Below are 52,893 nucleotides of genomic sequence, written 5' to 3'. Positions count from 1 at the left end.
GTCTCCGAGCCTTTCTAGCAGTCGATACCGTCGGCAAAGTGCGTTGTAATTTTGGTGTCTTGTCACGGGCAAAAATTCAGCACAGACTGTGCTGTATTTTGAACAGACTTACGCGATCAAATTCTGAAGACAAAGCAGCACCCCCATAAGCTGTTCTCATCATCTCCAACGTTTCGGAACCAGATTTTCTCAGTTTCACGCGGAATTTGATCGTTGCTCGAGATTACTGAATTTTCGATCGTGACAAGACACAAAAATTACAACACACTTTATTGACGGTATTCACTGCTAAAAAGGTAACTTGGTGGCAACGAGAAAGGGTCAAATTGTGTACCTGACATTCCGCATCAAAGGCCCCGTTCAATGGATCCACTCTCCGACAATTCTGATTGGCACCAAAAATAGTCTTATTACTTTTGGAACAGACCATGTATACCTATTGTATGAATTTTTGCATTGTATTTTTTCGGCTGTTATATCTTTAATTGAAAACTTTTGTTTTAGCAAATCTTTGGACTTTTTTTAGCAATTTTTTTATTGTTAACATTAAACATTCGTTCAACCATATAGTATTATTCTATTAAAGTTGATTGAGAGAAACCAATCGTAATAACTGTTTAAATGTTTCGTCCATTGGAACACATTTTATACATTCTATATGCGTTATTTGCAATTAGCAAATTAATTCATTTACATAAACTAACAATTATTTATAATTTTAGTCTTTTGTATAAAAATGAGTTATAGTAAGTAGCAAGGCTATAGAATTTGATCTCTAATTAGTAAATCGATTGACACTAACTATGGTGATGCAATAAAACGAATTCAACCACTCTAATTAGGTCGAACTACTCTTATCCTCGGTGACACGTTGATAGCAAATATACAGCAATTTCCTGTCCTATCTCTTTAGAGTAATCGTCGGTTCAATCTCTTTCGCATTTGTAATGGATCATGATGTTTACAGGAATTTCTTTCCTCACGCGATTTCACGTGCGCGCGCCTTTTCCATTAAAAAACCGCAACGATCTTCGTTCGACTTGCTGATTTACATATTTCCGATACATAGTTCATTACACCGAGACCAGTTAGGTTTTGCATAGAAGAAAGAAACTTAACATTCAGAAAGAAAGAAAGACCTTCCTTAAAATAAAACGAAGAAATAAACTCAATACTTACCAATATTCCGTTTTACTACGTAAATAGTCACCGTCAGGCCACGATAGGTAACAAGCAACTCTTGTTCCATCGGAATATCTGCAATTGATTATCCGTCAATTTCTCAAAGGATATTGAAGCAAATGTGGACCAGCGGTAATATTAACAGAAGACTAAGTTTCTAAATGTATTTATTGATCATATGCATTGATAATACATATGTATACTTTTCTATTCTTGAATATTAATCATTAAAAATTGAAAGTTTTATTCTTTGTAAAGTCCTTTGTAGGAATATAGGAAAAAAGTCTCTTATAGGATCAAACCCGAGAAGAAATACGTTTAGAGAGATGGTTATAAAAAGGAAAACAATGTGAGGGTGGAAGTTATTTCTGGAACATTGACTCTCTCTCTTTCTCTCTCTCTCTCTCTCTCTCTCTCTCTTTCTACGCGATAGAAAGCAGAGTAAAGATATATTTGTAAATATAAATTTTACTTTTTTTTAAATAAAAACTTAATAGAAAAATTTTAATAATCATAAAGATGTTAGATTTATTCATATTATTAATTAATTTCGAAACGCGATTTCAGAACATTGCTTCTGGCTTTAAGTTACGTGCAATTATATTGCATGAGTAACGATATTTAACACAGATTGCAGTTCAATAAATGCATAATTTATTTTTTATTACAAGGTTATTTTTAACTCGTTAAAATTTATGGAAAATTTATTATATAGAAAAGAGATACAGAGAGATAGCTTTGGAAACGTACGAACAGCTTTTATAAGTAGATGGTCAGCTTTAAAGGATAGAATCGGCTTTAGGAACCAGTAAAGCAAATACATAATATGCTTAGAATGAGAATTTCCGAAAGTAGAATGAGAAAATTTCGGTTAGGCATTTTTTGTTAAATGTTACAAATTGAGAGATAGAAACAAAAATGAATTAAAATTATTTTATTACAAATTTTCTTGGATTCTTTAAAATAATACGCTGCTAGAAGAATTTGCAATATATATTGCAAATATATAAAAAATCATAAATAAAGAAAAAAATGTGAGAATTTATAGGCGAGAAAAAAAATTCAGCTCACTGGCTCAGAAAGATAAGAAACTTAAAGCTTTGCCCGGGCTACGAGCGGATTATTGACCAAATATGTAATCTGCAAATTTTACAGTGTTTACTGTTAAGATAAAATATATCAATTTTTTTTAAATATTAAATTTATTATCATTATTAAAACAATTCTATATTCAAATTTTAGTCTCGTACACTTGGTTTCATTATTCCAATTTAGATATTGTCTGATTTAGCAATTTACATTATTTCCTTAAGCGAGAGTATAGCTTCGTTTATTATTTTTTAAATATCAGTGTTTATATCGATGATTTATCTGAAAAATGTGATAACGAAATGTATGAATATAGGTATCGGAACGCACAGTGCACAAAATTACGTGAAATAACCTGTGAAGATAAAACCGTGCAAAACTACAAGCGCTTTATAGCTTGATGCGCATGACATTATATGCGGGTGTACAAGTCGCACAAGCTATGAAACTAAGTCACTGTAATTGAGTCGTTACCTGATAAAAGGATTAGCCAAATCATGTTTTGGCTATAACGCGTTTAACAAAAGCGATAATTTCTGTCATATAGAATAAAGAATAGTTTAAGTACTCTTTTAAAATTTTCTTTACCTACTTCTAACGACAAAAGTATAATGTTGTACACATAATTGTGTATAACGTTACAGTCATACACGTATAATTAATTTGCAGGTTAAAATTATGAATTCTCTTTGAGTTCTTCTCTCACAAAGTTAAGGTATGGAAAAGTTAAATTTCATGGGAATGAACCAAGTAGTATTTGATGTTGACATACAATATACATATATGAAATAAAGTACCAGTAACATAATAATAATTTTATGGTTATTAAATACATACATGTATACTGTCTTTTTTTCTTTCTTATATGGATATAATATTAAGAAAATGTATTAAGAAAATGGTTTTTTTTTATAAGAAAATTTATTGGTATCCAGTAACATTAAAAATTATATGAAAAAATACACAAAATATTACTTTTAACGTTTTTATAGAAACGTTCTATATATTTTTTAAATTACTCTGCATAAGTCCTATACATCTATGTAAACGTGACTAGCATTTTATATTTGCAACGTGATACATTTACTATCACGAAGCCTGCCTAAAACATAGCATTTCTCATTTGCAACGTGATACATTCACGAAACCTGCCTGAAACATAACATTCCACATTTGCAATGTGAAACACATTTACTATCACGAAATGCTTTCAAAGAACACATTTACGTTCTATGGTTTGCTACATTATGAGAAATTATAAAAAAGTAACATATAAAATATACTAGTGCTGCCCAAAATTTGTAATTCTGGGTTTTGGCTTGATGTGTATCGGCGATAAGGAAGGCATTAAGCCGTAAATGTTGACACACTTCAAATCAATACCTAAGATTATAAATCTTGAACAGCAGTGGAATATAAATTATAAGAAATAACGTGAGATACACAACATGAACGTATGGGCGCCGTTATTGGCATATACATTAATTATCATTGCTATGTGAAATTTATTATAGCTTCTGTTATATTTTTATTCCTGTTATATTATTCTTTCTCAATCATGAATATAAATTTATATAAATTTATGTTATTTTAAGATAAGAAATTAAAGTTAGATTGTACATATATATTACGAAATTGATACATACAAAAATTTGCTTAACGATTTTAATTATTATATTTACCTGCGCAATGATGTTGTGGAATATAAGAGGCACGGGGTTGCTAGTGCGGATGAAATGCCCCAGATTAAAATTAAAGTAATCACTGTCCTCTTGCGAGACATATGATGTTTAAGAGGATACATAATGGCCATGTACCTGCAACAAACGGCATAACGATGCTGTTTAATATTCCCCGTCAGATTCAAATAAATTACTGAGATTTATGACGTTTTTTAATCTTGTGTTATCGTCATCTGTTTTGATAAGAATTTTTACAAGTTTTGTCGCATAATAACTTTGGATATTACCACTTATTATCATTGTCCACCATTACAAAAGAAGATTTTAGAAAAGTATTTGTTGTAAAACTTTAGCGATTACAGCGAAAGAAATTTTGAACACAGACAATATTCTTATTTATTTATTTTACTATTTGTACTCTTTTATATTTTAATGTTTTTCTCGTGATTATTCTTTTTCAATGATGTATGATTATTCCTAAAATTATAAATTCTTTATCGCTAATTTCTCTATACATATATATATTTCAGTTCACATTATTTATTATGCATACAATTTATGTGAAGGAATGTATGCTTTAGATAATAGCTGTTTCGCATGTAAGGTAGAAATTCAAAATGTAATGGTATGATGCGAAGCAATTTTACAATAGAAAATGTAGTTGCGTGTAATAAAAGTGTAAATTGCTCTGTTGCGAATTGTACCGATATTTTAGATCGAGGATATTTTTCATATATGCTACACGTAATTTTGTACCTCGTAAAACGTAACTACTTGAGACTGTTGAAGTATATTATCGTATATGCGATGTGATGTAATGCTAATACAATGCAACTTTCATAATCAATATATGAATCTATATTTCTTATTACAAGTACAGCAGACAAAATACGTTATCAATAATCTTTAATAAACATTGGATATATAATTCATATCATTGACATTACATTGACGTATTGAATATATAAAATACAATTTTATTTATACTCTGAGAAATTTTGCATCTAAGAGATGAAATTGACACTTAAATGTGATTACATTAGTAACGTGATATTAATTCTAATTAGAGTTATCACGCAAACAGAATGATGCAATGACATATAATCCATGTATATATTATCGTATGTTTCTCGCAAACATTTACTAAATTACAAACAGGTCCCTAGCTTCGACATTAGCATTATTGCTCTTATAACTCTCGCTATGCATGCTATAATAACAGTTTACCATTGCACGTTTACTAATCAAACAGGACGTAATAATTGAATAACCTTTATCGGTGAACCGGATTAGACGGTATTAGACGGTTATTTTATGATTAAATTTTAATTACTTAAATTCAAATATACATAGAAAATTTAAAAATTAAGTTTGCGAAAAAGGAATTGTTTCTTTTCATTTCTATCCAAGTAAATAAATAAATTAAATTAACAAAAAAAAATCAAAAAATTTGGTCTATTCAATTTTTTCATTAAAATTTTATACTGTTCGAAAATTATTTTAATGGTGTTACTCCATGGATGCGGATTTATTTAGGTGTAACATGCTTCACTAATTAATCGAATACGAGAATACGAGAAGCGAACAAAAAAGTTACATACGAGATAACGTCTGTAAAGTTGTTTGTGACAGAAGTTCATAAATTTAATTTACGTATTTCATAGCAGTCATCGTCGATTTTAGTAACGCAATAAATAACCTACGTTGAAATAGGATCCCGTTTGCCATGCAATAAACTGTTCAGCGAGTTTCCACGAGAAAGCTAAACTTGACAATTACTTCCACGCTTTATGTTCTTCTGAGCTCGGGAAAAGCTAGAAATGTACAAATCTACAATAGAATTTCTCGCGTTAAGTTCTTGTGCCGACGTAGTATGTAGTCAAAGAAACGAGATCATCCCTATTCTTTTTGGTTAAGATTACGAAGATGTTGCAAATTGGCTCTTAATTTCTAATAAGAAATGCCATCGAATATTTGAGAGTAGTATAATCGAATAGCTTCCCTCTTGTGCTTATTAATCAATGTATACACTTGTATCGAATAATCAAAATTTTGTGTCCTATGCCAACGTAGCAGTGGCGGATCCAGAGAGTTGTTCTGGGAGGGGGGGGGGGATGACAAAATTAAATATTAAGTAAATATTTAGTTATTATTGTTGTTATTATTATTTTTAATATTTTTTATTATTTAAAAAAAATTGAGCGAACATTACTTAGTCTCGTATAATTTCTGATAATTTGTTTTCTCAATTTATTTTAAACCGACTTTTTCCAATATCCGAAATTTGTTTGGAGAGCTCTGGAAGGGAGGCGATCGCCCTCTCCGCCTCCCCCCCCCCCTTCTAGGTATCCGTCACTGCGATGTAGTGTATAATCAAAAAACCGAGATCATCTCTATTTATCTTGATTAAGTTTACGAAGATGTTACAAATTGGCTCTTAATTTCTAATATAAAGAAATACTACTGAATATTTCAGAGCAAGATAATTTGTCGTGTGTACATGTCGAATAATTCGCCTCTTGTGCCTATTAATTAATATACACGTGTGCTAATAATCACAACTTTGTGTCCTGTGCCAACGTAATGAATAATCAAAGCAACGAAATTATCTCTATTTATCTTGATTAATTACGAAAACGTTGTAAATTAGCTCTTGATTTTTATTAATCAATTTGCACGTGTGCTAATAATCCAAACTTTGAAACCTTAATACTTTGCTACCATTTCGAGAAATTTCTCCGTTTAATGTCGTCATTAGAGAAACGACGAAAATTCCCATAAAGAAATAATTCAATCAAACGATGAAATTTCTCACGTCGTATTTATCACTAATACGTATACAGGTATCACTAATACGTATTATCACTAATACTTGACTGATAATACCGACGATAATACTAATCAGCATTTCAAAATCAGCTTAATAAATATACAATTAAAAACAAATTTATTTTCTTAATTTATAAATAATATTTAATATTTAATGGAAAATTAGCGCTGTTATCAAAATATTTAGTAATCAAATCAAAGCAAGGTGCAACAACTGTCAATCAATAATTAAATTTTAGCCAAAAATTCATCCCGAAAACCCATTTCTATTGTGATTTTTATGCTTTTTTGACCACGCAGAAATACAGATAAATGCAACCACCATGTATTGTATGCTGGAACAACAAATGACACAGAAAAATGGTTGCATTGTTTTCTACGTGAGATTTTGCATAGGCAGGTACTATCGCGTGGGGTATTTCAGTAAAGTCGCCGAAACCGTAACGACATTTCGTGTCACGAGAATCCGTAGTATTCTGCACGTGCTGTGAAGAATTACAACCTGAAACCAGGTTGCAAATAGCTGTACCGGTAAGCTGTCTCTGAAAACATATTAAGTCATTTATATCGTGGTAGGTTGAAATGCTAATACGCGAGCACGTGTAGACGCAAAATTTGCATATAAATCTTTACATCAAAGATAACTCAATATTTTCACTTGCTACTCTTTTTAGTATTATTTTATACAAGTAAATTTAACTGCTAAAATCAACTTCAAGTTATAAATTTAATAAATTTTGTTTGTACATTTATCGAGCAACTTAGGTATACGTTCATTTTATATACATATGTTTTCAACTTCAACGAAAACGTTTTAACGAAATGATTCACGAAAAGGTATCTATCATTTTTATCTTGAATCGTAATTGAGTTAGTACATTGCATTACGAAGAGAAACGTCTTTGTCACAAGAGACACTCTTGAAGTATCGAGCAAAGAAAAAACCAAATAGTATTAACTAAAGAGTGAAATCTAAGGGTGTTTCTTCAAAGTAGCAATAAAGAATCGATAATGCACTTTTCACGTACACATTGCCATTTTATTATTTTGCAATAATTAAAATTCAATGCTTTCCACATTAGAAATTATCTCTTATTGAATTGTTTACGGGTCAACTAAGTGTATCGGGCCACACACGTGTGATGCATTAGCATGGCACAAAGAGATAAAAGCTGCAAAGTAGTGTCTAATGAATGTTTAATGGATAACAAATCTAATTTCCGCTACATCGACAGTCTAACCCTTGCATGAACAACCCGCGGTACGTGAGAAGCATAGCTACCCAAAACTGTTCGAACTTCGATTTCTCTTCCATCGATCAGTACGTGAAAAGCATTGCAATAAGAAAATGTGCCGGAACTTGTTTAATGTTCGAAGATGTTTGAGATAATCTGTTTTCATTCAGCTATATCTCGGTCATTGTAAGCTTAACATTTCCCAAGCTCTCGTCTTTCCTCTTCGTCGTTCTCTAAATAATCTTCAATACGCATTGCGGATACTGAATTGGTATACTATATATATATTGGTTAAAATCGATTGCGTTCTCACCTATAAGAGTGACTGATTTTCTGCTGGTAAAATAATATAACATAAAAAGTAGCAAAACGCAAAATATTGCAATGCAAAATCGATAACTGATTATTTTCAAAACCGAGAATTGGATATTTTATAGCTCTATCGGCAAAATCATTGGAAAAATTGAATTATTGGCTGTTGGCGTTGATTGATCGTTAAATCACTTTTATGTTTAATGAGCTGTTATTAATTGATGGATCGCCAATTCGGATCGAAAATTCGTTAACGAAAATTTGTGGAATACTGTTAAACTTGACTATTATAGTTATGACTTCGATATTACAACCTTTTACGTCATCTCGACGTAACATATAATCTACGATGTATGCACTAGATTTATAATTCAATATTGATTAAACATTCGCGTTTTAATTTCACTGATGAAATCATAACGAAAGATTACCAAACGAATCTAAACTGTATTTTAATTCAGTAATCAGTATAAAGTTCATTTTATGTGCAAACAATTTTAAATTTCTAATAAACTCAACTAAATTAATTAGTTTTTATGCAAGAAGAGAACTGATAATTCAAACCATTATTCTATTTCTCTTAATTACTTTATAGAGTCTGAGAATAATATTTTTTACGTTATGTTAAGCATAAAAAATTGAATAAATTGGAAGCTAAAAAAAGAACTACAGTTTCTTATAAACATATTTAAGTCAACCCAATTACAGTACATTTTCTCCGGTTTCCATTTATTTGACAATTTGAGTGATTGTTAATTACTATAATCTCTCTGATAACAGCCACTTCAAAAGCCAGTCCTGATCCTCCTACATCAATTAGCGTTCATTATATTCACCCCCTTACCCATTTCTATTCCTAAAGTTCTATATAACTTCGGCCTCCAATTTCCAGCGCGCAGTTAATTTACCGTAAAATAATTTAAGTATGGAACTTTAAAATCCTTTTTTTGTCGTTACGTCTTGCCACAAGTCAACAACAACGCTGAAAAAATATACACGTATACAATTATTCCGTTAAACCCGGTTAACACTTCAAAAATTTAATAACTTTATTTGATGATAACTGATGATCGTTCTTACATTTTATATATTTACAATAAGATCTCTGTATGTTAAAGAATAAATTGAATAAATTAATTGTAACTTTTTAAAATATATGTTATAATTATATAAAATTAAAAACATATGTATAATAATTTAAAACCATTGAATATATTTAAAATTTTATTAATAAATCTTTGTAAATTTAGAACATTAATAGCACAGTTGTGTGATGCGCTAATTATTGAATTCAGAGAATATATGCTGACAAATTCCCGTACACGTGTTCCAAGAAGTTGCTCGTTATATCGAGTAAATCAAATGTGATATTCAACTCTTGTTACAATTTGACTTTCTTCTTAATGACCATTAATCTTGATGGCCAAAATTTATAGATGAGATATATAGTAAAAAAAACTTTAACTTTGGTACGGCCATTAAAATTAAGAATTTAAAACTTTTTGAGAAGTTTAAAAAACTTTACATTATTTAAAAAGTTTTACTTTAGGCCTATAGCATAGGATTTTTAAGGAATTTATTATATAATTTTCTGGTAAGTTATTTTTTGGTAGAAGAGCAAGATAGTTTGGTGAAATTTTTGCATTTTATGGCATTTTTAATTTGAAGTTTCTATTTTTAAACTATGTTTAACCTATACTGCATAAATTTAAATGACTATTTTTGTGTCATAAAAAGATAGTTGCGCATAAAAGTTTTTTTCGTGCTTAATTTAATGAAATAAAGTTGAACTAATTTGTAAAATATCAACGTTTACATAATTATGAGAAAATAATCACTTGTTTACAATCAATATATATTCTAAATTATTTCTTATTAAATTTTTAAATACGAAAACAAATCAAATTTGCAGTAAATAAATTATTGTCCTAATATAAAGCAAATTAAAGCAAGATTAATATGAAAATAATGGGGATAACCTTTTTCTTTTATGAATGTGAAAGAGACCGATTTGGATAACAATCTGTGGCCTTCGGGTTAACTGCGTTGATAGCCGAGAAAATAGTGGAATGACCGAAGAGCATGAATTTGTACCTTATCTATTCTGTATTCCCGATTTCGAGGGTCATATCAATAATTTCATACGGAAAGAAAAGAGTAAATCTGCTTTATATGTTAAATATTTCGTACTTGGTTTAGTTTTTGCACTATTACATAAACTATTATAGTAATATATTGGTATAATAATAACGCAGAGAGAGAAAGAATGTAGAAATTTTTCGTTTTCCTTGAAATTTTCTATTTTTAATTTACAGAAATCTCTCTTGTTTGCTCTTTTATGAAAAAAATTTTTTAATTAAATTCAATAATTTTGGTAATTTATTTATTCTTGATACAAAATATTTTAATAATTAAAATATTAAACTGAAAATACTATTCAACAAATATTTTCTTTACATTGTTGTTTCTTTAAATTGTAATATTTATTAATTGCTGTATTATATTATGTATGTCTTATATTACTACGAAAAAAGACCAATATTAAAAAACAGATAATGTAATTTATATTGTATGTAAAGAGCATTCTTTGTTTTATATTTTATGTATTAAATTAGTGCAGCATCTGTTTAATAGCTTTTATTTGGAATCTTTTCCATGTTTTTACTTGAATCGATACTGGTAGTGTACAGGTGTAACATTTTTATTAATGAGACCGGTGCGGTGCTGTTAATTCATTTGATTGCACCGAAGGTAAGCTCTATTTATTGCACACTGTAGACATTGATTAATAATGCTGAGTACTGTTCTATATTGTTGCGTGTTAGTATCGTATATCTACATGTGTAACTTGACTTTACATACCCTAACGTGTACAATTCCCAAATGTGTTGTTTTCTTTATGCAAATTATCATACAGACATATCAAGTTGCTGTTTGCATAAAGTTGTACATAACCAGAAATTGCAAAGTACATGTAATGCATATTTTCTGAGCACATTAATGTTACGCATTTCAATTCAATTTAAAAAATATTACGAATGAATAACTATGTGCTTATATACTTTATATGAAAATCATTTTAAAGTATACATAAAATCTTTTAATTCGGTATAATTTTTTAGTTTAGATAGTTCTTTCCATTTTTTTGGTCCGAAATTAACATTTTAATTTAATCATTAATGAATTGTTTAATGAATAACATTCATGAAAAGCAAAGTGCGTGTCAATATTATTATAAATTAACAGTTATCCGTATAAGATATCTTGAAAGCAAATCGATAAATTGGTTTTAGCAACCTTGAAACTTTAGGGGATTAATCATTACGCGTGCGCAAACAAGCTTTCCAGAGTCTTTAGAATTTAATACTTTGATATCCAAGGATAATATTATAAAAAATACAGGAGAGACGCGTCTTGTGGAACTATTTGGAATGGATTCCGATCGAAATTGCTGTAGATATCTATTGTGTTTTTTATGAGAAACGAAATAATTCCGATCGGAATTCATTCCGAACAGTTCCATAATGCTTAGTATAAGAAGCATAATAGATATGATGAAAAATGTCAATAAAATTCAAAATTACGTATATGAAAGAAGATATTAACTACATATACTATTATATATTCTTAAAGAAAAATGTAAAATAAAAAAAATATTGTAAAATATAACAATAAGATATGATTTAAATATCGAATAGGTGGAGTACGTAAGCAAACACGTGAAAGAATATTCTTACATGAGTGAGTGAGTGAGAGAAAGAGAGAGAAAGAGAGAGAGAGATGTCATTGAATTTCTCACGTTCGTTATATAACATACTTGTGTACTTATATGATTTAAAAAAAAATTACATTTAACAAAAACTTAATAGCCGTAGGTGTGTATAAGATATTACGTGTAAGATATTTTTTATTTTGTGCTATACTTTTATGACGGTAATATTTATGTCGTGAATAAAATATTGTAAGGCGGTTATAAAAATTTTAAGAAGACATTTTTATTACATAGGTTTTATTTAATGTTGTATAAAATAGAATCAACTCCCCCATATGCGTATATTGAAGGTGTATAAAGGAAATCAAACGTTTTAGACTCTATTGAAAAAGGGAAGAATGGAGGAACGAAATAATAGAAGTAAAACGGTATATAAGATAAAAAACAATACGAGAAAAAGAAAAGGAATGGTCGATCTATTGGAATGTATTATAGTACATTTATACACTTTACTCTCCTGCTGAATAAATGTGTGAAATGGTACGATCCAGTACGTTCGACTATCTCTACCAGAGATTGCACTCGGTATCGATTGCATACAAATGATACCAAAGTCAAATGGCCACGTTCTGCTAGCATTTCCTTCGCGGCTTACGTGCAGCGATTTCGACGCGATGGCAGCTTTTTCCTCCGCGTGTGTCACCATTAAAAAGGATCTATGGAACCAAGTGTTCGTGTGTCTCCATTTTCTAGACGTATCTCAGGATTAGTCGCGTAAACCCGCGCATGTCGACGCGGGGAACGATTGTTTTATCCCATATAAAATAAATTGAAGAGGACGAAAACTAAACCGCAAATCTGTTGTGAAGAAATATAAATTATACCTTTGAAAAGAATGGGAAAGTAACTTAACATATAGATGGATATACAGATTAAATATACAGATACACGTTCATTATATATTGAACCTGTTGATTGTGTGCATAAATTGGAATCAATCATAAATGTCTATAAAGTGTAATCAATCAATCATCTGTATGACGTGTAACTCTTACTTTTTATAATTTATTGTTATTATTTTTATATATGGTTACATAATTTATCTTTCTGATAACCAACAAAGAATATTTTCTCCAACCAAGTAAAGAAACAATATCAAACAAAATTTCAAATTAAGCAAATCATCTATCTTTAAAAATTTAAGAAGTGCAACGAATAATTTTTCTCTGTATATTTAAAAATTTTTTGTAATAAATTATACAATAGTTTCAGATAACTGATATGAGAAATAACATTGTGTGAGAAAATATATGTATAAAAAGACAGAGACAGAGCCAGAGAGAGAGAGAGAGAGAGAGAGAGAGATATGTGTAAAGAAATTTCAAATAAAATTTCTAATGAAAACTTACCTGTCAAATGAAATTACGACGAGAGTAAAAACGCTGGAAGCGACAGTCACGTGTGCTACGAAGTTGTTGATGGTGCAATACACCATTCCGAAGGGCCAATTAGAGTTAAGGAGGAAGATAAAGTTGAAGGCGCAGTTGAGCAATGACATCATAAGATCCGCAACGGAAAGATTTACCAAGAAGTAATTAGTTACGGTACGCATTCGCCGATGAGCTGAAACAAGCGAAAAAGAGGGAAAGCCTATAAAAATCATGTTAATGTTTTTATGATACTCCTGTTAATGCACATGTTTTAATGCCCGTTTCTAAACTATTTTTTTCTATTTTCGACTTACAAATTGCAAACTTTCCGCAGAGGTATTACTGTGACTTTTACTGTTACTTGAGTAGCTGCGACTGGCAGTAAATTTTTCCGCGCACGTTTCCAGCTTGCCTCCGTCGATATTAAAATTCTAAACATCTATCGTTGTAAGAAATTTGTTCACGTAGGTATCTTTAAAAATGAAACATCTGTACCCGTTACTCCTTTCTTTCCGTCTTTCTGCTATTTATTTTGCAAACGTTGTCATGAAGAAAGAATGAAAAGCATTTAAATTAACACATTGAATGCGGAAAACCAAAGCTTACTTTTATTACCGAGATGATATTTATATATTGAACATAATTATACTTCTTTGTTCTGAGCAATTATGTTCCTCTCATTTGGTATAATCCTATTCTTGACTAATTTTTCATGGAAGATTCTTGAAAGTTATTCTGTTTTAAATACATTTTAATTTTAACTATATTAAAATACAATCTTTTAATTACATTTTGCATTTTACTTTGCTGATGTTAATAGTACTTTTTTTAAATTAAACTTTATTGCATGAAATATTATATTATCATAATATTTATATAAAATCTAGATTTTTATGATTTTATATGTAACGACGTATTGCATATGAAATAAGAAATACTTTTAACGCAACAATATTTCTCCTCTTTTCACTTAGAATCTAAATAATACATTGTGTTTTAGCGAAAATTGTTATTACGCTTATCCATTAACGATATTTTGCAGTGCATAATATTGATAATATTGATATAGGCAGGCATATATATTAAATATTCATTAAGAGTACTGAATTTCTTATTAAGAAAAAAAATAACGCAAAATTTTTCGCATTATTTGTTTTTTATGGTAATTCAATATCTTTTACGAAGGATATTAATGGGCTCGAAACTTTATCAAATAGTATGTTGCGAGTTTAAGAAGTTAAGAAAACTGGTGTCGTAAAAAGACTAAAACTGTAATATGTTTTAGTAACGTACATAGCGACTAAGATTTAGATGTGAAATTTGAAGTCAGAAATTAGAAATTAATTTGATATCTTTCAAAAATATATATTCTTTAACATTCAGATAAGAAAATTGAAATGTATTAACGTACCATGTTTTTTAAATTGCTTTAAAAAAGATTAATTAATAAAATTTGTATATGAAACATGTAAAAACTTTTCTCTTTTCGCGTGTAGACTTTATATTTACGCACACAAGTATATAAAAACAAAATATTCTCTCTCTGCAAATTTAATAAATATTTCTAATTTGTATTTAAAATTATTTTTCTTTGTATAAATATTTTGTTATTTGCAAGTTTACAGTTCTAGTGTTTACGAAAGTTGAAAGGGATTCATTACACTACCTCGATAAATGAATTAATTTGTGCTATTGATATATTGTCGAAAAGAAATCTTCACAGTACCTACATATCAAGTTAGATTTGTAAAATACAGTTTATCTTTGTCAAACGTGAACTTGATTTACGATGTCTGTTGCTGCTCTGCAATTCAGATAACAGTCCGTGAGCACAATTCGACTGATAAGCTTTTTCTACGTATGTATGATGTTAACTTTCATATCATTTATCATTTGAGTAATTTTTCATCATGCAAATTACCTTCTGTTACAATGTGATAAAAATTATTTGTCTATTATTTAATTATTACATTAATTGACCAAATACAATTTTCTTTATTTAATTTGAGAATTCAAATAATATCACAAAGGAAGGATCTTGTTATATAACATTAATTTAATTTAACTTATATACGTTTTTCTTTGATAAAAGAGTAAATAATATTCTTGTATAAGTTCGATGATACTTGAGAACGCATCATCGCATATAACGAGTGCGTTATTATATCTGCTTCTAATTGAAATAAATTAATTTCATTTCTAAAAACGTTTAAAATCGATATTTGATAGCTGTTATCGTATTTATGATATAATTCCACTAGTAGTACGCTGTATATTTTTTGTATAGAAAATTTAGAACTTGATATTTATTAAAAAATCAAACATTTTATTCTTTAACTAAGTATATAATAGATTAAAAAAATAATCAAAATGATCTAAAATTAGAATTTTGAAAACTAATTCTAAATGATGAATCGTTTAAAAATAGATTCGATGTTATATAGATATAAAATGTATCACCAAATGTATCGATTATCTTTTATATTTTGTAGTGAGATTTTCACAAATAACGGTATAACTGTTTTTGAAGTTTAATTTAAATTTCGTCAACTGTTGACAGTAGTCTGCATCAATGGTATAATTGTAAAACAAAAAATATTTTATTTTATAATTTACAACAAATACAATTTATTTTTTAAACAAACACATATTCAACTCTATATGTGGCCATACAAAAAACATTAACTAAAGAGCACATTTTCTTACTTGTTAGTTTACGTACTGTAAGATTTCCAAGTCATTAAATTTTGCGAAAGCCATAATTGAGTTTATGATACACATCTTTCATAAACATAAATTATACTACTGATTTTACAACGTGATATATTTTAAGTGCAACCGCAAAAAATAGAAGGGAAACATAAGACTAATGCGTAATACATTTTCATATGTACATAAGTATAATTATATTGCGATCGATGTGAAAATCGTACATGTCGTAAAGGCAAATCATACACAAATTATACAAAGTAGAAAATTCTTTTTTATATAAATAGTTATTTTTAATTATAAAATTAATCTTCAATAATTCCAAATTTACAATTTTCAAAATAAGTTAGTTACAAGAATATGGAAGTAGAGATGGTTTTTTTTCAATTCAATTCTGGCAGTAAAAGTATATTATATTTGAAATTTATGTATACCAAATCACCAGAGAATTATTTTAATTGGAATTGTAGAACAATCAGATTGCGCGTAATCTTTCAAAATACTTATCGTGTAACATATTTTCTGAGACGCGCGATACTCATTTGTGGCGATGGTGGTACGAAAGTTCCGCGTCGGCTTTCTGTGCTAAAGACCCAGGTCCAAACTTTGACTATATAAGTATGAACTGATAGTAATTAACTTCATACGTGTCGCCATTAATCGATTTGGAAGCGATCGTCAATTCTCGGAAGGCAAAAGCAAATCACCAAGAGTAACTCTGCCCAGGAAAGTCTCTTCTAATAAGCCGTTCGAATTAAAATTATTTTAAATTAAAATATCAAGTATCAATCTAAATAATTTATTGATTAAATTTAACCACTTTAATTCAAACGATTAATTATTTAGATTGATACTTGATATTTTAACTTCTTCGTACGCCACACACACTTGTCAGCGTGTAGGCGATCTCTTTTGCATACATCCGCAGATATATGTTAGAGATATATTATTCTGAGTGGATTTGGACCTAGGTTTTTGGCACAGAAAGCCGACGCTCAGCTCTCGCGCCACGATCGCCGCAAAAAAAATATTGCGCGTCTCAGAAAATATATTAAGATATACGATATGCTCCATTTTGAGAAATGATCATCAATATTAAAATTAAGGTGTAATAATATGTCATAAACGTGACTTCTTAAGAGAATATACATAATATATGTATATTATTCTTCAGTTGTCGTATTTAAATATCAAAAGCCACGATGTAAATATAACTGAACTTGGAATAGAAAAATTTCGAGATAATAATTGGAAATAATTATTATTAATTTCTATAATAATATATGATGTATATGTGTGTATATACGCACACGCACGTACACACAACATATAAAAACATATACCGATATGTAATACATATACATAGAGAAATATTGGAAATTCAAATTGTTGACATTCAGAGTTTCCGCTTCTGAAATTCTTCGCGAAGTTGATCTTTTATAAAGCTCGATACGAAGTTATTATTTGGAATCAACAGCTTAAATTAAAAAAAACAAGATATTTTTGCTTTCTTAAAAGTTGTTAATTTATACATAAAACTTTGTTGACTCTAAAATCACTTGAAATATATACGTACAACAAAATAATATATAATTATTTAAAAGAATATAATGCTTAAGAAAATTTATAAATTAAAATTATTACAATAAATAAATAAAGTAAAATATTCTCTCGGGAAAAGGTTAAAATTTTTGATATTCTTTTCAGAACTGAAATTCCTCTTTTAGTATATTTTTTATCTATACGAGAAAAATGCAAAGAAACATGAAATTTTTTTTCCGTTAAATATTTCCTTTTAATTTTATTTATGCATTAGATATTCTAATGCATAAATTAATAATATTATTAACTCAAAGAAAAGAAAAGTATATAAATATTAAATATAAAAACTTTTTTTAAAGAGAAGTTACAGAAATAAAATATTTAATTTTTTTAATGTCTTGCAACTATATAAAAAAATTAATAAAATATTAACAATAAAGATTTTATTGGTATATATTATATACTCGAATTGTGTACCGTGCTAAATGTGTATTATGACAATTTAAAATACTGCATTTATAAAAAATTTTCATTACGGATGAAGTATTTAAAAAAGCTTTAATTACATCCTATCAATTTACTAAAAATTAAATAAGATCTCACGAAAAATCTTTACAAGAGGTAGCATATAATAACTTCGATATACAGACTTCTCGATTTACGCTATTAGCAAACAATGAAAATCGACCGCTTATAAACGTAAGCGGATTGGAAGACTATCCATGCAGAAACTTCAATGCAGTGGAAATTTAGGCTATGACGATTTATGGATTAACGATAATTGCACTAAAAGTTTGAAATTCGTCAAATAACATCAGATTTCTAGAAATTAATAAAATTTATCTTTTATCCTTTTTATTATTGTTAAACTTATTGTTCAAATTCTTTTTAAATTGTTGAATTATTATATTCTACCCTAAAGTTGCCTCATAATATTTTCGCAATATTTTCAATTTTAATTTAATAACTTAATGCGATTTCTTAAAAGATTTATATTAATTTAAAATACATGTACATGGGTATTAATAATAGTATTAATAATAAGAAATAAAGTAAATTACTATTTACGCTACGAATATTTGTACAACATTAAAAATAGTCTTAATAAAATATAATTTAATTTTATTACATTTTAATTTAAATATTGAAGATGGCAGTGATTTCTATATGTGTCTATACTACAAATCGCTCGGTTTATGGAAAATGTTGGGATATGAAGGCAAATACAATTTAATATAAAGACAGGGTGAAAGGAGAAAAACAACGGTAAAAAAGTAGCAGCTGTAGTCAAACTGCCTTGCCTCGAAATTCCTAGTATCGAAAGGAAAAATAAGAAAGTTGAAATTGCTAATTACAAAAAGTGGATTACTAGCTGAAGTAAAACAAAACCACAACGTACATCATGTAAATTAAATCATACCTAATAGAACTTGTTAAATACCTTTTTGAAACAATGATTGTTTTTTCCAATCTCTAATTTTGCTTAATTATTAATTTTACTAGGCAATATAAAAAATAATGTTGCAAGTAAATTTTAAGAACGCACTTTTATAAAATGTTACAACATTTTTATATTATATTTCACAATATTGTTTATACGTTTATAAACGTCAATACATATTTTTATTGCGTGTACGTGTAACAAGAAGAAAAGAATATTTTTTAAAAATGTTTCTTATTTTCTCGTGAAAAAAACGTAAAATTGAACGGAGAGAACGTGGATCATGTGTAGTTTATGGATATGCTTTAAAATGTTTTATGTATCAAAAATATCATAATATTCACAACACAATGCTTGTATAATACGTCAACCACATGTTGCAATTTCATATTGAAAAATACTGGATCAGCTACCTTTTATCAGTTGAGTGCTTCCTTCCATTTTTCTTTACCGCTAGAAAGTTTATATAATATTTATTATTTCGCGCCCGTTTTGAAAGTATAACAACCGCTGAATGCTGAAGTTTAAAGTACTGCGGTAATTTACTTTTTTTGAAATGCTCAGAATAGTTAAACGATCGTAAGTAGCATAATTAAGCGTCTTCTCCGTCTAAAACCATAAGTACATACAGAAACGTTAATTAAGTTCTTCTGCACAACTCACGTACTCCGGTAGTATAATATTAAGTATTACAATATATGACATTGTAGTCATAGAGGTATTTAATCGAAGTGATAATTATTACAACAAAAGCTCTTACATTTCGAAAATGTTCGTTTTGATGTATAATACATCAAACAAAATATGTATATTCGATATATTCGGTTTGTAATTAATTCTCATAATGCAGTAGCAGAGCAATTGTCGTCATTCTGTTGCCCTGTGACATTGGCTATTTCAAAATACTAACGAATATATTATTTGCTCGTTTCAATAAAATTATTACATTATTACAAATGCATTTTTAATAAATGGGCTTGGTGATTTACTTAATTTTTTGTATCATCCTCATTATCATAACAATGGTTTAGCTGTGTCCACCCAGGCGGCAAACTGCAAGCTATACGTTTATGCTAATTCCCACTGTCCAGCGCAGACGCGCTCTCATGTCATTCACCAAGCATATCTCTCCAAGATAGGAATCTTGTGTAATCAGCTCATTAACCTTTCTCTTTGAGAACGCATGCGATTAAACAAATGTGACTACGATTCGACGCAGTGAACATCGTGTACATATCCATATGGCTAAAATATTACTATATGTTAGCATCATGGAGAAGTTCTTCATTTTAACGCAATTTTTTAATGTTGATGTTGACCCATATTGGCCATACGCAAATATTTCAAATTTTACTCTCAGCCTTTCAAGTAATGATAATATTTACCTTTATGTCTGAGTAAAAATAATATTCAATCTTCTTTTAGCATATATTTTTTGCATGAATTTATGAGAAATTATGTTATAATAAATAGCAGTTAATTATTTATATGTTTTAAATGAAATTAACTTCTCCTAACAGCTGTCTTTTGCAAACGTATTAATTTATTTGTTAATTAACGGAACAATTTGTACTAGAATGTACGATACATTTTGAAATAATATCAAGATAATTGTATTAACAGTTGTTTCATAGTTAGTAGCATCAAATTTCCGTAGGTATATGTCATGCGTTTTCGAAGCTTTCTATTATACATTCACGTAAGTGCATGAAATGTTGCTTTAGAGAGATTAAGCTTCACTTGTACTGAATACCGCTAGAAGATCCGCCAAAATTTCAAGCACGCACGTTTCTCGTACGCAAAATAACATATAAACATTATTCCACAAAATGTGTTTTCTTTCTGAATTATTTCAGAATATTGTCAAAATTAGCTCTTTTAGATATGACGTATATTTCGATAAAGTAATTCGATTAGTAATATAATTTCAACTATGCTCTTGACAAGAATGATAATTGTATCAGTAGCATTAAATTATTTTAATGCCTAAATTATTTTAAATCTTTAAACATCACAATATTAGTATGTATAAATGTACAGAATTATCAATATATTATTATTATGCGTAACTAAAAATAATATTGATATGGCGACAGTGAGTAAATAATTTTTGCTTTAAATAAATTATAAATGCAATACTTATCATACTAAATGTATTTATATATGAACGTTATTAATATTATTAAAATTTATATAATATTTTAGCGATTATCAGTTTTATTGACATTTTTTGAAGCGCATTCGTTACTATTACTATGAAACTTACTTCTTATTTTACTCATTTTAATTATTAAATTTTTTCTTAGTTTTGACATATGTCAAATAATTTATTATTTTAACTTCTAATAGTTGAAGATTTCTTCATATTTTTAAGATAAAAAAAACAAGTCACAGTTAAATCACAGAAGTCAAGGCAATGTTGGTAAAGCCGGTCACAATTTTCAATTTCCATAAACGTGAGAGCTAATGGATAATTAAATCTTAATTGACGTAGTACATGTATTTCAAAGCTTAACGTTGCAACTATCATGAGTAATATAGTTTCTATTTGCAATCGTCAAATTTACTTACTGATCGAATAAGCTTCATTTAATATTGTATTATTCGTGGGCAGATCAATACAAAATTATACTTGGCACTCTATATAAATATCAATAAAATATCAATAATTATACACTTTTTGAAATTATATATTAATTGTTTTTGACATGAGTTGTTTATACAGATGAGATTAAATAAAAGAATAAATTTTGTCCGCAATACAAGTGGAATAATCTGCTCTTTATCAAGATACAGCTTGATGTGCAAGAGAATTGCGTTCTATCCATTCCTTTCGAGAGCTCTTCTGTTTCAACGATCGTTCTACTTGTAGCAAATTGAGCGCGAAGTCGAGTTTGAGGTAACCCGATAGCGGGTGTAAATTTACGAACGCAAGAGCTTACGAAAATGACATTTGTAAAATAAAATATTAATTGCTTCAGATATTCTCGTAAGCACAAATAATCGTATTTCAATTCTATATTGGTCTACTCAGCGCTACGTTGAAATTGCAGCTTATGCTGAAATTGAAGATAAATTACATTAGTTTTAAAAGAAAATAAAAATTAATTAAATATCGTAATCTGAACAAAAATAAAATTGTTCGAATAATGCAGTTTAATTATATCACTATTTTGAACTGTAATATTTTGAGCTTTTATTCCTACATAGAATACTTCACTATAAGTGCATTAAGCGAATGCAATTGTGTGTAATTGTATTAATAGATATGACGTTATAACGCATACCGTGCGTACTGCTAAATTAATTCACATTTAACACACATACATTTGGTAATTAGAAATGCCCTTTTCATGGGGAAAACTAGGTATAAATTCATATTTAGTGCTCATACATATTTTTTGGATTTGTGCTGTAAAGAAAAAAATGATTTTAATATGTATATATAATGTATAGTATTTACAATCTGTTCTTACGAAATGTTTAACTTGTGTATAAAAATATGTATGAAAGATATAAATTTTCCCGCAAATTCGTTAAACTATAAACAAAAGGTATTCGTATTTTTTGGTGAAATTTATTAAAGATTACGTTATATTTTTCACGACGACAAAAGTTTATCGTATTTTTCATATTTTTTTTTATTATTGTAACGTATTATTTTTGCTTTTATCGTCATTACGCTTTCGTTTATGCAAATTTTTGTAATGTTTGGATGAATTATTTGTTTTAGTATTTGTCGATGCAGAGGATTTTTAATTTTCGCAGATTTATACTTACCTGCATCGAACTAAATAAAATTGTATATCAAGCCGCGCCTCGTAACATCCGTGCATCAAACTAAATAAAATTGTATAGCCGCGACGAAGTAACATTCGTGTTCGTCGAGTACTTTTTTCGTGAAACTTTGATGTGTCACTTAAAGGATAAAGTTTCATTAACTCGATGTCTCCGTAGTCGCTTTCCACAACACAGGATTAAATCAGAAAGCACAGCTTTCTGGTTTCTACTATTAAATTAGGACTTAAAAAAGTTATTCTTACTTATATGGAATGTTATAGAAAAATATGTTACATTTAGATTACTTAGGAATTGTTTAGAAAAATGACTTTAGATTAAATATTAATTTTTAATTTATGTGTAAATATGAAAACAGTAAAATTACATATTTTATAAAATTTGTGGCGTTTGAACGCATAATACAGTTTGGATAAATATATAAGCATACACACGAACTTTCAAAAATACGCATTAATTTACAATAATAATTTATGGAAGTAAATAGCATAAATAAAATTTACAAACAATAATAAGACACATATTTTGACTAATTTTATGCCTTCTAAATGAATTCGTAATTGTATCTTTTGATAACACAAAATGTTCCAAAATAATATCGAACAGTGCTAATTTTTGTCGACAAAATAGAATTTTCGTGCTGCTCTTTCTCTCGATTATAATTATCTCGGTAATACAATGTACACCTTAATATAGCATATGTTTGAAATTAATATAACGCTACGTCAGAGAGAAAACATATTCTCTACTTAAAATTCGTATCACTCGAGGGAGATCAAAACGTGTGCATGTGAAAGAATTATCAGTATATATATATATATATGGAATATTATCTCCGAAAACACCAGATATGACGAATATATCCGGTTTTATACATGTTCCCCGTGTCTTCGATGAGGGTCTGCATCTATAAATTACAAGAGTTTCGTTGCAAGAACCAATAGCGAAATGAATTTCAATCCAATCTCCCTGGGGTACTTTAAAAATTTCTGACGTCTAGCTGAGAATATATATACATATATGAGAGATTCACGCGTACAGGAATGCATATTTCAGGTATTGCTTGCAGGTATAATCGATCTGTAAACAAAACTCTGAGCGAATGCATCAGAAACAAAGAAGCAACGTATATTGTAATAATTTGCAAGACATGATTTGTGTGTTAGTAGCATTGAATACCTACCTTCCTTTTAATAGAGACAAATTACGCGCGTCACGCAGAGCTTTATAAATGGTTTTATAATTTTTTAATTAGATTTTAACTGAAATCCGATTAAAGAGATCTGACAAGGAGAACATTTTTTGCTAATAAAATAACTGAAATATTTAATAAGAAATACTAAAATATTTAATAAGAATTAAATATAATAGAGAAAATTATACAAAAAAGTAAAATAATACATTAACAAATTAAAAATTTTTTTTAACAATTTTGCCCGACAAATTTTATTTATATATTAAACGTTTCTTTTAAAAAATTTTGTTTAAACAAGCAAATCGCAGCGCAGCATCATATGTTACATCGTATGCTAGTAACATGCATGCATAATGCAGTGGCTTTACAATACATGTCATATATTTAGGAAAAGGCAAAAGTTCAGCGATTCTGTTAGCGGCAGAAAGCCGTTTGTGAACGTACAGGGAGGATCGTCGCAAATGTAATTTTCAAGCTCCTCCTTCCTCGCGATAACCTTCTTCAGATATATTCTCAGCTATTACTTATCGTGACGAAGCGCGGCTTCGCCATTACAAACCCTTCCTTGCCAATGCGGACAAGCTGTGGGATCAGTTTGTCCGAGAAATACGGTGGCTCGTTATAAAGCTAGATTTCTGCGAGATTTTATGTTCGTGCCATCCTGGTCAAGGCTCTTAATCTGCCGTGCCACTAAAGTTTTCCCACCTCTCAGATCAATAGAAACTTCCTCGACTATACTCGCAGACAATGCTTGTACAGCGAAAGTTTCATCACGAATTCCCGTCGGGATGTCGAGAAGCATCGAAAATGATGCGTAAAACATCGCAGTTTCTTTGACTGATAAATTTCCGCTCGTAAATATACTTTTTCTTTCTTCCGCGTCGAGGACAAATTACTTTAGTACGTGCGTAAAAAGAGGATGAAATGACGTCGGTATAATCGGCTTGATGTAGCAATATATTTAACTCAAAGCGATTAATTGTATTACTTTTTATTAATAATCCGTGACTTACAAAGCAGATAACATCTTTGCAACAAAGTTATCGAAAGCAACTGGCAATTAGAAAACTGTGGAACATAAAACTTTCGTATAATATTACCGTCACAATATACGAAAGTTTCAAATTTTCCACAATTTGATCGCAGACTCCTATATTCTAATCTGTTATCTGATTCGGAGTTAAGTGACACTTATGGATAATAAAGGAAAATTTTATCGGATGTTGGAACGATATTGTGGGACAATATGCATATTTTTGCACAGATAAACATTTCTTTAACCCTCCGTGAACCAGGTAGAAAAAATCAACATGGCGAACTATGTGGGGTATCTCATACCATGTTGTATTTTACTTTAAGTATATTAATTTAGTACGACTGGCAACGTCTCCAGCTACACGAAACAACAACTTGTGCGCACTATTTTTCAAAAAGTTATAAAAGTTTAAATTTTTCTGGGATATGTCACACCTGGTTCACCGAGGGTTAACAATATTTTTTATAATAATATTATGATATATTGATATTATAAAATTATAAAGTTATATTAATATTTCTTTCGCGTAATCCTTTTTTTTATTTTTGCTATATATTTTTGTTTTGTTTTAATCATTATTTAATGATATAATTACATATAAGATAACTAATTTAAATATTTAAACAAAGAAAGAAGCGATACCATTGTAAAATATTGCATCCAATAAGCTTCTTGAACTTTGAAATGTTTGCGTGTAATTATCAACCTTTTCGACGCCATCTGCTTTCAAATACCCTTAGAAACGGTTATATCCAATTGTTATACGTACATGCGTGTAAGATTACACATACAAGATATACGTATATAAGCGAGAAAATAAAACAAATTCTTTTACCATTATACGGCGAGAAAAGTCATTTTCGTGGACATGACGGCTAATCAACATCGATCAACTTCATAATTTTATTAAGGGTATACTTGGTTGGTTGGTAAACTTTTGGAGGAAAGTTTAAGAAATAAGTTTCTTAGTTATTGAAAAAGTAATGGAAAAATGTTATATTACATTAGTCAAGTTTATGAAACCTCTGATACATGATTCTTAGAGTACCGCAATATACGTACCTTAGGATAAATGATGTACAATACATTTTCTGAAGACCGAAAATAGATATGGGTGCTAATAAAATTTATGAACTCTAATAGAATTATTTCTCCTAATGGACAATTATATCTTTTAATTTAACTTTAAATGCAAATTTATATAAGAGCACAATTAAAGAAATCTTGTTCATATTATTATATGTCGCTACATATGCAAAAATTATATATACAGATTTGAGAAAACTCATTTGCTGCATTCTTAAATTTTTTTTCAATTATATTTATGAAGAAACATGCATAGAAAGGATGACACACACTACCACCATTCCTATGACTAAATATAACCAACATAACTACTATAGTTATTCAAAAATTGATTATCAATTATCGAAATCTACGAATTATTTTTGCATTTTAATGTTTCAAATTATCAAGTATGGTAAAATACAAAATACTATTAAATAATTTTATTTGCAGTAAAATTACGTTTTTTCACAGAGTTTGCATATCTGTAGGTGCAACTCTACATAAACATGTAGTTTTAAACTGATTATATTAGCATTTTGCTTCACAGCATTTTCACTTTTATACAGGTCTCTGTATCTGATGGTCCTTCTTATTGAGGTAGCCTGAGCAAACCTCAAATTTCTATTTATTTATATATTTATGTAATATAATTATTTAAAAAATATATAATACTTACATTGAAAATATGTGTGATAATAATGTTTGTATTTTTCTACAATCTTTTTGTATTTATTTTCGGCGTTTTAGCCAGATTATTAAAAAATATTGTATAATATAGAACGAGTTATAAAATGGTATTCCAGTAATGAAAAATGGGACGCGACAAATAATGTGTATCCAATATGTATTCTGTATAACGGAAGCATCGCAAAATAGTATGGATTATACTTTTTAGATATTTATTACTTATTTTTATCAATTTTATTATAACGTTGTTATTTACGTATTTATTTCAAGAAAAATAAACTTGTTTTTAATAAACACATTATAAACTGCATGCTAGATGCACTGTGTTCAAACAGAAAAATTTTATATTATAATGAATTCTTCTGATTCTTCATGTACAATATATTTATATAATGGTAACGATGTATACATTTTATTCAAGATTTTATAATACTGTCGTTATTGCGAGTTATAATTCCATTGTGATATAAAATGTTGCACGTACCACATAAACGCGTATAGTTACCTCCGCGAATTCGCGACGATTTCTAAAGGTTGCGGAAACGAAACAAGCAAAAATAAAATAAAATAAAACTGCAACCAGTACCGGTATAATGGTTTGGTTTATTCAAGTACTAGATGGGTAGATATATGAAAATGGTAAATGCTGATAAGCACCTATAATAATACAATACCAGTTTGAGAGAAGGAAAGAGAGAGAAATTTAATTGTGTGGAGGTTGCAAACTGTTTCAATAAGGAACGTGCTACAAAATTTAATATATGTACATTTCCATATTCCTTAAAATAGTAATTGTGTGATTTATATTATACAGGAAATAATAACGTCGAAAATTTATCAACGACTTTTTAATAAAACACGAGATTATTTATACAATGTATTGTATATAATCTTATTTTCATTATCTTCAAAATTTTAGAAACTTTGTAAACTGATTATCGTTTTAAAATATGATGAAAACATATTAGATACATAAACTTTCGATTTCCAAATAACATGTAAATAAAATGAATTGTGTATGTGAGTATTTATACGTATATATGATATATGTGTAAAAACATTAACGTACAATGATTTTTTAATAAAATCTCGCAGCTTTAAATCTTATTAGATAATGGATGTAGAATTAAAATATTAACGTTTTATTTACTTTTAATAATTTTATTTTACCATAAAAATTAATATTGATTTGATATAAATACATAGCTAAAAATAAAACGTAAAAGATACGTAGGCGCTAAAAGAGAGAACAAAAGTTTACAAAGCTGAAACTGTCATTGTTATAATTAATCTGTAAAGGAGATTTATATTAGAGCGATTTATATTTTTGTAAAATTTTTTAATATTCCATATTTTTGAGCGCATGTGAATTTTTATATAGGTGAAATTAATGAATATGCAAAATTTAATCAGATAGCAGATTGACATGTTTAGTATACGTATTTTGTTTGTATATTTGTACCCATTTACATGTGTAATCATTTGCTACGTAAAGTTGCTCTCTGTGCAAAAATACATACCATAAATCCGATACACGTGGCTTGTATAAGAAATTGTCATATGTCTTTATTGATTTACTATGATGAAAACGAATTGTGTTTGTCTCTGATTAAGGATGCTTGTCACGTAGATATGGATCAAAGCTGTCACATATATAGTATATACGTATAGCAAGAGACAATAGTTTAGATTACTTTAAAAAAAAAGGATGAGATAATGAATATCGACGAGATATTGCTTATCATATTTACAACAAATGCAATCTTTTTGAATTTAAATTTATCCTTTTGATTTATTATTAAATTGTTGATTGCAAGGAAAAAATATTTTGTGAAATATCGATCTTTTATGAAACAGCAATTTACAATACATCTTTATCTATCAATTATTGAAAGTGATAGTTACTATTTGTAAACTTCTATTACCTAGAAATTAATTAATCAATTTACCAGTTGTTGTTAACAGATATGTGCTGTTAAATTTACAGCTATTTTGTTGAACGTGAAAATTAATAATTGATAATTCAACGCTCTCATAGAACATGCTGTATATTATAATACTGTAGCTTAACACGCGTTGGATTCATCGCGCACTCTTCGATTACATTTCTGTTCAAGCAGTCGTATAAAGATGGTTATAGCTTACATAAAACATATAACTTATAAACATAGAACTTATATAACCGTAAAATTGTCTCTCTGAGAGACGTAGACAATGTGACGTGTTTTATCGTATACGCGAAGATTTACCTCGCTTCATGTTCCATGTTTTTATCGAGTGTCTATGCCACAAGAACAGTTTTCAATACAGAATGCATGAGAAATCAAATATCGTTCGAGTTAAACGACTAAACATTTTACGAGATTTTGTGTAATGGTCATAATACATTACGAGAGTGAAAAATATTAATATTAAATTAGAAAGTGATTTTATACAAGCGATTATTTCGAACAAATACAAGTATATATCCGATTTTGAATAATAAAGAGTAATCGTGTACAATATTTTCTTTTATTTATACTTTTCTTTTTTCTGAGAGATTATAAAGAATAAATATATTCTCTCTATTTATAACATATTATATAATGTAGAATATAAACCAGTCTTTCAAAAGATATCAATTTAATTATTATTTTGACTAATTTCTAAGTAGCGCGTACTATTTTCATTAAAAATTGTCATTATTATAGAAAGATGTATAAAATATTTATGTGTTGATTATTATAAAAAATATCTGTATTTATTATACAATGTTAATTATAAAATATAAATTTAATAATAATTGTAACACAGAAATAACAAAGTAATGCCAACGAGAATCGACACGGATGTTGATGTGTATATTTTTTATTGTTACAATATCGAGCCACATACAAACTATGCGCCGCACTTTTTGTCGGTCTTAAAACACAATTCCTTACATGAAGCTGGAATCCACTGTAACGAATAAAATTGACGAGCAATTTAACATTTTTTATGCTAACAAGCATCTAAAAGAATTCCCCATCTGTCAAAACGTGTAAAGAATTTATTGCGAAAAATATTACCTCTGCCAGGATTTGAACGTCAATCTTCCCACGTGCCAATAATAATAATTATAAATTTTTTCCCGTGTATATTTCATGTTTGTGATATTCACGGAGAATTTCTCCGTGAATATTAATAATTGGAGAAATTATCTTTTTCTAATGTGCCGTTAATGTGATAGCTTTTGAAATACTTTGAGAGACTATCCGTGTTAAACAGAAATGTACATTTAATTTTAACTTCTCAATGGATTTGAAAGAAAATTTTAAAGAACGAATGAAGCAATATGCTTCCAAATTTGCATATATATAATTTGTATTATAAAAGAAATATCATTTTTTAAACTTATACATCTATACTACGTTTCTTTTATAATGCTACTTTGCTACAGACCACTTTGCTACAATTAATTGAAGCGTTTAATAATTAGTGGAGATTGAATTTAATTTCAACCTTGCACCTTCAGTGCAAAAACAGCAATTTTATTGATTATATTATAATAATTTACCACGTTACACATGAGTATTAATGCACTCAACAATCAAATTTTTCTATTATATTTAAGGAACGATCTTTTTATTTATATTTACAATAATATGCTTATATTTAACAATGTAATTTAGTTATTTTAGTATATGTAAGAACGGAATGAATCGGTAAATCGTACACTGTAATATCTTTATTTGAATGTCAATGCAGCAAAATGAAGTGTAAAGTTCTGAATACATCGCAATGTACACACGAACGTAGTACCCTCAATGGTTTGAGTTTTATTCTTACTAACATCTAACATTTATAAATAAAAGGGAAACTTATCATTATAAAGCATGAGTGTAAAGTTGTTAATTATGGAAATTTACTTTTTTAATTGAATGTATGAATATTTAAATTAAAATTTTTTGCCTAATTAACAATTTATAATAACATACTTAATTATCGTACAAAAGTTTTAATTTAATGCTAATTTTATCGTCATGTATGCATTGCAGTTATGTATCCATTGTTTTAATTTACACACTCTCTGCAACTAATTCATAACAAAAATTGAATTTGTTGATGCAATGGAAAAACGATATACCCGTATGACTGTTATTCGTAATGGAAAAATGTCCTCAAAAAGAGTTTCATTTTGAAATAATCTGTATTCATAGGAAAGCATACTAACGAAGCGGAAACTTTTCCGTCATGCTATATCACACGTTTATACAATCTGTCTTCTTACCAAGTACGATCCACATAACGATAATATTGCCACCAGTTGCGACCAGCACGATCACCGCGTATATCGAAGACCAGAAGAGCTTCTGCCACCATGGCAAATCGAACGGCCGTTCCTGATTGCCGAGAATACAGTCGCGGAGCGCCTGCTGAATAATATCACGTCTGGTTGACTTGTTTAACGTCTCCTCGATAAAATAACGGATCTCGCTAAAATTTAGCTTCAGTAGCATTGTAACATTGAGATCCAGAACCGATGCGGTGCAATTGTACAAATGCTCCAGGTTTGGGCTATTCATATTTGTAAAGGTTTGTCTTTAGCGATCGTACGGACACTCCCGGGGCTTTGTGTTCAATCGTTATCTCTCCGTTCGTTTCCTCCAAACAGCACGTTAAATCGATTTTATGAGCTGTTACCAATTTCCTCCGACGTGACGCACAATGAACTGGCGAGTAACTATCATTATGGCTTAACTTGATTGCTCGTTATTGGAAAAATGTGCACGTAATTGATACGAATTTGTGGTGCTTGATTGGAAGTCTCATACAGTTCGTTGTTTAATCAGTGCAATCGACATTAATAACTTTCAAATACTAACTTGATTACATTTTACTCCTTTATTTGCGGCGCACTTTTTTATATCCCAAATACTTCTGTTAAAACTTATTGTCCGTCGATCTAATAAGATTGCCTTTAAAGCTGGAATAAACGCAAAATGGTTGTATCTCCAGATCACTTTGTCAGGGGATTCTCAGATATCTTATTCAGTAAGCGCTTGGAAATCTACGTTACATTAATTAGATCTATAGAGATCTGCTTTATCTTTACGTAGATTTTGCAAATTAGTTGAACCTTCTTGGAATTATTTTAAATCTTTAACGCTTTCTTTATTTTAATTCTTCCCCCACTTTACCGCATTAATTGTATAACATTTTAAAATAATAATTTTTATGTATTATCAATACTTATCGTTGTGTTTTTAGACGAATAATATTACTTAAACTTTTAAACACTTTCTATAAAACGCGCGTTCAACAACTGCGAATGACAGCCTTTCTGCAAGATTTCTTTCCATCCATTACTAAAATGCGCTTCGCATTTATCATACACTTCAGAGGCACAATATCATTCGTAATCAGTATATTTTTCCCTTTCTTTTTAATCAGTTAATAGAAAGCGCAAAGCTTTGAATTTACGATCGTTTTATGAAAGTCATTGTCACTGACAGTAACAAACGACAGAGTTTATCACGTTGCGTCCGGGAACTTGACAGTGCGTATCCGCATATTCGACGAATCTTGATTGTCTCTTGTCGATCGGTACCTGTCATTTATTTGCGCGCGGCTTGATCGATTCGTCAATTGTCGACATTATTGTCGCAAAATTATCGAAGACGATTTGTGCGCGCGCGTATCCACGTAAAGGACGTTTATATTTACGAGTGATCGTTCGTCAATCCATCCCGTTCGTCAGGTGGATCAAGCCGGTGTACCGCATCGAAGAACCCCGACGGTGATACTGAAGGCTCAAAAGCGCGTTCATTCAGCGGTGCGTGCGCACCATGAGCATTCTCGCACCCCTTTCCTTCGTCGCCCACCACGCCGAGACTTTCCACTTGGGCACAAGTGTCAGCTGATGGGAAAATACGCGAGTGTCTGCGCCGATTCCAGCCGGATATCAGTACGTTCGTCGATTTATGATAGCTATTTTTCAGGATAAAAGCTTGAGAGACTTGCGTCACGTTCGGTGGGACACTTCTCAGATTCAACAGATGTTTTATATTACGTGCAGGAATGCATCCGGAGATCTGGCACTTTCTGAGATAACGTAGACTCTGATCCCCCAGCATGTTGTATCTACAATATGCTACGGTGCCACGTACGTTTCACAACGTTTTTAGATTTTCAGATTTTATACGATTTTATAAGAAGACATATTTTAAGTTTTATATTTTAGAAAAGTACTAGCTCAGTTTTAGCGGAATAAAAATCGTTCTGAAAAGCTTTTATTTTTACAAAGACTTATTACATAATATACATATTTTGCAAAACTATTTATATGCCAAATTAGTTTATTGATTTAAATTATTGTTTAATTTATATTAATTTTAATTTAATTACTTATACTGTGTATTAATTTCATGTTATTGTATTTATTCATGTTATGTTACTTACGAGCTCTATTGTAATGCTATCTTTTAACAAGCAAAAGTTGAATTAATTATTGATAAATCTAAACTTATAGAATCTTGAACGCTAATAAAGATAATATTACATGTAATATTTATACATTCTTAGCACGAAAATTCGCTTCAGCAAATATGCATCGACAAATATTGTAATTTAAGAAGTGATTTGTAGAAAATATGCGAACATTTCCCTTGCCAGCAGGTCTTCTCATCGGAACCAAATATAAATAGGGGTAGTGAGAAATAAATTTTCCATTCTGGTAGAAATTTACAAAACACCATTTAATTAATGCCGGGTAGGAATGTCTTATGCTCGAAAAGCATAATTAAAAGCAGTGATTATTTACGCTATAAATTACGCTCTTTGTAGGAAATTCATCTTTTATTATTTTTTTGCAATTAATGACCTACCTAATAAAATTTCAGTAAGTATTTTCATAGAACTATACTATAATTTTGACAAAATTTTCTCCGTCGTACTTGTTTGATATTCAGATCAGACTTCACGCCTTTGTCATGGAAAAATGTCATTTTCCTTTCGTGCGAATGAGAATGATAATAATCATAGCCCCACATTTCTTCGAAAGCGTTGTGAGTTATAGACGTATTTCCATTCTTGTTATAGCATAAAGAAGCCTGACTCGTCAATATACCCGAAAGACGGAGTTTATCATATAAACTCTGCAATCATCTCCTGTAGTGTAACTTTATCATATCTTTAGCATAACGTTTTCGTAAAGTAAAAGAAAATATATATATACCGCGTGAGAAAATCTCGCAAGTAAATATGACGCAACGTATTATTGAGTATACCGTTATTATAATAAATACCTTTCACAATACTGATAAATGTCGGAATTACTTAACAACTAACTTAATCTTTTTTTAATAATTTTAAATTTATTATATAAAGGTAACATTACGCTAAACATCACAATTTAATTTAATTATATTTTTTAAATACTGCTGTACTTTATTTTGTAATTTCTTTTATGACAAAGTAAAGCCTCTTATAATATGATGAGAAATAAGTTTACTTGCTGGTAGAAATTGTTGGTAGAAATGGAAAACTTTTTTTAAACATAACGTAAATCACGTAAACATCAAAAGTAGTATTGAGCTTTAAATCCAGCTTGCTACGCCTGTATAAAGCTAAAAGTTTGCAGCTTTATAGATGGACGAAGAAAAAAAATATCTTTCTTCTCGGTTAACTGTATTCGTATCTGGGCCTTCCAACTTAAGTGAAAGTGGAAAAGTATGCTCCTCACGTACGGTTGACTTCACATTGAGATACCTCATCATACGAAATACAAAGATCTTAGAAAAACTTTTTATATGTATATCTCGGAAAAGCACAGACTCCAATAGCATAAGAGAGACACCGACTACTACTTATTCAAATTTGCAAAAAAAAAGCTCTGAATTGCTCTGAATATTTAACGAATAGAGAGATGCGATTTACCAATCTTATCAATTGATATTCCAGGAAGCTAAAATGAATTTAATCATCTGCCGCAGATTGAAAAGGATAATGTCGAGAGGAATCGGACCGGAACGTTAAAATTATGCAATAAAATTTTAATCGCCTTTCAAAAACATTTTATTACAAGAAATTTATTAAGCGTGATTAATAATTCATTTAACTCTCTAAAATCATTCTAATTGTATACAATTATCGATCTAAATGTATACACCAATTAATTTCTTTTAACACTGTAAGTAAATTTTTACTTACACATAGAACATTGAATAAAAACAAAATAATATTTGTCTAAATATATTTATATAACATCTGTATATTTTTTGTATATATACTTTGCATTATGAGTTTGCAGACATATGTTGTGTGTTATTGTGTTGTGCAAACACAAGGCAATATGTGAAAGAAACAGGTTTTTTTTATGAAATGTGTAACGTATACAAGGCGATATAGCCTCTTAGAAAGCTCGTTAGTAAAAGTTAGTAAGCTTATAAAGCATGGCTTAAATCTTATTGGAAGGGAAAACGAATACAAAAGACGGAAACATAATTTAGTGAAACTGAAATATGTGAATAATTTGTTTAATAGAATTAATTTTAATTTTGTATGTATCTACATCTATAATCTGTTCAACAAGCTTCTATTAAATAATGTTATTTTAAATATAAGAAAGATAATCTTTTCTACTTGCACCAATTACCGTTTAAATATTATTAAATATTTTTAATTATAACTGTATATGTATAAAAAGAATATGAAAATATTTTTACGTTTCTAGTAACTTATAGTAATTGAATTATAATTAAATATGTTTAACTTATTTTTACTTTAAAATGTAATTTTTTGTTACTATTATGCATAGAATCCAGATAAAGTAATATTTTTAGATCATATGGTAGTCCAGCAAATCCCATTTGTAATTTATGTACGAAGAATTCGATCAAAATTTTTCTCACAAAATTATCTTTGAAATTTCTACAAAAGGGAAGATTATTCTGCCTGATGCAATCAATATTATTATGGCTATTATATTTTTCACAATATTTTTATGTTACAAAAGCGACAGAATTTATTTACGCTATTTGTTAATTACACTGTACTGATGTTTTTTAAATATCTTGCTCGTGTATTCATGTTTACATTTTGTACCAATTTCAATCAGCCAGCTGATTGAAATTTACATGTTTATCTTTTTCGGCAAGCGTCAAATATACAGACTCAAATAGAAACTTGAAGGGTGTCTGATACATGGCATACAGGGGAGTTTCATAGAAGTTAGACCGTGCACACCCACACGTATCATCATATGTACATATAACAGATTATTATTCGAAAGAAGACCCTCCGAGACTAGGCAGATGTTTGTTGTGGAAGGGATAGGTTGCGACAAAATATTGGCGTTTCTCACTCGAGGCTGAGTATATAACTCCCGAAATATTTCGCACGGATTTGTTTGGTATGCAAGTAAGGGCTGCGAACAACAGAAAAGATTTATTATTCATATTAATAGAAGATAAAGTAATTGAATACTTTTGGAATAAACAGGAAGTGCTGAGTATCCGAAGACAGTATTATGTCATTTTTATAGAAAATATATACAAACTTGTTTGAAATATTCAATCCGTTGCTCTGAAGAAAATGGAATAGAAACAAATATGTACAAATTCCGAATGATTGATATGGGATATGATTTAAAATGAAAATAACTTTTTTGTCAACGTAAATAGAATAGCTTTTGGATAAAAAATATCCTGGTACATAGTTAGTTTTCTACACAAAAATAATTTGAAAATTACTTAAATAAATTATACATTTTTACATCTGTAATCACTATTTGCAGCAGATTTTAATTTTGAAATTTGTTTTTAAGCAATGGATAAAAAGCAATTTTTTTAAAGACATTATGGTTTCAGTCAAGCGAAATTATCTACGTGTTCTCAAGGTGTACTCAAGCGAAGTTAAAACAAGAGTTCAAGCTTAGATTAAACGCAAGTGTAATCCAAGATTACCCTTGGTAAGCAAGCTTAAACTTTACTACATAATATGCTTGGAAATATGCGAAGAATTGAAATTACATTTTTATAAATTGAAGGTGACAGTGACATCGATAAATTCTTTATCTGGTTTATTATTTTTTATTATAAAATAATAAAACAGACTATAATATAATTTATGGTATTCTATATTATATAAGTATATATATGTATATTCTAAATAGTATATAATATTATGTATATATTATATTAAAAATGAAGAACTAACAGAAAATTTAAATTTATTTGAAACGCTTTAAATACACTTTAATTAAATAATTTTTTTAAGCTGATTTATTTTTACCTTATTTTATTTGGAGTAAAAAATCTATTTGCAATAGATTTTAAATTATTAATAATAACGTAACAGTTTTCACTTGATTGGCTGGTGCACCAAAATACTAGCACCTGTACAGCAAATTTGTGGTAACTTTACATGAGATTTTACCTAAATTCAACCTTTCCGTCGTATCCTGTTTTCCCCGTCTTGTGGTTTCTATTCACTTCACTACACGTAGCACGACCTACGTATAATTAAACTAGCATTTAATTAAATTATTGCCATTGATTCGAGTCACGAACCTTCACATACAAATGTCATAATTTGTTATAGAAGCTATAACATAATTTATCAAAGTGATATAAAGTGTTCTCTATTTAAAGATATTTACCACAAAATGCAATTAATAATATATACCGTTTTATTTATTTTAAAATAAAATCCTCCAAAGAATGCACACAATTGATATGCTAACCGTTTTATTAAAATTAACATAATACTCATAAATACAATCTAATATCTATTATGTGTTAAAGTATTGTATAAGTTTATATAACACATATTTTTTATTATTAAAAATTAAAATTTTCAATGCCATAACGTCGCACTTGATATTATTTATAATTAACATAGTAATGATAATTACTATACTTTACAAATATGCTTTACAAATTCTTTTTTAGATTGTACAACGTAATGATTTAGAAAGGACATAATGACAAAATAAATTGAATAATCATTAATATTTGATTAATTAAATATAAAATTAATATTTAATTAATTAAATATTAATAAATATGGATTATATACAAAGATAAAATAAAGTTTAATAAAGCTTGGTTACGAAATCATCTGAGTTTGATTAGTATTTAATAATAGCAACATGTACTGATCAATAAACACTGATCAGTAACGTGATAGTGTAAAAAGATCTATAAAGACTTGATATTCTTTGTTAAAACTTCCAATATAAATTTCTCTGATAAGCGTATTTTATCACCGTTATCGACTGAACTAAATCGTTGAAAATATGTGAAAATTATACTTTTAAATCTACGTAATAATTATAATAATTATAATCTGTACATTAATTACATTGTATAAAATTCCAATAGTATATAAAATTACTGAATCTTTTTAAATGTTTAAATTATTAGTATCTTTTTGCTACCTGCATTATTGACTAAACGGGTTATCATCCGTTGAGAAAGTCTTGTTCCGTGACTATACTAGTGTATTTTACAATTATTGCAATCAATAAATTTTGTTCAAATAAGATCAAGTAAGAATAGAAACTCTCACGTATATCTTTACAAATTTATTTCACAAAAAAATATAGGGTATAGAAATATAAAAAATAAATTTAGACATTTATTGTTTATCGATTTGGCAATTTTATCTGAATTCACTTGCTTGTTAACTGTACCGACAATCGAAACTTGATATTACTTATTTCAGAGAATACTACGCAAATTCCAATTGTCAGCAGAAATAGGATACCACGTAGTGGTATCGGATGATCAGTCAATAACAGATTACATCCCAGCTTCTAGATAGATGTCTATATATGCTATTGGTATTCTATGTCTACACACACATTTTTATTATTAGTTACAAAACAAATTCTTGTGTATATATATATATATATATTACTTTTTTCAACCTATTTATTTTTATTGAAATTTTCAAATGGATTACGTGGGTACAGATTGATACAGCTTCGATTAGATGTCACCACCTTTACTATTCTCGTTTGTATTTAAAATCTTGGAGCCTTATCACGCAAAAATAAATAATTATTATATTTTCAGTACTTCAAACTTTTATCTTCTAAGATTAAGATTGTAAATAAAATTCAGATATCTCAAAATTGTTATTTTGCACATAGCATCATGCGTGATAATGTTTTAAGCGCTTAGTAAATTAATTTTGAAAGAAAGAATTAATCAAACTTTATGTTTATATTATTATATCTTTTTATATATTTTGAGTTTTATTATATTGCTTTATGAAACGTTAATTTGAAAAAATTTCATACTTACCTTATCTATATATAATTTATATCAACGGAAATACTATTGAGAGGAAAAATGCTATAATAATTTTTCTATATATCACGTTGCATTGTCTCACTTTATTATATTCATTTTTACTTACAGGTTCAGCAATTAAGTATCATTTATACTTCAGGACGCGCATTATTATATATATATGGTGCACCTTCGTGTATGGCTTGCATACAGAGATGCAATATAAATAAAAATCGATTGCTACTTGATAACATCTATGTCACAATTTCATTCGAACCTTAGTTTATTCACATATACATTAATTTGAATTGCCAATTTGCAGTAGACATTTGACGTTATGCATGGCGAATATACTTCTAAATATCGATCCCACAATCAGAGCATGCTGCATTATTCTAAAAGTAGATTATAAGTATTATAACGCATTATAATTATTACATAACATACATTATATTATTTATAAATTATATATGTGTAAGAAATAAGACGAACGACGGGAGGTAATGAAATAATCGAGAAAAAAAAATATAAAGGAGAATAAAAAATAATCATTTACATGGATTTTTAAAATCAAGATTATCGGACAAATAGGTTATATTGTCTATGATTATTTAATAACAATTGCATTTTTAATTTGATCTCACGCGATTTCTTTTTAGAAAATATTTAAAATAATATTATGTAATTATTAAATTAATCTTTTGTCTGTCATGCTCGTTATACAGTAGCGCAAATAGGATATTAGAATACAAATACGCTGAATATTTAATCCTTCTTTAATTGTATTATCTCTTCGTTAATATTTACGTGTGCGCGTATATCCATATAATTTTAATTTTAACATAAATTATTTTCGCGAAACGTGCACGGAATTTGTGGCACATTTTAATGTAATCTATACAAATAAAATAGCAGTAAATCATACGACAGAACTTATTCCCACCATGTGAATTGTTTACAGACGAAGAATTCTCTATTTAAATTTTCCACAATATATAGGATTAAATTGAAATTGATCGAGCATAAAATGCACATTAATCATACATTTTCCGACCCGTCGCGCACAATTTTGATGATTGTCCGTTTCACGGACCTACAACGAATAATCTATAATAAAAGCATGACCGTCGGGCGGGGAAATATAATGCGCAAACACATACTTTCTCCACCATCTAGACAATACTCTTTATATACGGTATCTCCACGCGGCTATTTTTATTACCTGCGCTTCTTTTAATCATGCTATTGCCTACGGCTAATTATATTTATTCGCTAGATATTGCACCGTCTACCGGTCTTTCTCCCCTTTTTAGCACTAAGCAGCCTTTACTCTGCCTACCCATCGTCACGCTACGTATATGTATGCATATTTGTATACACGCTACATGGCGCCTGCTTAATAAGTTAGTTGTTTTTTTTTCTCTCTTTCTTCTACAAAGTCTCTGTACAATAAGCGCACCGCTACTTGTGCCCGGATACTTATCATTATATCTTTAAATATAGCCTACGTATCATACAGAGAGAAGTTTACTACGTTTAGAGCTGCGACGTATCGTTTCCTTCTCGATCAGTTAAGCTGATCTTTGGACTTAAGTCTCATTAAGCGGAGTATCGTTTTTACAATGATCGCTTATATGTCGTAGCGTCGATCGTATCGAAGAATCCGGCGTTCACAGAAGTGTTTTGATGCAAGTTGATTTTCCTTTTTGTTGACGAAGCGCACAGTAAATCGTTTACGCTAAGCCCTATTACTAATCATAATCGACGCCGACGTGTTACATTCTAGATAGCCAAGACACAGAAGCGGAACGTGTTTTCTTCTTTAATTTTCGTTATTGATTATTATCGCAATGATCTTTCCTCACATTCTTTTTCACGAGATTATTAGCGCGTATTATTCTACCCTTGCGTGTGCTATAACGACATACGCATGAAGAAACGAGCGTACCCCGAAATTCTTTAAGGCTGAGAAAGCATAATGCAAACGTATCACTACCCAGCAAACGAAAATTAATTCAAATGAATTAAAAATTGCAATTCATTTTAACTTATCCGAGTTGGCGCTTTTAGAGTCCGCTTTTAGAAAAGATGCATTCATGTCCCTATTATATTATTTTTGGATTCGAATAAATTGAAATACGAAGTGAGTTATTCATCATATTGAATTCGGATGTATTCATGTTTGTATTATATTATTTTTGGATTCAAATAAATTGAAATACGAAAGGAGCTGTTTACCATGTTGAATTCTGATGTATTAATATTCGTATTATATTATTTATGGATTCAAATGGATTCGAAAAATCAGAAGCGCCAATTCGGAAATATCGAAATGAATTCATTTCTATCCATTTCAATTCATTTTCGTTTGCTGGGTAATTTATTTAAGCGTAACTTACTGATATAAATTAATCGTAAATGGTGAATTTACGAATAAATAATTTATATATAATTCGGGAGCAGAATCTCAAATCGGATTAAAACGCCCTATTAGTGCTCCCGGAACATTTCCGGGATTAGGTCCGTCATTTTGATGTTAAAATGACCTTTATTTGATGTTAAAACGTTTATTAACTGATTTAGATAATTATATTTAGCGTAATGAAGAAACGGGATAACTCTCACTATTGGCAGTGAATTTCGGAAGATATCCAAAGTGCCAAAATGTCCCCGTGGCTATTTCACAATGCCACATACCGTTCATGTGAATATAAAACTCTTATTTATTTCCCGGGACACTCTGTACTTTTCTGTGGAAGAACATGACGCGTTTCTAGCGATAAAATGTTGCAGCAGAATCAGATGAAATTTACGAGCGAAGCGAATCGTATATCAAATTAATACAAAGGTAGAGAATTATACTATAAAGTCTATAATACAATAACAAATTTGCTATTTCCATTTAATCGGCAAACTAAAAAACGATTTATTTTGTTGGACGTTTTTTTCTAATCCTACGGTGTAAAGCTACGTTACGAGACGTAAAAATAAGAGTGTAACAGGTAGAAAAAAAACATGCGTCTTACGAGGGTCGAACTGTGATATGAGTTTATTTAATTAAGCACCTTTTCTGTCCGCCTAAAATTTTGTAACATATAACAAGTCCGTAATTCTAAAGTTTGTGACTTATTTAAACTGGCAACGTACCAGAATTTTACTTAAATAACATCTAATTGAGAGATGTCCTTAAGGCTCTAAGATATATTTAATGATATTCAATTGAATATATATTGTCTTTTTTTAAATATGTACTGACATAAACAGAAGAGCAATTGATGAAGAAAGTATTTAACAATTTTAATGTTTGATTGATAGTTTGATTAATGCAATAGACATTGCATGCTATTGATTACGTATCCACTTCAGTCTACGCTAATAAAATGATGATACAAATAATAATTTGAAACGATAATGGGAAATGATAATTTTATCTTTTGGGGTATATCTTGTATAATATAAATATAAAAATGTAAATATCCAGTTCGTCCCACTTGCTTCCTCAATTGCTAATTAATTTATTAACTATTTGTCGCTTTTATACCGCAAGCATTGTAGCTATCTTCAATTATACACATTTTTGATAAATTAGTTTTACTAATTAACAGGAATTATATAATTTTGATTTCCTGCATTTGTGTGTGTGTGTAAATGTATATTTGATTCATCCGCAAACAAGGATAATAGAGATAATGCTTTTATGAACGTTATTAAAATATAACGAGAGATATGTAAATATGAATTACTTGTTACAATTTGTGTTCATATGCATAATTTTTTATAATTTGCAGTAATCGCGAGATACACATGCGTTTCATATAAAATGGAGTGAAAAAATTAGGCATTTTTATTGAGAAGAAAGATTTTTAAAGATAAGAGCAATACTGAAACGAAGCTTCGTGATGCCACGTGTTATAATCACAGTCTGCTAGTAATAAACTTCAAATAATTGTTCGTATCTGCGACACAATAATTATTGCATACACACACCTTTTTAATTAAAATATATAATATTAACATATACGTACATAAAACACGACTGTTACTAATGATAAAAATGTCCAGGTTTATAAAAAGATAAAAAATAATTGTTCAAAAATAATAAAATTTAAGTATTTGGAAATAATTAGCTAATGATCAACAATTAATTGAAAATTAATTTTTAAAACTTATTAAAATAAAACGATCTTTACATGTCGTAGATGCGAACGTAACGATGCCACGAAACGTCAATCAGACATCGATGGAAGCTCGTTTGCGAGGAGAGTACCAGGTGTCACAAAATTCGAAGAGAAAAGGCCTGCATATTAGGCCATCTCAAGGCAGTGTATATTTCCGATCCACGATCGAGAGCCGTAAGAAAATCGTCAATTGCTTCCGGTACTTCTATGAAGGCGAGCTACCTCAAGCTGATTCGTTGTTTGTAAAAAATAAAAAAAAGGTAAGTAGTACGTCAAATAACCCGTAAAATATTTGAGATACGACGGGAATTAATAATGCAACGCTGGAAAACGCTCTACGATTACTGCGTACAACAAGAGGAGACGGTCCTTTATTCGAAACGACTGCGTATTTTATAATACAGTCAGCCCTTTATTCACAGAGCGACTGAGATGTTTTATAATGCAGCCGGATACCAATGTCTTACATATTATTTAATATTTTCACTTTTCGTCTTTCGTGATGAACGATGTTTCCTCGTTCGGTTTACGTTAACTGCCTTACTATATTAAATTACTTAATTGCTACTTTAACCATAACGCGCGCGCGCGCGCGCGTTCTCCACGCAGCGTCAAATTTCACAATAGCTGTAGCTCTCGCTATAGTACGGACCGTGAACCGCAAGTTATTAGGAATACATCTCCGGTTCAGCAAAGTATTTATTATTGTGGTACACATATAATTGCCTAAGACTACACGTACATACACCTGTTATACGCGCGCGTCCTGGTCACATAAACGTTAACAAATATTCACACATGTGTACAGCGTATGTACATATACCAGTATAATGACTTTCGATCGGCTCGAGTGCGTATTATATGTACAAAAGGCGCGTAACACCTGACTTCGCCGGCGAGTCTTAAAATATTATTCTCATTTTATTATTGTCCGAGTTCACCACAGTTACGACAAGTGAGTGTAATTCGGTATTAAATATGGAAGGCCATCTTCTCCGCAAGAAAAGGAAAAAAAGAAACTGTCCGTTGTCGCTTACGTTAGCTACATTATCAAAACGAGTATTCCGTTCGAGCGATTCGCAGATACTCTACGTCATATGCAAATCACCCCTCAGTATCCTGGTGAAGGTCTTCTTGAACTGTTGATTCGCTAGAGCGTAGCAGAAGGGATTCATGGGACTGTTGGCGTAGCACAGAAAGTATGAGAACATGAAGAGATGCTCGTTCGTGCACGGTGGATTCGCGCAGAATCCCTCTACCAGTGCTAATACGTGATAAGGTGTCCAGCAAGCGACGAACGCCCCCAGGATGAATGATATCGTGCGAAAGGCCTTGCGCGCCCTGTTCTCCGTTCGTGACTTTTGCCGGCCTACCGTGAGGTCCTTCTTCTGCGTTTTGGCCTTCAATCGTTTCCCGATAGACTTGACGAAGTCGCGTCTGGAGCCGCTCTCCTCCGCGTCCGACGTTTCCTTCTTCTTCTTCGACTGGCTCTTCGCCTCTTGGCTGTTCGTGGCCGTCGGCATTATGCTGCTGGATGACGAGTTGTGCGGCGGATTACTGCTCGCCTTGGTGGGCTGATCCGAGAATCGATCCGTCGTGCTATTAGACGATTCTAATGGCATAGACACAGTCGTCGTGACCACCGTCGTTACCGGTTGGCGCTTCGACTTATCGGCGTTAACGGAGACCGCAGTTTGCACCTTGCTGACGGTGGGCGACGTCTGCGACGCGACGTTCGTCTGGTGTGTGATGAACACGCGCGGCGGGTGCGTTTGACTAGATGCGTTAGACATCGCAGGTGGATGATGCTGATGCTGTTTGCTCTGTGCGATTTGGGCGAGCTGATGCGATTTTGGTGAAGCTTGCTGCGCCGTCGCCCTGATGAGAGTGGCTTGCAACAGGCTGGTACTCGCGCCGGCCGTCATGGTACCGCCATGAATGGGCGACGGGGGTGCCGTCGACAACGGATTCGCCAGGCTGCAGGAGAAGGAAGACGGTGGACTCTCGTATGAAGGGCTGGGCAAGATGATGGAGCTCTCGTCCATGTACCGCAAATCACCGCCGTCCAGACCGGTGAGGATGTCGTAAGTGCCGTGACCGTGGGAGCGTACGATCAACGATCTGGGCCTGTCGGTCGGCGAAGACATCGTTGGACTCTCCGACACCGGCGGGCTGCTTTGGAACTGCATAGGCGGCGGTATGATGTTCTGTTGACTGTTACTGATCGACGTTCGCTTGAGTTGAGCGGGCGGCGTCGCCTCGACCGAGGCAATCGACTGTTGATTGCCATCGGCGTCGTTCGATTTCAAGGACTGCTCCGGCGTCAACGTCCGGCTGCTGGACTTGTCGGGCTCGGCGGGATTGTCGGTGTCCAGAAGACTGAGCTCCTGTATCTTCGGCAGTGTTTGAGCTTTCTGCGTCGGCGTGTCGCGCGTAGGACTCGTCGGCAATAGTTTCCTCGCCGTTGGCACACTCAGCTCGACCTTGATCGGCACGATGCCGTTCAGGCGTCCGTTGGTGGCGAAGACCTGAAGAGCGCCGGACTGGGCTACCAGACCCGCCAGCGAGGATCGCTTTCTGATACTGACCTGCTGCCCGGTACCGCCAGTGGTGCTCTCCTCGTCGGAGTCGAAAGCGGGACTGCTGGAGCGTTCGGACTTCTCAGTTTCCATCACCGTAATATTCGAAACGTTCTTGCCTGCGGAATCCGGCGCCGTCGCGCCGTCGGTGGTCTTCGTGACCGTTTTATGCGCAGTCATCGCGTCCACGCCGATGACACTGTCGTCCATCGACGTGGCCCCGATCTTCGGTTTGTCCTGACTCAGCAAAGTGCTCTGTGTTTTAGAAATACCTATACCGGCGGCGCGACCGGCCATACCGGACATCGCGCCGGCGCTCAGCGCGACCATCGATTGCATCTTGCGCTGCTTGGCCTCGCTTTTCTTCTGCATGTCATAGGCGGTTTTGTATATGCCGCCGTAGAGGATGAACAGAACGATCAACGTCGTCCAATAATACCCTATTATCAGCGCGGTATTGAATACCGGATCCTTGAGGAACTGTACGGCGCACTGGCCCGGATTTAGGTCTCGGTAACCGATGAAATGCTCCCAGCCGAAGATGCTGATGAAAAACAGTAGCGCCGGTATGATCCAGGTGATGGTTACCATCCAGATTACGCGCTGCTTCGTCCGCCAACTGCGATACTGCGCGGCTATCTTCACCGAGCAGAAGCGATCAATCGTGATCAGGAGAACAGTGTACTGGGACACAAGGCATACCGTATAGTCCACTGACAGCCATAGATCGCAGAGGAGAGGTCCCAGATTCCAATATCCCATTAACACGTAGACTGTGTAGAACGGCATCGACACGGTGCCTGCACAACAATTACGTCGTTACTTGTATAGTCGGTTTCTGTTGCCACGTGTATCTGATTACTCGTATTCCGCATTCAGACCTCGCGATAACCAAATTACATATCTCGTATGATTATCATCACGATGAATACATCGGGATAACTGTTCATAACTGAGGGATTTGCATTAGAAATACTATCAAACGGTCGTGAAGCTATGCCCAAACATCCTATCGAAGAAAGCGAATCGAAATGCAGAGTGCCACAAATCGTATTGTAAATTAATTTCGAAATACGACAACAACGAAATTACCGATAATTACCGAAAATTTAAATATTTTGGTGTAAATATATATTTTTTGCACCCAATTATACTTATATATTTTATAATAATGCTTTAACATAATTTAATTTCTATGAAATTTAACATTTAATAATGCTTTAACATAATTTAATTTCTATCAAAATCATATAAAGTATAAAATTATTTTATATTATCATACGAATTAATGACATTAAATATGTTTAACACAACTTGAAAAATTATAAATCTTTTAAAAGCTATTGACAGATTGTTTTGATAGATTACTGCGACATTAAAGTTACAAAATTATTAACTAATCATCATCATTTATAATAAATCATAAAATTATTAAATCGATAATTTAGAAAAATTTCTTATTTGAAGATAAAGACAATATTTCTATAGATTAGATTAATATTTTTCTAAATTTATATTTATAAAAAGATTAATATTTTTATAAATTTATAAAAAATATTAATCTAATCTATAGGAATATTGTCTTTATCTTCAAATATAATTTTATCTATAAAAACTTTTGCTCTTGTCACGACTGTACCATACGGCATGGTTTAGATGTTCCAGAACAGATTTAAAAATTGCATCATGATATCATTTTTACGATTCAACGTTTATTGTGTGGGGAGACGAAAACGAAACGCGGAAATTTCGTAGGACTTACCGATAAGCATATCAGTGGCAGCTAATGATGCGATGAAATAGTTGCTCGGTTGCCTGATGGCTCTATCTACGATGAATGCCAGAAGAACGAGGATGTTACCGCCGATAGTTAGCAGTATACATATCGCCAGACAGATAGCAATCAGTACGGTCTGCCAGAGCGTAAATGGTGGCAAAACGGGCGCCAGAGATTCATCTGTTTGGGAGACGTAAAGCTTTATCAGTAAATGACACACGTGACATGACGTTTAATATAGAGACGTTTATGACGCAACGGCACTATACTAACGGACTAAATTTATTTGCGTTAGAAAAAAAAATGTTGCATAATTTGAAGAAATAAACAATTATATAAATAATTTTGCAACAGAATATGTACTCGACGTTTTATACGCGACTCGTAATTTTACTCGACGTGCTCCGCAAGTCGCGTGTTTGTATGGCTTAATTTTAATTACATTACCCGATGTCGGCGAGGTCGTTGCGTTTCCGAAAGTCGAGGTATTCGTCGCGTTTGTCGGGAACCAGTCGGGCAGAAGTTCCGCGTATTCACCGCTGTTCCAGCGCGGATCGTCCGGGTCAGGCCATGTTCCATTTAGCTGGGTACATTCTGCTGTCAAAATCTGGTTATACACGAATCGACACAGGCGTTCCCGTTGTCTCTTCAGCTTCCTAAGAACAATGGAGAATTTTTTTTTTTTTTACTATCGACTGTAAAAACGCACGAAAACACGAAGGGTCATTCCGCATGTCATTGCGAGAGTGAATGAAAAATCCATTACGGGGTAATTTTTTTTCGCTAATTAGTATAAAGTAACACGCGAATACGGCAGCTTTTATGGGAATAAATGGCGTTCGCATGAGATACCGCGACTTCTAAATTTTTCTACGTGATTCGCCGCAATAATAGACCAAATCTAGGCTAATGATATGCGTTCAAATAAAGCATTTACGTAATTACAGACGGGAGATGAAATCGCGGATTAATTCCATTTGTGCCCATCTGCTATTTCTATCCACACGTGTAAATTACATTTTACGCATAAAGAGAAGTTCGATAGTTCGATGAATCACAATGTTCCTATTCCTTCGCCGTGGCTGCATGTTTGTTACCATCGAAGAAAATGTGACACCGGTATTTCCTGATTCTCTACACAGCGACATGCTGCAGCGGCCCTACTCCTCTCTGGAGCGGCGCTACAGCGGCGACACGAGAAACGAGTCAAAGGCTGAATACACCGGGCGCACAATGAGCTTGAAATAAGCATGAATGAGACCACATTCAACCCCCGCGCCGGTCTCATCGCTGGTAGGCAAAAAGCGACAGGGTATACGCCTTAAAGAGGGTGAACCCATTTTTAAATTATTCAAGTAGTCGATTGGAACTTCACATGATCTGAAATTATGGGCGATAGTCTGCCTTCCTGTAATTCAAAGACTGAATGCCTTTGAATCAGAGCCATCAAACAATTCTTATCGATATTGCACCACTTTAACACGAATTATCGCACGCTACCTGTCCTTTATTCACTTTTGTGCATGCGGTTTTATTGCAAATTACAACTATTAAAAAAAACATTGAAAATTAAAACTCTATATTAACGAATAATGTTATAGAAGTTAATACTTTACACATATACTTATCTTTTATTTCTGAGATATATTATTTTACTTTAATGCCATTCTCTTTATAATCAAATATTGATTCTTTTATAAATCACGGTATTATTTTAGAAACGCTATCTTGCAATTTTTTCAATAAATCAATCTGATTATAAAATATTTATAAATATATGTATATTTCACATATAAAAATAGCGATTTAATCTAACAGTTGATGTTAAAATAATGCAACTCCATGCATGAGCTGCCAATGCAGTTCCGGATATCCTATTATGAGGTTGAATGAGAAATCTAACTCCAGCTTAGCGAATCGTTTCACAATCAGTGAGGAGAACACGAGTAACAGATTATCGCGTCTAAAGTTCGACTGCGCCGGAGTTCTCGCCAAGGATAAAGTGTTTGAGCATATGACCCGTGATACGCCCTCGATTTTCGTGCTTTCTTCAACGTCAAAGAAATTCTCGGCATTCAACGTCGACAAGCGATTACATCACCATAGAGCACGTTGACACAATGCACGGGTAACTTTTTGCACGATGCATACAATGCGGACAGTGAATATTTCCAACTATGCGTTACATCATAATTGTGTTTATAGAATTACCATTTTATATTCGCGGATACAAGTAATTTTTTAATTCACGTTAATTTTTTTATTTAACATTATTGAATTATTAAATTCGTACGGATTCGATAACTAGGCCGTTTTTATAAAACAATTGCGCAGATTTAAATTATATGTATAAATTTATGTTTTTCAGAGTAAAATGAGATTATTATAATTTATCAATTAATACAATTTATTATTATACTGAGAAATTTTTTGATATTAAATATTAATATTTAAATTGATCATTTTTATTTTTATAAATTTCAAAGTTTACACATACGATTTTACAATTTCTATTATACGCGTAGCTCAATTTTTAGCAAATTTCACAAATTGATGAATCTTACGATAACGTTATTACGATGGCAGATCCCCAGTGTAAGTAACTGAGTAACCGCGAGAATAAAGAATGAGGTATGAGAGATCCTTTGTTTCCCCAGAGTAAATACTTGTTCTCGTTATTCGTGAGCATCCTTCTTGTGTAGTCCATACCGTGAAATCATTCGTAAATACTTGTCCTCGTTATTGCTATTCTTCTATTTCACGAAGCTGTTGTGAAATCGTTCATGAAAAAGGACCGACCACTTGTAGTTATCTGAAATTTTAGTTGTTCTGTTTACGTAAAAAGAATTGGGAAAAAGTGGCGTCGTAATAATGAGAAGCGAAATTTTTACTCGGCGAGAAAGAAAGGAGATCCGTTGACACAACGTAATTTAGTCACAAATGTCGTCAATCATAATATGGAATGTTTGGAAAATAAGCAAAAACAGACTCGTTAAACGAGAAAACACTTGAAAAAAAATTGTCCATTAGTTAATTTAATTAATTTTGGGAAATGAATAATTTAGTATGACAATTAATAATTTCAATTAAGAAATTATATAAAATTTACTTCAAGCTGCATTTTAATGATAAATTTGTTTTTATTGTAATTATTATGCAATATTGTTACACGCGATATACCATATGCAACACATCGAGTTTCTTATTTCGCGAGAAACATGTCCGTTTAACTGCATAATAATTTAAACTGTGAACGATAAAAAAAGAGTACTTAATTTCACGAAATAAAATTACAAACTGATTTTCCAGCTTAAATTGTGCGATGTAATGAAAAAACTTGTAACCCAATGTTCGCGTTTACATCCCCTCTCTAACTGCAACGAGTTAACTCGATCTAATACAAAATGACGTAAACTACAACAGCTACTTCCTGTCATTTGCGTAAGCACGTAGTATCAACATTTCAGAAAGTTTTTTTTTATCACAAGAGAGGAAAAAAGCAGCAAGAAAAAAAGGCAAAGGGCGTTACAAGATGAAACACACGCAGGTGGATTATAAGACACGCGGAGGGGGAATTCAGCCCGCCAGAAGGATATCCCTCTTGAACCTTCACATACGAAGCTCCGCTTTTATTAACGCTAAAAATACTTACTTTATCAAGCAGACAATGGTATAGCTATTCAACATTATTTTAAAAATGTATCAGTCAATATATAATTTATGTATATTCATATGCGTCTGGTATACTCAAAATATTTCTTGAACAACGAATACGTTAATTAAACTATATTTAGAGAATTATAGATTCTGATTTTATCAAAAAAGGTGTAAAAATGAAAAGAACAAATATAAAATCGGCATTGCTAATTAAATCGCATAATATTCAACTCTAAAAAAGCAACAAATTTCTAGATTTATAAAAGAATGTGTAATTCAAGACAAAAGATGCTAGAAAAAATCTTATGATATTGAAATATTCACAATTTTGATTGTTCGTCTCAAGGAATTTTCTAAGATTTCTCACTTACATTAGAAACAATTGTTCTAACTTCGGACACAGACAGTCGTTCTCATACATTTGCTTTGATAGGTAAAAAAGCAGAAGCATTTGCTCCATTTTATTCATGCGATCCATTGTCCCCGCTACATTCGTTGAGCGCGACTTGTCAGCCCGCACCAGCTACACGCCAGTATCTTGCCAGTCGAATGGACACCGAGCCGGTGTATCGAATCGCGTGGACATTCGTTAACACCGTGGCGCAATAACGCTCGGTAACAGAATGTGTGTTGTGTGCATGTCCCTTTTAGGTGTGCGCGAGCAGGTTTCGTGTGTGTACATGTGCCGTGACAGAGAGAGAGAGAGAGAGAGAGAGAGAGAGAGAGAAAGAGGGAGGGTGGCAAAGGGTGGAAGCTGTACAAGCCCTGGTGAGCAGAGGATCATCGCCGTGGAATGGCATGATCATACGGACGGATGGAAGGGCCGCGCTGGAAGGAGAAAGGCGGCTGAGAGGGCGGCTGAAAGAGAGGAGAGAGTAAAAAGTTGGACCGTGTTGTGAGCGGGGAAAAATTAGCGGGGAAGGAAGGAGATGGCGGAGCAGGAATATGGAATGACGGTGAGCGACGGCAACAAGTACCCGGTCGAGCATCGTTCTAGCGTGTCGTAAATACTGTGGCAGGCGAGAGAGACTTGATTCGACAAACCAGCCCAGATTCGCTGTTTGTCAAATCGAACTAATTCACAATAAGAATTATAATATGTATATAATCATAAAGATTTTCGATAAGCTATGAGAGAGAGAGAGAGAGAGAGAGAGAGAGAGAGAGAGAGAGAGAGAGAGAGAGAGAGAGAGAGAGCATACGGATGCAACTTGGATTGCATAAACATTTCTTCGGAATCGCGCAAAAGTCTGCAATTTTATCGTTTCATTTCTGTGAAAATCGCGCAAATATTTGTTCCGACTAAGAAATGCGAGTATTAATTGCGGTTTGCAATTACAGCTGCGAAAGGAAATTTTTTTTTGTAAAAAAAAAACAAAAAGAAAATTTTTGACACGAATCGAGGAGCTGCTCTTTCTACTGCAGCTACTGAAAATAGCAACTTTTCAAGCGTGTTTCGGGTTTTGGAGTGTGGACGCTAATGTGGCTTGAACTCGCA

The 52,893-nt window shown here is 31.2% G+C and overlaps 2 protein-coding genes and 1 long non-coding RNA gene across 8 annotated transcripts in view; all 3 read right to left on the bottom strand.

Annotated features, from left to right (window-relative positions):
- Positions 1-1,179: 1,179 nt before the first annotated feature.
- Positions 1,180-32,866, bottom strand: LOC105461503 (tachykinin-like peptides receptor 86C; the record flags this gene model as incomplete). The annotated part of the gene is made up of 4 exons (XM_011708001.1): positions 31,197-32,866; positions 13,451-13,664; positions 3,954-4,088; positions 1,180-1,257 (listed from the first exon to the last, which is right to left on the bottom strand). Coding segments are annotated over exons 1-4 (722 nt in total), but the record flags the coding sequence as incomplete, so codon positions are not given.
- On the bottom strand, positions 19,368-20,343 carry LOC105461499. 2 transcript variants are annotated; one of them, XR_975944.1, is made up of 4 exons: positions 20,153-20,343; positions 19,924-20,068; positions 19,710-19,772; positions 19,368-19,616 (listed from the first exon to the last, which is right to left on the bottom strand). It is a non-coding gene; the product is annotated as an uncharacterized LOC105461499 (long non-coding RNA). The 2 variants fall into 2 exon arrangements; XR_975945.1 differs by having other exon boundaries at positions 19,924-20,055.
- Positions 32,867-43,723: 10,857 nt separating the features above from the next.
- Positions 43,724-52,893, bottom strand: part of LOC105461498 (probable muscarinic acetylcholine receptor gar-1) — a 38,843-nt gene continuing 29,673 nt past the window's right edge. For 4 of the 5 annotated variants that reach the window (XM_011707996.1, XM_011707995.1, XM_011707997.1 and 1 more), the window contains 3 exons: positions 48,186-48,394; positions 47,724-47,918; positions 43,724-46,761 (listed from right to left, as the gene is read on the bottom strand). In XM_011707996.1, the coding sequence (XP_011706298.1) occupies positions 44,471-46,761; positions 47,724-47,918; positions 48,186-48,394 (2,695 nt within the window). In that variant the 3' untranslated portion in view covers positions 43,724-44,470. Of the gene's footprint in view, positions 46,762-47,723; positions 47,919-48,185; positions 48,395-50,302; positions 50,463-52,893 lie in introns of those variants that run through there. The other variant, XM_011707994.1, reaches the window with a different exon arrangement.

The sequence above is a fragment of the Wasmannia auropunctata genome, unplaced genomic scaffold (genome assembly GCF_000956235.1).
Source record: "Wasmannia auropunctata unplaced genomic scaffold, wasmannia.A_1.0 LD286321.1, whole genome shotgun sequence".
Lineage (NCBI taxonomy): Eukaryota > Metazoa > Arthropoda > Insecta > Hymenoptera > Formicidae > Wasmannia > Wasmannia auropunctata.
Note: the sequence above shows the minus strand (reverse complement) of the source record. Positions and strands in the feature narration are given on the sequence as shown.